General features: G+C 33.2%; 1 protein-coding gene across 2 annotated transcripts; it reads left to right on the top strand.

Moving 5' to 3' along the window:
• The first annotated feature begins 26126 nt into the window (after positions 1-26126).
• On the top strand, positions 26127-45049 carry LOC129880795 (uncharacterized). Of its 2 annotated transcripts, XM_055954990.1 has the most exons (14): positions 26127-26618; positions 27407-27483; positions 28049-28207; positions 31009-31222; positions 31542-31628; positions 31713-31852; positions 32655-32735; positions 36686-36750; positions 38405-38580; positions 40492-40622; positions 40707-40794; positions 42488-42701; positions 42953-43059; positions 44063-45049. In XM_055954990.1, exons 1-14 carry the CDS (start codon positions 26451-26453, stop codon positions 44564-44566), a joined length of 2211 nt encoding a protein of 736 aa, XP_055810965.1. In that variant the 5' UTR covers positions 26127-26450; the 3' UTR covers positions 44567-45049. The 2 variants fall into 2 exon arrangements, with proteins under 2 accessions (XP_055810965.1, XP_055810966.1); XM_055954991.1 differs by lacking the exons at positions 26127-26618; positions 27407-27483; positions 28049-28207 and adding an exon at positions 28310-28406.
• The last annotated feature ends 27040 nt before the right edge of the window (positions 45050-72089 follow it).

Below are 72089 nucleotides of genomic sequence, written 5' to 3'. Positions count from 1 at the left end.
ACCGAAATTTTATTAAATAAATTTAAATTATATTACTTATATATTTTAACTCAATCATTTTGACTTTGGCCCAAATATTGGAGCCCTAAAGTCTAAACTAAACAAAACTCGAAGAGACGGAGTCACTCAGACCACAGTCACAACTCATTCTGTTCAATTCTCAAGCAATAGCATGGTTGGGCATTTAAATGTAATGTTTGTACATTTATGTTAGTTTGGGCAGTAGCATGGCTGAGCATAGCACTGAACATTGTTGGGCAGTAACATTTTAAAATTAAATGTAATATTTGTATTTGTACATTGGCACTTGGCACATGGCTACATGTTTAAAGTGCACTAGTGCCGTGGATATTTTCATTTTATTTTTTATTTGCATCGAAAAATTATTTTAAAAAACATCAAAATAAATAGAATCGAATATGAAAAAATCGAATCAAACCGATCTAGTTTGATTTGAAATACGGTGCACATTTTTTTAAAATTAAACACCAAAAAATCGAATTGAACTTTAATAAAATTGAACCGAAAAACCGAATGCCACCTTTAGGTCTGATGTGTCACTATCCAATTGGACAAGTAAAACAAGTAGTAGAAAATAGGTTATAAGTTTGGTCGTTTCAAAATTAACTTTATATATGTATATTTGATGTTTAAAAACTTCTGAATAGGGACTGAAGTTGGACTAAAACCTAATTGTATACATATATAGTTAAAGTTGGTATGTTATTGTACGGATCCAATTTTAGACATGAAGTTAAACCTGATAATTCTTAACTTTAAACTTTATGTCAAACATTTTATCTGCCTAACCTAACTTTAGAACCCAAATGTTTAAAAGTTTCGTACAACGTACCTCAAGTTAAAGTTAATTAAAAACAAAATAAAATATTTTTGTAGTATAAGAATGTAAATAATTGTCAAAATGGTATCGTACCCATATTCAATCTGTTGAATATACAGACATTATGCAATCTACAGTGGTTAAAGACAAGTGTTGTTATTTGATTTAGTATTTTTTTGTCATGTCATCATATTTGATTTCACACTCTTAGTTTTGCTTATCGATGGTTATTTGATGCCTGATAGACATAATTTTAGTTGAGATTTGTGTTTAATAATAACCAATTATAATTAAGGTGTCAAAATAAAAATTGAAGACAGTTTTGAGAGGCCGTTTGTGTATTTCATCTATATTTTAGGGTTCGCTTGATAGGATAGATAAGGAATAATTAATTTTAGAATGAGTTTATCCTTGGTTGGGATAAAATTGTTGGACAACTTATTTCGAGATTAGTTATCTCGGGATTATAATGTCATTTTAATCCTACATTGAGGTTGGATAACAATCCTGAAATAACTGATTTCAAAATAACTTGTTCTCAACGAAACAAGCCCTTAAAATTATAAAAAAACATTATAACAAATAAAAATGAAAACTAAGATACTTTATGTGTGTCGTGGGTTTATTTTCTTTCTTTCCCATATTTAGTAATGTGTACCTAGTTAAACATAGGAAAAAAGGTATAGATTTCACTATGAACTTGTCCCGAAAACTCAATTTCACACTCAAACTAATATAGCGGTGTATGTGACTAAATTTCATTCTTGAAAAAATAATAATAAAGAAAGAAAAAATAACAAGCAAACAATAACATTTATATTCGAATATGTGCAAAGGTTACAATCTTTATGAAATCTTAAGAAAGAAAAATGTAATCCCCCGATTCTCCTCTTCGCGAATATCAATTCAAGAATCTTACTTTGTTCTTGATTTGATATAATACTTGCGGCTAAACACTTGGAGATGAAGACTTCTTTGTATGTAGAAGACTTGCAGATTACCACTGAAGAATAAATATTCTCTATGTATTTCTTCCTGTTCTTCTCCTCTTTTCTCTGTCTCTCTTTCTGGTCTTATGAAGATGCCTTTATATAGGAGTGAACTATGGTTTGGGGGGGTATTTTGTTATTCAAGTAATTTTAGAGGACCTTGGGCTTGAAAAGCATGAATTGGGCCCGTCTTGTCAACTTAATAGACTGACCCAAAATATAATTTGGACTTTATTTAAGTCATATAATGTTAACTTAAATATTGATCCAACTTTATTAACCAATAATTTAACTTGGTCAATATATCATGAATTTAAGTATTAATCCAAAATTTAATATGAATTTATCAATAAAATTTCACTGTCTACAAATGTCCCCTGCTTCGAGGCTTGTTGGAGGTACTCGACTTGTTGAACCTTCAAAGACAAGGCTTGATTTATTGTGAAGTAAACATTTTTTTTTCGCATGAAGCTTTTCAAAACTTCCACATTTGAGTCCAATGAAAATTTTTCATAATTTGGTTCCAATAGAAACTTGCCATAATTTGGAGCCAATTGTAGTTTTTTTCATAATTTGTAGGAATAATTTTTTTTCAAACTTTCTATATTTGTACCCAATGAATTTTTTCATAATTTTATATTCCCACGAAATTTTCCATAACTTAATTCCTATGGAAACTTACAATAATTTGGTTCCTAGGAAAACTTACCATAACATAGTTTCGACTATGATTTTTCCATAATTTGTAACAATAAAAATTATGAACTTTTGATATCTATGAATACCCATGCTCTTATGATGGTTGATTGTCAATTTGCGGCATCATCAAGCTCAATCGAATCCATTTCCATCAAGTAATATATTTTTTTAAAAAAATTCGTCACTTTTTTGGGGCTCAGCACCCCTGCGGTAAAAAAATTATTTCTTGTTGTAAAAATATTGAAATCATGATCCATTTAATTTTTTTGAAACTAGACTCACAGATCTACAACATATCCTAAAATCAAAGGCAAATTCCTTATCAATTGATGGAAATTAATTTTTGAATTTTTCTATCAGATTTGTCTTCTTTTTGTTCACAGCTCTATGCAGTCTCACCAAAACTTCGTATCTTGGTGTAGGAGCATCTGAATGACTAGCGATTGATTCTATAGAAACTAGGCTTCAACATCTAAAACATATCTAAAAATCAAGATAAAAATCATCATGAATTGACCGAAATCGAATTTTGAAGTTGGTCTTCAGATTTGACAATTTTATTTCTAGATATGTGGAGTCTCACCGAAACGTTCGTATCTTGGTGTAGGAGCGTCCGAATGATGCGATACTTGATTATAGAGAAACTAGACTTAAAATTATACAAAATATCAAATGATCAAAGCCAAATTTCTTATCAAAATACCAAAATTAATTTTTTTAAGTTAGCGATACAATCGACTTTGGTGTGACTTTGGACAACATTCATGAGTTCACTTCTCTGTATCTTCACCGAAGAGCCACATATTGATTTATGTATTGATTGAGACTTATGCATCACCTATAGAGAGAGAAAACACATAAGTTTTTAAGAAAATAGGACTATATTTATCATGACAAGCGCGGGAGTACATGACACAATTTTCACCATGCCGATTTGAAGATTCGTGCTATTGGCACCATGAGACACATCACCTCTATCTTTTCCTTTTTTTTGGCAAGTTAGAGTGGATCGTAAATAGTCTCAATATCAGACTGGAAAAAAATATGAGGGGTAATCCCTAATTTGCGAGGAACCACTTGGTGCATTTTCGTTCATAGTTACGGCTTTGATGACAAACACACTTAGTGCATCTTTTTTTTGTAATTGTGGCTTAGGTGGTGACGAATCATACTTGGTGCATCTTATTTTGTAGTTGTGTCTTTGATCACAAACCACACATAATGTATCTTCTTTTGCAGTTTCTGCTTTGAGGACGAACCACACTTGGTGCATTTTTCTTTGTAATTGTGGCTTTGATGGCGACGAACCATACTTAATGCATCTTATTTTGGAGTTGCGACTTTAGTAATGAACCAAACCTAGTATATCTTCTTCTGTAATTGCGGCTTTTACGAGAATCGCACTTACTTTATCATTCTCTGCAATTGTGGCTTTGGTGGCGACGAACCACACTTGGTGCACTTTCTTTTAGAGTTACAGCTTTAGTGATGAACCACACTTAGTGCATCTTCTTTTGTAGTTACGGCTTTGGCGAGAACTACACTTAGTGCATCTTTCTTTAAGTTGTGACTTTGATAACGAACCACACTTTGTGTCTCTTACTCTAGAGTTTTGGATGATGAGAAAGAAATTTTGGTGTAGTGTGTCCTAATTTTGGAGAGCAACTACTTGGCAGATCAACTTGACAAATCAGACTTCAAAATATGCCCCTACACTGAAGATAGAGGCTCGTTTATGGGTGTATCGATCCGTAAAAATATTTGAAGTGATAATGTTTGATGGGGAGGTGATAAAAACATCATAAAGGTATATAAGACGAGTTGGCAAGCTACTTCTTGGCATCTATTTTTTTTACTTAGGTTTTTTGTATAGGATGATATGTCAATTTTTTCCCCTTCTTTATCATTGTTGATGTACAAAAACTCTTGCAATTTTGAAGCAATAAAATATGTTCACTTTACACTTTGATGCAAAACATGTGAACTTTTTTTTTCCAATTTGCCTAGGCCATCTATTTCAAGGTTTTCAAACTAGTGAATTTTTTTGGACCATATGAATTTAAACTTAGGCAGCCCAAGAGTAACAACTTGAAGATTTAACTCATTTTCATGGAGCTTTTGTGACTTGAGACTTGGCTCTATTTGAGGAGTATCATAACTTGAAGACTTACCTCGAATTTGATGAGCTTCATGACATTTATTTTAGGCTCGTGCATCGAGGAACATTTTGACTCGAAGACTTTGCTCAAATTTTTTGAGCTTTGAAATTTTAAGATTTTGCTTGAATTTGAGAAGCATCACAATATGAAGACTTATCTTGAATTTTAGAAGCTTCATGACTTGAAAACTTAGCTCAAAATTGATGAGGTTTGAAATTCAAAGACTTTGCTCGGATTTGAGGAGCATTACGACTTGAGGACTTATCTTGAATTTGAGAGGCTTCATGACTTGAATACTTAACTCTAATTTGATAAGCTTTATGATATGTATTTTAAGCACGTGCGTTGAGGAGCATGTCAACTTACATAGACTCTTCAATTTCAATTTCGGATGAAAGCCTATCCTCATCCTCAATATTATGTACATTTTCTTCATAAGGCTTGAAGTTAAACGACTCTTGATCTCCATTTGTAGCCATACTCAACTCCATATCATGATAACGAGTCGCTAGTTCTTCAAATGTTTTAGGTTTTATGCCTTGCAATATGTAACAAAGATCCAATACATACCTTAGATGCATATTTCGATCGAGAAGTTTCATTAAGACGATCTTTGCAGTTAAGGCTCAAGCTTCTTCAGTGATTGATGAAGTCAATGACTTGCTCATCATTCCCTTTGGCGGACGTTAGTAAACTCTATCATGCTCACAACACATTTTTTTTATAAAAATGCTTAAGGAATTGTTGTTTCATCTGCTCTCAACTATCGATGGAAATAGATTCAAGATCTATGTACCAGTCGAAAGTAATTTTTATACGAGATCGAACAAACTGCTTAACAAGATAATCACCATATGTTCCTGTATTATTGTAAGTTTCGACACAGTGTTATTTCAGATTTCCCTTGTTGTCGAATTGCTGCAATTTAAGAGGTTGACAGCCAGCGTGTATCTTTAGGTTATCAATTCTTTGGGAATACAACTTTACATATGTAAGTGGCGAGTTGGATTTGGACTCATATTTACCTTCAGCAGATACTTGAAACTCCCTGATCGTTGTTTCTTATTTTGTGAAGGACTCTCTTTTCTCTTGCATTTCATGAATCTTCGTACATAATTGAGTGGATTCTCCTTCCTCCATATTCTCCATCATATTTATCAACTTGTTAATTTGGACATGTTAACCTTTAATGTACTTTGATAGGCCTTCAGCTGCTTTTGTCAAATTTGCAAGTTGTTCTACTATGGTGGAAGTTTCGATCACTATCACTCGCACAACCATTATAGAGGATGGAGAATAATGCAAAACATCACAAGAATAGTGTTACATTCTGTATTTTTGCATCTGGATTATTCGTAAGCTAACGGTTATAAATTCAAGGACTTTTAATTTTGAATTTTAAAAGGACATGATTTGTTATAGATGCCAAGTTATTTGAATAATTTATGTGAAGTAAAATACATCTCAAGAAGGACCCTTGAGCCAAATCAAAGTAGAAGCCATCAAATGTTTTTTTTCTTAAAGTCACGTTTCGGGTAAGCCAACTTTGGGAGGCCATAACCTCTTTAGAATTTGGGAATTTGGGAAAGCTCTCAAAATAAAAGTTGTAGGTAATTAAAATATCTTTCCAATCATAGGTCGTGGGACGAAATGTGATATCGGAGTAATAAGATATAGACGTTTTAAGTTTGACAGGCCAAACTAAATAGTGAATTCGGCCCAACCCAATTGTAATTCGGGTCAGGCCCAATACCCACAAAATTAATCTAATTTTTATCTCTTCCTTCATACTTTAGACCAAGAAATATCTGAAAATTTCCAGAGAGAGTAAGAGAAGGGAAAGCTAGAGAGAAACACCAACATCTACCACAATTAAAGCCCCGAATCTCAAAGCTCTTGAAGAGAAAATTGTTGTACGTCGCATTGGCTTCAATTTGAGCTAGATATCATCCAATAAGGAGAAGATTTTATGTGGTGCTGCAAATTTAAGGTAATATTAAAGTCTCTTTTTCATTGTTAACAAATTTAGTTAGAGTTTTAACGGATTAGAACGGAGAAAATAGTGTTATAAACTAGTTTGGTGATTTGTTGAGATTTATGGGTTAAAGGGTTGTTTTAGGTAGTTTAAATGGATGGAATTAGCTTAGTGATGATGTATAATAATGGTTGATATTGTTTTAATTTTGTTGATGAGTTGTTGTTCTTGAATTTGGAGGAAAAAAGTGTATGAAGATTGTGAATGTTCAAACCCGTTTTTGGAATTGAGTAGCTGATAGTAATTCTGGAATATCTCATTGTGTAGACCTTCGATTTTAGATATTAAACATGTTTTAGAAAGATAATACACGTACCTACAACTCTTATGTTTATGTTGTAGTCTATATCTGCTGTTATTATATCGAAAAATGAGGATGAATCATAAGACAAATTCTGTCCAGATTCTGGATTGCAAAAATCCCTCATGTATACATGTTAGTGTTTTGATGATATCTCTTTGTAGAAAATGAGTTTTGAGTGGATTTCTTTTGCATTAGAAACTTAAGACAGAGATCTAAATGTTTCATGAAGGTCATAAAGTCCAGTTTTGCCGTTTTCATTTTCAAAATTTAGATACAACTTGAGGTACTCGGCTTTCCAAATTTACTGCTTTAGTAACATGAGTCGGGTGGAAACATTCTAGGCTTATTGTCAATAATAAATCTTATTTTGTGTCAATATTTTGGATTGTTGATGTTTCTTGATGATTATATGGCTGGTTTGAAAGTGGGAAAAGTGAGCGATATAAGGGAGGTGTTGTCCAATTTTTTTTTAGAAATAACCTACTAACGATAGACTACGTTTTATTCTTGTCCATAGCTTAACCATAGTGCTTAACGTTTTAATATAGGTTGAGACAATAATGGATAGCATATACGTATAAACGCTAAAGGTATGTAAAGTTAACATTTTCTTCTTTTGGCATGATCCATATGAAACGAACGAATGACGTATGCTTAATTTCAAAGAAACTCTTATTCGTAGATATACTCGGATGGCTACCGTTCTTGATTTTCAAAATTTATATTGTTATGTCTTGACTCATGTGTATGATTCCAGCCATCCTAGTTGGTATAACTCATGTTGTGGTATAATTCATATTTTAGTATAATCCATAATTGGTGTGATTCATAATGACTATTGTCTTGGTTTTCAAATGATGGACTGTTTTGCTTATTCTATTAGTCTCCGATAATGATCAAATTTCACAAGGTTGCTAATGATACCTTATTCGTGCATATTGTTATGGTATTATTCACCGAGTCATACGATAGGCCGGGTATGTTATCATGTATGGATTCCACTACATTATTCACCGAGTCCCTTACTAGAGGGCCGGGTACGTGATATGATAATATGATATTATGATGATATGACGATATGATTATGGCACCGAGTCCCATAATGGGTTGGGTACGGTATCAGTGTACACTACTCTATTCACCGAGTCCCTTGCTAGAGGGTCGGGTATGGTATATATATACATATGACGATATATTGATATAATTGTGACATCGAGTCCCATAACGGGCTAGGTACGATATATGATGATGATATGCATGTCTTCATTTTATAAGACACAGGTACAGTGATTTATTGATTATGATACTTGACTCCTGAATCTTTATTTCAGATGTGATCTCCTTTACGATATTTTATGCTTTATATACTCGGTACATATTTCGTACTGACCCCCTTCTTCGGGGGGCTGCGTTTCGTGCCCGTAGGTACAGATACTCATTTTGGAGAGCCGCCAGCTTAGGATTCTACTCAACGGGTTTAAAGTGCTCCATTGTCTCGGAGCCTAAACTTTTGGTACTAATCCTTATAATGTATATATTTGTGTATTTAGGGGTACGGCGGGGCCCTGTCCCGTCATATGCTATTGTTAATCCTCTTAGAGGTCTGTAGACACATGAGTGGGTTGTATGTAGATGTTGTCTGGTGTACTAGTATGGCTTATGTTTTTGGACGTTTACATTCGGAGTGAAAGCCTTGTCGGCTTACGTATTATGTTATCTTATTTTTGACAATTAAGACTCTTCAAGAAACAGGTGATTTTGGTATATATATATAAGTGACAGTTTGAGACGACGTGCTGCCCATATAAATCCTATATCATATTTAACTGCCGATTGACTATAGGTAATAGGTGTGTATACGAGTGTCCAATTCGGACACTAGTCACGGCCCACGGGGCTAGGTCGTGACAAATAGAGCTTGTATTGAGAAGTGACATAAGGGAAGATCGGATCAGATCTAGTGCTTATAACAATATCATCTTCATACATGAAGGGATCAATAGACTGATGATGTCATTTTTGTGACAACCTTAGTCGATCTAACGTTCTTTTAACCACCTCAGCGATGTTGCTCCCTTGTTCTAGCACATACAGAGAGGATATTTTTTTCTTTTGGAGAAGCTAAATTGAGAAAATAAGATGACTTGGATGGTGCTTGATGTAATTGTTGTTCCCGTATTATAGATTTACTCCTTCTAATTCGGCCCATAATTTTCATGGTAATTTTCAAGTTATTTGTGGAATCAACATCCTCCAAAGCATCGAAATAGTTTTTACAAATGAAGATGTAGATGCGGATTTCGAGCTGACCTTTTTGGAAGTCATCTCAGTGTTGTTGAACTTTATTTTTTGAAGAGAAGAGATGAGAAGTAAAGATTGTCCCACCGAGCATGCCAATTTGTATGCAACTAAGTTTTGTTCCTGAAAAATAACAATCAAGAAAGGAAAAATAGCAAGCAAACAATAATATTTATATTCGAATACGTGTGAATGTTACAATCTTTATGAAATCTTAAGAAAGAAAGATGTAATCCCTGATTCTCCTCTTCGTGATTATCAATTCAAGTGTCTTACTTTGTTCTTAATTTGATGGAATACTTACGGATCAACACTTGGAGACGAAGACTTCTTTGTATGCAGAAGACTTGCAGATTACCACTGAAGAGCAATGATTCTCTATGTATTTCTTCTTGTTCTTCTCCTCTTTTCTCTGTCTATCTTTCTGGTCTTATGAAGACCACTTTATATAGGTGTGAGTTAGGGTTTTGGGGGTATTTTGGTCTTTAAATAATTTTAAAGGACCTTGGGTTTGAATAACATGAATTGGGCTCGTCTTGTCAACTTAACAGACTGGCCCAAATATAATTTGGACTTTATTTAAGTTATATAATTTTAACTTAAATATTGATCCAATTTTATTAATCAATAGTTTGACTTGGTCAATATATATCATAAATTTAAGGATTAATTCAAAATTTAATATGAATTTATCAATAAAATTTTACTGTCTACAAATGGCTTATTATACAATTATTCTTATAGAAAGTGAAATTAATATCACTCTCAAAGCTGAACTGAAAGTAAAATTAAATACAAAAGAAAAGAGACATGTTGAATCAACAATAAAGCTAATTTTTCCTCCCACTCCCACCCATTCCGCTGCTTCATTCTCCTCTTCTCCTTTGTGCCACATTATCTTTCTTCTTCTTCTTCATTTTTTCTTATCACATACACTCTTTTTGATATGGCTTATGTAAAAAACAATCATGGTAATTTTTTGAGAGAAAAAAATAAATCAAAGTTCAGATAGAATCCACTGCAAATATAGGCAAAGATTTATTCAATAAATGAGGTTTGCTACTTAAAATATTTTCTGAGGATACATCCAAAATTGATCGAACCTTACTACTTCCACCATCAAATTCGGCAAATCAAGCATCGATTATTCAATTTATTTTTGTCTTTTTTGTTGATTGTGAGCACATGAAATAAAAAAATTCTCAAATTTTTCTCTTTCTCTGTAAAAGTTTATGAATTTTGCACAATTTATTTTTCATAGATCTTCCTTCTCTCTCCGAAAATATTTCGTACTAGATTTTCTTCAAAATGAGTGATAGTAAATTGAGCACTAATTTTCCAATTGTCTGGCTAAGATCTTTGTAAATAAATATTGATAATTGTTCTTCGGGCGTTGGGTGGTGAAATTGATGGTTACATATTGTTGGAGAAGAACGTTGCAACAGAGAAGAAGCAGAGAAGAAGAAAATGAGGAAAGAAGAAGACAGTGCAAAGAAATAAGGAAGCAGAAGGAAGCTTCACTTTTGGATGCACATGTGGAAGCCTCCCATCTATATAAAATATATATTAATCTCCACAGTTGGGATTTAAATTTGTACACTTAAATATAGTTATGCCCATATAATTATGGGCAAGTAGAATAAAATTTTGTACAAATTTAAATAGGACAAATGTAATCCATGTCTTCTTGTCTCTATTACAACTATTGTATACTTCTATATAAGTAAATGTACATACTATGAAAGAAATACACAAAAATTCCTTTCTCTCAGCTTCTTTCCTTCTTTAATTTTAACATGGTATCAGAGCACTTCTAAGCTCCATCCAGATCTGTGTAAGAGATATCAATATCATCTTCAAAATTCTTAGTAAAACAAAATGCCTGAAACAACTTAAATCAAGTCAGGAAGTGGTGAGAAAGGAACCACATATGAAAGCAGCCATCCTTATTACTTAAACAATTCAGATTTACCTGGTATGATTCTAGTCAACGATATTTTTGATGGAAGAGGATATCCAGTTTGGAGGAGACTCATCATTTTATCTCTATCAGCCAAGAGGAAACTTGTCTTTATCAATGGAACCTACAAGACTCCAAAACTGGAATCTGCAGATTTTGAACAGTGGAGTTGTGTCAATGATATGATCATATGTTGGATATCAAATGCACTATCTAAGGATATTGCAGATTGTGTGATGAGTTCCAAAATTGCAAAAGAACTTTGGGACAGCCTAGAACAGAGATTTGGCAAATCAAATGGCGTCAAACTCTACCACCTACAAAAGGAATTAACAGGTCTAATACAAGGGAATAGTGACATTGCAGCTTACTTCACCAAACTTAAGAGATTATGGGATGAATTAGATGGGATAAATGTGATTGTGTATTGCTCATGTGAATGTACTTGTAATGGAAAAACAAAATTAACAGAATCACTAGAAGATCAAAGGTTGATTCAATTCCTAATGGGACTAAATGATGTATATGCACAGGCAAGGGGAAATATACTTATGATGAATCCCTTACCTGGAATAGATGTTGCATATTCCTTACTTTTGCAGGATGAGAATTAAAGGGAAGTGTATGCAAACACAAATTATATCTCTGATTCTGGATCATTTATGGCAGTAGGTCAAGCAAAACAGCAAAACAACAAACTAATTGCTGAGTTTGCAGCATTAATGGCTAATGGACAGGGAAGAAATACATAGAGATTCAAATACCAAACAATAAGAGGAACAAACACATATCAGAAGTATATTAATACAAGCCAGAACCAGAGATATGACAAGCCACAGAACAAGTATAAGGGTAAGAAAAGATATAATCCAAATCTATCATGCACTTATTGTGGGAAAATAGGGCATGTGTATGATGATTGCTACAGACTGCATGGATTCCCTGCAGATTTTGAGTTCACTAACTCCAGGAACTATCAGCCTCATATTAAGGCAAATACAAGTTTGACTCAGCAAGTAGATGAAGACATTGGGAAGACAGATTTTGGAATCAATGATGGAAGTTTTGAGGAACAATTTAGTAAGCAACAAATTGCAGAAATGATGCAAATGTACAAGCAAAGCAAATTAACACAAACAGGAAAGGCAGGAATCAATGTAAATGCAGTGGCTGGTACCATTCTTAAATACTCAAATTATGTACCCACTAATCTTAAACAAAATACTTGGATAATTGATTTAGGAGCCTTAGAACACATGTGTTTTGATCCCAATTCCTTCTTATTTCTAAATCCTCTCCCTATGCCTTTGAACATTAATTTACCTAATTCCTTCAAGGTAAGAGTGACCCATATAGGCAGCATCTCCATTTTGCCAGGATAGGTCATAACTGATATACTACTTGTGCCATATTTTAAATATAATTTACTTTCAATTCACAAGTTTTGTGTTCAGTTTCAGTATGATGTCCTATTCACTGCTACTGGATATTTCTTGCAGGACCTTTCAATGAAGAGTCCTCAAGTTTTTGGTGAAGTTAGAGAGGGACTCTATTTATTGGATTCCAATAGTGACAAGTCTAGAAATATTTTCAATTCAAATGATGTATCTTCAGATTCCATCTCACAATCATTTTCAGTTTTTAATTCAGTACATGCTAATGCTGCTCCTAATGTAAAACTTTGGCATGTCAGGTTGGGACACCTTCCATTTTCAGCAATGAAACATTTAAGTTTTCTTTTATATGAATCCAATTCTGATTTTGTTTGGGGTCCCTACAAGTGTAGTACTTACAATGGTTTCAGGTTCTTTCTCACCATAGTAGATGATTATAGTAGAGGGACATGGACATTCTTACTAAGTACTAAAAGTAATGTTTTTCCTATACTAAAGAATTTTCTATCTATGGTAGAAAGATAATTCAATGTAAGGGTTAAAATGATCAGGTCTGACAATGTATTGGAATTGGGGAAAGGGACACAAGAATCAGCATTTCTTGCTTCTCAAGGGATTTTACATCAATTGTCTTGTGTTGCTACACCTCAACAAAATAGAACTGTTGAGAGAAAACATAGACACCTCTTAGAAATTGCCAAAGGATTGATGTTTCAATCTAAATTGCCTATGTCCTACTGGGGAGAATCTGTTTTAACTGCTACTTATATCATTAATAGACTGCTATCTAGTGTTCTAAAGAGACAGACACCTTATGAAGTACTACTTAGACAAAAACCTACCTTTGATCATTTGAGGAATTTTGGGTGTTTGTGCTATACTTCCACCCTGGGACAAGGAAGAAACATGTTTGATGAAAAGGATACTGCTTGTGTTTTACTAGGATACCCTCTACAACAAAAAAGGTATAAACTGTTGTCTCTTGATACAAAAAAAATGTTTGTATTGAGGGATGTCATATTTCATGAATCACATTTTCCTTTCAACTCATCTGATGCCTCACATAGACCTATCTTTTTGAACTCCCCTTCTTCCTCAGATTATGATCCTGATTTCTCTCTCTATAGTCACTCAGCACCACCTGTTAATAATCCCCTTTACCTAACTACACACTCAGTACTTCCACCTAATACTTCTGATTATAGTCCACAATCTGAATCCACACTTCCTCAACAAACAACCACTACAGCTCAACCTACATCACCAGATACTTCTACCCTGTGCCTATAACAGATCTACCAAGAAGGTCTAGCAGGATGTCTCATAAACCTGGATATCTAAAAGATTACATTTGCAATAGTGTGATATTCACTTATCTATGGAAAACTTGTTTTGGTCACTCTTATAAGCCTAAAAGATATGCTTTCTCCTCTCTATCCCTCCATAATCAACAACTACTTCATTCCCTTTCTAATATTACTGAGCCTAGCTGCTATAGCCAGGCTTCTCAACATCCAGCATGGAGAGAGGCCATGAACTCAGAAATTTAGGCTTTGGAAACCAAACGAACCTGGGATGTTGTCTTATTGCCTAAAGGGAAAAGAGCTTTACCTTGCAAATAGGTATACAAAATAAAGCATCTCTCTAATGGTAGCATTGAAAGATTAAAGGCCAGACTAGTCATGGAGGGGGGGGAATATACAAAGAGAAGGTATAGATTATGGAGAGACCTTTTCACCTGTTGTGAAAATGACCACTATCTGGTGCCTCCTTACTATTGCAACTAAGAAGAAGTGGTCTACTTCACAATTAGATGTCAACAATGCATTCTTGCATGGTGACCTCCAAGAAGAGGTTTTTATGAAATTTCCCGCAGGACTGACACTTCCTAGCCCTAATCATGTTTCTCTCCTAAAGAAGTCCTTATATGGTTTAAAGCAAGCTTTCCGACAGTGGTATGCCCGGCTTGCAGGAGACTTAGCTTTCAAAGGCTATTCCTCCTCTTTAAATGATTACTCTCTCTTTTTTAAACACAATGGGACACTTATTTCCATCTTAGCAGTCTATGTCGATGATATTCTCCTCACAGGAAATGATTTGTATGAAATCGAGAATATCAAATGCTTTCTCAATACATAGTTCAAAGTTAAGAACCTGGAGAAATTCACCACTTTCTTGGCATGAAAATTTTATGAGAAGACCATGGATTTATTGTAAATCAACGCAAATTTACCATGGACCTGCTTCATGAATTCAATATCTCTCATCTGCCTGCAGTTAATTCTCTACTGGATCCCTCCTTCAAGCTTCGAGCTGATGACAGTCCTCGCTTAGATAATCCCACCCTTTATCGTCACTTGATAGGCAAATTGAATTATTTGACCAATACTCGCCTAGATCTATCTTTTGTTGTTCTTGCTCTGAGTCAATACATACAACGACCCTGTTTGTCATATTTCTCAGTTGCCTTACGCGTTTTACGATACTTGAGTTCAGATCTGGTTCAAGGCATACTACTATCTTCCAATCCATCCTTTTTTATTGGCCTTTTGCGATGCGGATTAGGCATCTTGTAAAGATTCTCGCAAATCGGTCAGTGGCTTTTTCATTACCCTCGGAGGAGCTCCGATCTTTTGGAAATCGAAGAAACAAATCTCGATCACCTTGTCCTCCGCAGAAGCAGAATATAGGTCCATGCGTCATGTTACTGCTAAACTTACTTGGTTAGTTCGCCTTTTTGAGGATCTTTCTGCTCCAATTTCACTTCCAATTCTGCTCCACTCAGATAGTCAAGTTGCCATCCATATAGCTCGCAATCCGGTCTTCTATGAGCGCACCAAACATGTTGAGTTAGATTGTCACTTTGTGCACCAATAGTTTTAATCTGATTTGATTACCCTCTCATTTGTTCCCTCCAAAGACCAACTTGCCGATCTCTTCACTAAGCCCCTTTCTGGGGTTTCTCACCGAGCGATTCTACACAAGTTGGGGGTCATGACTCTCCCCTCCAACTTGAGGGGGGATGTTGGAGAAGAACGCTGCAACAGAGAAGAAGCAGAGAAGAAGAAAATGAGGAAAGAAGAAGACAGTGCAAAGAAATAAGGAAGAAGAAGGAAGCTTCACTTTTGGATGCACACGTGGAAGCCTCCCATCTATATAAAATATATATTAATCTCCACAGTTGGGATTTAAATTTGTACACTTAAATATAGTTATGCCCATATAATTATGGGCAAGTAGAATAAAATTTTGTACAAATTTAAATAGGACAAATGTAATCCATGTCTTCTTGTCTCTATTACAATTATTGTATACTTCTATATAAGTAAATGTACATACTATGAAAGAAATACACAGAAATTTCTTCTCTCAGCTTCTTCCCTTCTTTAATTTTAACACATATGGTGATTTTTTGTGGTAATGATGGCGTGTGATGTTTGATGATGGATATGGCACAATCAGATGGTGATAGAGTTGAAATTTTTGACGGTGGTGGACTTGATGGTGGTTAGAAAAGAAGATTAAATTGGATGAAGTTATTGTTTGTCTTTGCTAGGTTTTTTATCAATAACAAAGGAAGAAGAAGATGACATTGCTGGTGGTTTTCTTGAAAACAAAAATGAATCATCCAAGTAAGAACAGAGAGAGAACATAAAGACAAAAATGATTGAGAAAAAAAGTGAATAAATTACACACGTAACTTGTGAAGATCTAGTAGGCGTTTGTAAATCATGTTGGATTGTGCAACCGACTTTATACATTTGAGAGTGGTATTAATTTTACTTTCAGTAAAATAGGTGTGTAATAGATCGCTACATTAGTTTGACTGTGAAATCCGACTTTTCTGAACAAATTCAAGGCGGAATATATATCTTTCCTTATAAACATACACTATAAAATTAAACAAAAGGGATCACATTTTAAAAAGAAAAAGAGAAAGCAAGCTTAAGAATATTTGATTTTCCGCAATAGGTCACATCTCTAGGGAAGTTGGGCATCTTGATGTAGGCTATTTGCCATCTAGGAAAGTTTGGCATCTTGATGTCCTATTTTCCATCTTGCTGTTAGTATGTTTCAAGGATTGAATTTTTGGCCCATTAAATAGCTCATCCAAAATATCGTGTGACAATTTGGTTCATATTTGATGTGGACATTAGAGCATTGAGAAAAAATTCTTTTTCTAATACAAGAGGATTATAAATGATACACCTTTAATGTATCAGTCTAGTGTGGATAACTGCTCAAAGTATCTACAATAAGTCCACTCTACAATAATTGTTTTTCTAGTCGGACTTCCTTGAACCTTCCATAGCACATTCAAAATGACAACAATTTATCTATCTCTCTAAGGTAATGGTTGCAAAAAACAAAAACTTTTTTTTGAGAATTCAAAAAAATCACAATTCACGATGAGTCAAGCCATATATCAATATAACAGATGTCAAAGATAGTGACAGATTTAGAATTGAAAAATTGTGGGTGCTCACTTTGTTAAAGTTGTTAGCCAAAAATGATTTCTCTAGAAACTTACTAATATTTTTATAGTACAAAAAATTGTAAAGTGAAAAAACAATAAAGAAAAGATAAGGCACTAAGATTTCCACTTCCAAATCGAAGCACGCATCACACCTTTTGATTTATGCGTGCTTACAAATAATTTTCATCAAATTTTGAATATTTTTTATATATACACAAAAAATTTAAGGGCAAATTACACTCAGTGACAATTCGACCCTTTTGTTTTTCAAAAAAATAGTCATGTCTTTTTGTCTTACCAAAAAAATGGCCAATGGCCACTCAACTGTGGGGTTATTTTGAATCTACAAGTATGCTAATTTGTTTTTCAAAATTTGAGCTGAGATTCTTTTTTTTTTAACTCAAATACATCAAGAATCTTGAAATAATTGTGCTATAAATAAGTTGGATATATTTTTTTAATTACCACTATTTCAGCCTATTTGGCTTTTATTTCCTATCATTTAGGTTCTGGACTAGTAATTAAGAGACCAAAGTACCAAACCCTCAATTTGCACATTAATTGTTGATAAATAAATGACTTCTATATCAGACTTGTGTGCTTACCCGATTTAATTTTTTAATGGTAACTTAGAGTAATTTAATATATTTTTTTTAAAAAAATTAATTGCTTGGTATGCTATCTAATTATTTATTAGCTCACAATTTTTTTTTGCTGTGCTATTTAAAAAAAATTGTTGATTTAATTATTTTTTTTGCTCCTTTTTTTTCTTTTATACTTGTTTCACTTCTTTTGTGGAAAAAATGAATATTTATGTCATCGTATTTTTTGTTTATTCTTTTATTTATTAAGGTGAGAATGCATGATAGTCAAATAAACATCGATACATTACATAATTATTTATATAATATCGATTCATGATTATACACATTTATACAATATCAATATATTACATATACACTACGTAATTATTTATACATCATATATAGATGTTTATAAATAATTTATACAATATTGATACATGTTTATACAACATTTATACAATATCGATACATTATATATACACTACATAACTATTTATACAATATCGATACATTACATATACACTACATAACTATTCATACAATATCTACACATTACATATACACTACATAATTATTTATATTATATCGATACATTACATATACACAACAAAACTATTTATACAATATCGATACATTATATAATTATTTAGAATGAAGGGGAGCCTTGGAGTAACGGGTAAAGTTGCTGCCATGTGACCAGGAGGTCACGGGTTCAAGCCTTGGAAACAGCCTCTGGCAGAAATGCAAGGTAAGGCTGCGTACAATAGACCCTTGTGGTCGGGCCCTTCCCTGGACCCTGCGCATAGCGGGAGCTTAAATGCACCGGACTGCCCTTTATATAATTATTTAGAAAAAATCGATACTGTTAGCAGCCAAGTAGGTGGTTATCCACTTGCAACAATATTAAATTACGTGGGGCCCACATTCTATTATTATATTTCATACTTATGGCTATAAATAAGCCAATTGCAATGTTAAAACGTATCATTTTCCAAAAAATATTATTTCTCTCCTCAGTTCTTCTTCACTTTCAGTATCTTTCTATCTAATTAATTAGTAGCATTAGTATATTATTCATAACACGTTATCTGTACGAGGCTCCGACTAATTTTCAAGGTAACAAAAGTGGTAAGAATTTTATTTAATTTTCTTTTCATAAAATGGCAAATATTTCAAAAATTGAATTTGTTGCTTTGAATATCTCTGGAAAAGATTACACCTCATGGGCACTAGATGCCGAAATTCATCTTGAATCGATGGGTCTGGCAGACACCATCAAAGATGATAACACGGCATCTAGTCAAGACCGTGCAAAAGCTATAATTTTCCTCCGCCACCATCTTGACGAGGGTTTTAAATTACAATATCTTACATTAAAAGATCCCTTGAAATTGTGGAAAATTTTAAAAGAAAGGTATGACCACCTGAAGTTGGTCATTCTTCCACAAGCACGTTATGACTGGTTAAATCTGAGACTGATGGATTTTAAAAATATAACTGAATATAATTCTGTTTTATTTAGAATTATAGCTCAGTTAACTTTATGCGGAGATGAAATCACGGAACAAGATAAACTTGAAAAAATATACTCCATATTTCCACCCACGAATATGCTCCTGCAGCAGCAATATCGCGAAAAAGGCTTTAAAAAATATTCTGAATTACTTTTTCACCTTTTTATTGCTGAAAGACATAATGAACTATTAATGAAAAATCATGATAGTCGGCCAGTTGGTTCTTTGCCACTCCCTGAAGTGAATCAGGCAAATTCTAACCAACGAGAAAGAGGCCATGGCCCCAGTCGTGGTCGTGGTCGTGATCGTAGTCAAAGAAGAAATTTTAATCATGATGCTCGGCTGGCACCGAGAAATAACCAGCAATATAAAAGGCAGGGTAAAAAGCCAGAAGCTTTACCGAAGAATAATTCAGAAACAATATGTCATAGATGTGGAGGTGTGGGGCACTGGTCGCGTATTTGCCGGTCATCAAAACGCTTGATTCAGCTATATCAGGCATCGTTAAAGAGGGCAGAAAATAATCCAGAGACAAATTTTATCTCTGAGGATAATATTGAGCCCATGCATCTGGATGTAGCTGATTTCTTTAATTTTCCAGAAGTAAATATGAATGTTGATAAGCCCGATAATATTTAAACAATTCTCTTTGTTGTTGTATGTACTAAATATTATGTTTGTATTTTTCTAGATCCATGTAATAAAATAAAATTTTGTATAATAAATTATGTATTAATTATAATATTTACTTTCTTTCTTTGTGAAGAAAATATGGAAATGCCTCAAATCTTGTTTGGATCAATGATAAATCACGAGGATATTTGTGTAATTGATAGTGGAACAACCCATGCTATATTTAAAGACGAGAAATATTTTTCCAATTTACTTAGAAGAAAAGCTAATGTTACTACAATTTCTGGTAATTCAAAAATGATAGAAGGCTCCGGAAGAGCTACTATAATTCTACCTAAGGGGACAAAAATTATTATAGAAGATGCACTATTTTCTTCTAAATCCCCAAGAAACTTGTTAAGTTTTAAAGATATCCGCAAAAATGGATATCATGTTGAGACATTAAATGAAATGAATATTGAATATCTTGGTATAACCAAGAGTGTCTCAGGCCAGAAATATAATTTGGAAAAATTACCAACTCTGTCATCTAGCCTATATTATGCAAAAATTAGTGCAATTGAAGCAAATATGATCGTAAACCAGAAGTTTACTGATCCAAATATATTTGTGCTATGGCATGATCGAATAGGTCATCCTGGATCAATAATGATGAGACGAATTCTTGAAAATTCAACTGGACATCCTTTAAAGAACTAGAAGATTCTTACAAATGATGAATTTTCATGTGCTGCTTGTTATCAAGGCAAATTAATTGCCAGACCATCGACCCTGAAGGTTGGCATCGAATCTCCTGGCTTTTTAGAGCGTATACATGGAGATATATGTGGACCTATTCATCCATCTAGTGGATTGTTTAGATATTTTATGGTCCTAATAGATGCATCATCTAGATGGTCTCATGTGTGCCTATTATCATCTCGCAACCTGGCGTTTGCGAAGTTGTTAGCACAAATAATCAAATTGAGAGCGCAATTCCCAGATTATCCAATTAAGGCCATTCGCCTTGATAATGCTGGAGAATTTACATCTCAAGCATTTAATGATTATTGCTTATCAATTGGGATAAAAATTGAACATCCTATTGCTCATGTTCATACTCAAAATGGCCTTGCAGAGTCATTTATTAAGCGCCTACAATTGATAGCAAGACCTGTACTAATGAAAACAAAATTGTCAATTACTGTTTGGGGTCATGCTATCTTACATGCAGCAGCACTTGTCCGTCTCAGACCGACACATTATAATAAATACTCTCCATCGCAATTAGTATTTGGTCATGAACCAAATATAGCCCATTTAAGAATTTTTTGTTGTGCGGTATATGTGCCTGTAGCACCATCACAACGTACAAAAATGGGCCCTCAACGAAGGTTGGGCATATATGTTGGGTTTGACTCACCCTCCATAATTCGATACCTTGAACCGTTGACTGGAGATTTATTCACTGCTCGATTTGCAGATTGTCGGTTTGATGAAACAATTTTCCCGCCATTAGGGGGAGAGAAAAAGGAACCCGAAAAAGAAAAAGAAATTGCGTGGAAAGTTTCATCACTATCACATTTTGATCTACGTACCCGCACATGTGAACAGGAGGTCCAGAAGATCATCCACTTGCAGAAAATAGCAAATCAAATGCCAAATGCATTTACTGATTTGAAATGGATAACTAAGTCACATATCCCTGCAGTGAATGTACCTATCCGGATTGATGTCCCAAAAGGACCATCTACAAGTATCATAGCTTCTGAATCCCAAACACGCCAGAAACGTGGTAGACCGTTGGGTTCAAAGGATAAAAATCCTAGAAAGAGAAGCGTGAGAAATAATAAAGATGATACTACAATAGAACCTCCTGAAGAAGGCCAAGATTTGAGTAATCTTGATATTCCTGAAGAAATTAGTGAACCCGAGACTCAAGTGAATGAAGAACTTTCAATAAGTTCTTTCGGTGATGAGATAAAGTTAGATCGATCTAAAATCACGGTTTATAATGTTTTTGCATATAATGTTGCAATTAACCTCATGCAAGATAGTGAAAGTCTTGAACCTAAATCCGTCGAAGATTGTCGACGTAGATGTGATTGGCCAGAATGGCAAAAGGCAATTCAATCAGAATTAGACTCACTTGCTAAACGTGAGGTTTTTGGACCTGTAGTCCAAACCCCTGAAGGTGTAAAACCAGTTGGCTATAAATGGGTTTTTGTTAGAAAACGAAATGAGAGAAATGAAATTGTAAGATATAAGGCACGCCTTGTTGCACAAGGATTCTCTCAAAGACCCGGAGTCAACTATGAAGAAACATATTCACCGGTTATGGATGGAATAATATTTCGATATCTCATCAGTTTAGCTGTACATAAAAATCTTGAAATACACCTAATGGATGTGGTTGCAGCTTACCTTTATGGTTCACTTGATAATGAAATTTACATGAAAATCCCTGAAGGATTAAAATTACCTGAAACATGCAAAAAGTCTCAGGAAGTATACTCAATAAAACTCCAAAGATCATTATATGGTCTAAAACAATCAGGGCGTATGTGGTATAATCGCCTCAGTGAGTACTTGATAAATGAAGGCTATATAAATGATGTCATTTGTCCATGTGTTTTTATTAAGAAAATGGAATCAGAGTTTGTTATACTCGCCGTTTATGTTGATGACATAAATCTCATTGGAACCCCTGAAGAGGTCCAAAAGGCAATTGAATATCTAAAGAAAGAATTTGAAATGAAAGACCTTGGAAAGACAAAACTTTGTCTAGGTCTGCAAATTGAACATTTAGCAGACGGAGTTTTTGTCCATCAATCTGCCTACACTGAGAAAATCTTAAAAAAATTTTACATGGACAAAGCACATCCATTAAGTACTCCAATGGTTGTTCGATCACTTGAAGTGGAAAAAGATCAATTTCAACCTCCAGAAGAGGATGAAGAAATTCTTGGTCCTGAAGTACCATATCTCAGTGCTATTGGTGCACTTATGTATCTTGCTAACGCAACTAGACCTGATATAACATTTTCTGTTAATTTGCTAGCAAGGTATAGTTCATCCCCAACGCGAAGGCATTGGAACGGTATCAAACATATTTTACGATACCTGAAGGGTACTATTGATATGGGTTTGTTTTATACTAACAAAGGTTGCGCAGACCTTATTGGTTATGCAGATGCAGGTTATTTATCAGACCCACATAAAGCTCGATCTCAGACAAGTTATCTGTTTACACACGGAGGAACTGCTATATCATGGCGATCTACAAAACAGTCCATTGTTGCTACTTCTTCAAATCATGCTGAAATAATAGCAATTCATGAAGCAAGTAGAGAATGTGTGTGGTTGAGATCGATGATACAGTTCATCAAAGAAAGATGTGGCCTAGAAAATAATATTAAAATACCCACAATTATATTCGAAGACAATGCCGCGTGCATAGCTCAATTGAAAGGTGGCTTCATAAAAGGAGACAGAACGAAACACATTTCACCAAAATTATTCTTCACACATGATCTTCAGAAGAATGGTGAAATTGATGTACAACAAGTTCGTTCAAGTGATAATCTTGCAGATTTATTCACAAAGGCATTACCAACATCAACTTTTGAGAAACTAAGGCATAAGGTTGGAATGCACCGTCTCCAAAATATCAAATGAAGCTTTCATCAGGGGGAGTAAATACGCGCTGCACTCTTTTTTCCTTAACCAAGGTTTTGTCCCACTGGGTTTTCCTGATAAGGTTTTTAATGAGGCAGCAATCAAGGCGTATTACCAGATATGTGTATTTTTTTTTCAGTGGATTTTTCCTAGTAATTTTTTTTTACAAGACACAACACGTGGACATCCAAGGGGGAGTGTTAGCAGCCAAGTAGGTGGCTATCCACTTGCAACAATATTAAATTACGTGGGGCCCACATTCTATTATTATATTTCATACTTATGGCTATAAATAAGCCAATTGCAATGTTAAAACGTATCATTTTCCAAAAAATATTATTTCTCTCCTCAGTTCTTCTTCACTTTCAGTATCTTTCTATCTAATTAATTAGTAGCATTAGTATATTATTCATAACAGATACATTACATATATACTACATAATTATTTGTATATTATATATATACGTATTTTTACACCATTTATACAATATTAATAGATGAAAAAAATTCATGAAAAAAGTTTTGAAAAAAAAGAGATGATATTTTTTATTTAAAAAACCACAGTAAAATAATTTTTCTTTTTTTAAAAAAATTAACACTGCAAAGGAAAAATGAAAAAGAAAAGGAAAGAAAGCAAAAAAGGTCTAATGGTCTTGGGTCGAATTAAGCTTTATAGTGTTCAGCAAAAAAGGTCTAATGGTCTTGGGCCGAATTGAGCCGTGTAGTTTTAGCCCATGAGCTCTTTTTGGCTATTTTTTGTGTAAATGAAAGAAAAAATTGGTGAACTAGTCAAAATTCTCAACTTATTTAGTGAAAAGGACTATAATTTAATAAAATTATCAATAATAGCTATATTATAGTTCTATAGCAAATTAATAGTATCCCAATTTAGTTTCTAATTTTTCTCAACTTGTTATGCACACGTTTTAGAGAAATTAAAAGAAATTAATTATAAAGTGACTCACTCTCTTAATAGTTACGTTTCTTTCTCCCATTTTCTATTGTCTCTAATTTTTGTTTTTCAATATCTACATACTCTCTTCCTTCTTCTCTATTTTTTTTTCAAAATTCCCAAAATCTCTCCCCAATAGAATTCCACCGATTTAGGTAACAAAAATATTCATCATATATCATGGTAGATTTTTATTGGCTTGTATTATCTATCATTTCTCATTATTTGCATCCTACTAAATCTCTTTTTATATTTAGTATTTTCTTAATAATATTTGTATTTATTACTATTATCATTATATCTGTAGATTTTAGAATTATTGTATCCTTTAACAAACAGTATTCATTCCAATATATAAGCTTATTATAGTTGTATTCATATTAATATGTATTCAATCCAGATGTATGCCACTTATATTTGGAATTTTATCTACATTATTAGAATGTATTCAACCCCATTGTATGTCATTTAATTAGTTATAGTAATTTGATGTCTTTTAAATCTGTATTTTTGTTAAGAGTAATTATATCCTTTAATTATATTCATAGTTTAAATGAAAATGATATCTTTTATCTATGATTTATTTTGTATTTATCATTTAGTATTGTATATTTTTCATGCAAATAGTATTTCATTGGATTTTTGTATTCTTTTTGAATATTTATAGACAAGTAGATATGTATTTTCATTACATTTTTTTATCCTTTCTGAATATTTAAAGACAAGTAGATATGTATTTCATTCTACCTGATTTGTATTTCATTGCATTTTTTGTATCATTTCTGAATATTTATAGGCTAGTAGATCTATATTCCATTCAACCTGCTTTGTATTTCATTTTATTTTTGTGTCTTTTTTGAACTATGATCCAATTTTTTATCATCAGACCATCTTTTATTTTATGTATCATTTCTCAACTTATATTCATTTTTTATAAACATGCTTGTTGTGTTTTTCGAATCGATCTCATTTTTGTAGCCACAAACTTTAACAAACGAATTGAATTTACACAAGAATTGAATATCGTTAATGGAGGATGAAGAAGAAGATTGAAACTCCTTAATTGAGGAAGAGAGAAAATTGATAATTGAATTCGCCTATTTGGATCTCCTAATAAGTAATGTAATTAACATTTACCATATTTGAAAGATCCATAATTTTCTTCAATATGTTTTTAATTACTTGTATTCTATTAAGTAAAAAACAAAAAAAATGCAAAAAGTGTCTAAATAACAAGTCAAATTATTGTCATTTTCAATAAATATTAAAATGTAGCTAGAGAGTCCTATTAAATATTAAAATATTGCTATTTTGAAAATTTCCTTTAAATAAAAACATGACTATATTTTTTATAAACTAATAATTTTTTGGTACATATATAAAATTAGCCAAATTTTTAATCACAGGTTCGAGCATCCACACATTATATGTGGATCAATTATAGGTGCTCAAAGGGAAATAATAATATATATATATATATATATATATATATATATATATATATATATAGTTGCGATAATTCATTATATTTAGTTTATGATTTTGTTTGAAATCATATCACATTTTTAAATTTGATATAGCTATTTGTGGGAGTACTTTATTATTTAAAGTATACTCCCAAATTGTGCTTTGTGAATCTACAAAACACTCAAAACCAAATCCAACAGCTGCCAAAAGGTTGTTCAAGAAGACGCGCACGTCACACCGCGCTCACATTAGAAAAACTTAAAATCAAACGTAAAGAAAAGTCAATTGGCGCACGTTAGATAGTACCGCTTTACTTCTTCACCAAATTAGAAATCGCCGACGATCGGAAGGAGGAATATAGAAATTCGTGCTCGCCGTCACCGATCACTTCCTTCTGATCTTCTCCGATCAGTTTTTCGACCAATTCATATCAATTCCGATTTCATATATAGAATTTGTATAAGAAAAACGAAAGAAAGAAAAGAAAATGTGGGTATTTTATCTGATCTCGTTGCCTTTAACCCTAGGCATGGTGATTTGGACTCTAAAGTACTTTTCTGGTCCAGAAGTTCCTCGTTACGTGTTCTTCACAGTTGGTTATACCTGGTTTTGCTCTATCTCCATTATTATCCTTGTGCCTGCCGATATTTGGACGGTACATTTCTATCAGTCTTATTCAATGCGCCATTTTAGTTCAAATTTATTACGTTTTGCTGACCTGAGTTATTACATTTCTTCATTTTAATATATTAAGTTTTGCTGACCTCAAATCAGTTGTCTTGAAAGAATAGAATATCTTGGAATTCACGTGGAATTAGCTAAGGAATTAGAATACAGTAACAGCTAAGAATTATATGGGCGATACGGATTAGTTGGGATTTAATGCCTAATCGATGTTGGTAAACTTTAGAGCACCTCTCATTTTGTCTTAAAAGCTGAATTTTTGGTATGGAATGAAGTAGGTCCGGGGGGAGGGGTGTGAGTGTGTGTGTGGAACGGGTAGCCCTTTCAAAGTCATTGAGGTAGTTCGACTGAGAGTTATGATTAATGGTCTTTCTCATCAAATGTTTGCATACAGTTTTAATTCTAATCTTTAGTCAGTAATTTAATGAATAACCTTGAGTCATTGTGGTTCATTTTAGAAGACATCATGTTTATATTTCCGTATGCTGTATATGTTGACGGAGACGAACAAGTTTGCTCATGAAACTAGTTCATTTCTAATGGGATCCTGGTTGTCTGGTGTCCTGCGTTAGCTGAGGTTTGAAAGAACATATTTGGCCACCTTCTAGTGTATGGATTTTCTCTCTGTATCTAACAATGTCAGGAATATTACGAAGTTTAGTGAAATTAATGATTGGTAATTATGTTGTCTTGAATGTAAATGCTCATACAGAAGTATATGATGTTTACTTATGCTGATCTTTTAGTCTTTTTATTCAGACAATAGTTGGGCATGGTAATGGAGGCATATCATTCTTTTGGAGCTGGTCATACTGGAGTACCTTCCTACTCACATGGTAATCTGTTTGCTTCTGGATGTGGATCGGCTGAGCTAGCAAATGCTTAAACTTTTTGTGCCATTTCATATATGTCTACGGATGCTCTTTATTTCAGTTTGTGTGGACAGTTAATTATCAGTTATTGCAATATAGGAATCCCTAACTAATGTGTTGATTGATTGACTAGTTGGTACCACATGCTGTAATCTTCCCAAAAATGTAAAATGGATAGCTTGTCTAAAATAAAATTAAATCTCTCTACCTTGGTAGGGTTAAGATTTGCATATTCTTTACTCTTCCCAGACCCCACTTTGTGGGATTACACTGGGTATGTTGTTGTTGTCTAAAATAAAATTGAATTACTTAAACCTAGATCACCTCACTTAACCTTTTGCATTGTTGTTTGTTACAGAGTGCTGTATGTTAATATTTGTGTCTTTGGTAGGCAACATTCTCTTTCACTATTAGCTGGCTGTTTCCTACTCAAATATTATAATTGCCAGTTTTCTCTTGGGAGTGATCTCCGGTTTCACATTTTATGACGTGTGTTTCCTAACACACATCTGTTTATTTTGTCGAATAGGCTTGTGGTTCCCCTCATTCAAGGTTTTGAAGATGCTGGAGACTTTACGCTTCTAGAGCGATTGAAGACTAGCATACATGCCAACTTGGTCTTCTATGCCATCTTGGGGGTTGTAGGTCTTCTTGGACTTATTCTCCTCATTACTATGCGGAAAAGTTGGTGCGTTCTTTTTCTCTTAACATTAATAAATAATCATAAAAGTGGGTTCCTTTACGGTGGTTTCTTTTGAACTGCTCTCGGTTTAGATATTTGGATTGGATGAAAGAGCTTGGTCTCTCAGTCTTTGACCAAACTTATATTGGATTGATCTCAATTGGCTGCTGTTCCAACTGCGTGCATACACACTATTTTTGGGGTGGTGAGTATCATCATTGCCATCAAAAAGTTCTATGCCGATGGAAAGGGATCCATATTTAGATTATCTAGTTAGTGCTTAACATATGACATAGTCTTAATTAGTTGTTGAGAATGTGTAATTCAATTGGAAAATTATAGAACACAACTGTAAGACTTGTTTCAGGTTGCTGTATTACAATATATTTTCCTTAACATCTTTTTTTTGAAACCTATAAATTTGTCTATATTGATAGAAACAGATCAGTACATGGGCTGTACTGGAGCCATATTTACAAGAGAAATCCAGAACCTATGATCCTATGTCTATAATGAGTCTAAGAGCCCGTTTGGATGGGCTTAAAAAAAGTAATTTTTATGTATGAAGTGCTTTTAGAACTTTAAAGTGCTGAAAGTTATTTTTATAAATAAGCAGTTGAGTGTTTGGATAAAAGTGCTTAAATGAGGAAAATTATGTGAATTTTAGGGTTAAAAGAATAAAAAGGGTAGTTTGAGAATTTAGTTAAAATATAAGGGATATAAAAATAATTTTCATGGTCAAAGAAAATGACTTTAAGCACTTAAAAAAAAGAGTTAGGAATCCTAACTTTTCATTTTTGACTGACTTTAAGAACTTTCTGGCTTAAATTTAGCATTAGGCAAACACGTCCAAAAGCTGAAAAGGGGCTTTAAGTTGGTTTTGACCAACTTAAAGCCAATCCAAACGGGCTCTAACACATCAATAATAGATACAGGATCATTAGACCAAATCTGGTTACACCAAAAACACAGATGTTGTAACCAATGTAACCAAAGGCACCTGGATTTCTGTCTCCAAGAAATTTCCTCATACTTTGCTATTTCTTTGATATCCTTAATCAAGTATGTTTCTTGCACAACTCTGGATTCTGTCTCCGAGAAATTTTTCTTTCCATTCCAAGAAGTTTCTCTAGTGCCTCCTCTCCATGTTGCTAAAGACGTGTGTGTTCCATTCAATCAGCTTTCTTTTTAACAGTTTGATTTTTCTGGTCAGTTTGAAATACATTCTCCTTGTTACTTCAAAATCATTCCATCTACTTCTTACCATGTTTAGTACCTTCATGTTCTAATCACATATTTTCGAACTTAAAGTATGTCTTCCTACTCTCCCACCGCTCACAATACAACATTACATGGCTATGGTCCAACACTACTTTTGGAAGTGAAGATTGTTTATTTATTTGAAATTTTCGTCACTTTCATCGTGAATAAGAACTTATCTATTCTTGATGCTATGTGTGACTTGCCTCTTGACCACGTAAATTCTCCCCCATTTTGAGGAGGATCAACCAGTTCCAAATCTTGAACGAAAAGAATCTACCATACTCCTTGACAATCTCTAATTGTTGCTTCTTTCACGTGTGTATGTCACATTGAAGTTACCACAGTCCACACATAACCCAAGGTCTTTTCCTACTTCTCTTCTTCCTGCTAGTTCATCATACCTCCTTCCTCCCTTTCTTGTTATCTGGTGCATGAATTCCTGTTAGTTGCCAATTGTATCTTGTATGTGTTTTTTCAAATTAGCGAGGAACAGAATATTGTCCCTCAAGACAATCACCCTTTCCCAGTTCCTTTTATCCCATTGGACTATTATTCCATGCCTAATACGGCACATGTCTAAAGCCTCGTATTCCGGTCTAAAGCCTCGTATTCTGCTCATCTACTTGCATGGATTTGTCTCACCTCTCTATCCTGCCATCTAGCCTTCTTAGTTTCTTGTACAACAAACAAATCAGCCTTCCATTTTTCCATCAAGAATTTAGCAGTCCTAGGTTTGGAAAAGTCTTTTAAACGTCTTATGTTCTAACTTAAATTTTTTTCATCCTTGTCGCAAAATTTTACAACCCTGTTCTTATCTTCTTTTCTTCCTGTCCTACTTTAGTAGTTGATGTGGAACTCCATATCTTCAATTCTTTCCTCCCTTTTGAGTTTTCAGTCTGTTTAGTAGTGGAATTAGATTCCTCCAGGTTTCAGCCGTTTTCTTTTCCATTCTCAGCAAGAGGTCTAGGATTTGTTACTCGAAGCCAGCACATTTTACTCCGAGCACTTTCTCACTCTAATCCATTTTCTAACCAGGTTGAAGTTTTTTGTTCTTTTGCCGCTTTACCTATTCTTGAATGAAGTTGTTATCCTGATCCTGACTTAAGTAGTACATTAGTTTATGTGCACTGTTTTCTTTATTGGGGCTTTATTTGAATGAAGTAATAAAGGGAATGAATGTTAAGAGAATAGAGGAGTAGCAACTATGGTTGATGTGTCTAGGGGGACACGAGAAAGGAGGGTGACAGTAAGTGGAAGAAGACACGGGCTGTTTATTCAGTTCATAATTTACTCTCTCCAAACTAGACGTAATGGCTCTGTCCTTCATGGGCTATATCATAGCTTTGTCTTTCATTGCCTTTATCATCCCCTCACATCGACTTTTAATCAAATAGATTCCAAATTGTATAGACTGTTGCTTATTTTTTTTGAAGGATTATAGACCTAAACTTGTCAGCGTGTTGAAGAAGCAACTCAACCATTGAATCTTCTGTTTTATGATTATTTAGTAGATAACTTCCTGTGTCCATATTTTTCAATGACAGGGATGGTAATGCACTGGGTTTTGCCATGGCATGCTCAAATACTTTTGGACTTGTGACTGGTGCTTTTCTTCTAGGTTTTGGTATGAGTGAAATTCCAAAGAGCATGTGGAAAAATGCAGATTGGACTACTCGTCAGAAGGTGCTTTCTCATAAAATTGCGAAAATGGCTGTGAAGCTTGATGATGCCCATCAAGAATTATCAAATGCTATTGTGGTAAGTCTTGCTTGGATTTTGCAATTTCGTTCAGAATTTACTTTCTACCTTGTTCTGTGGCTTTGGGCTCATTTTTGTACTTGGGTACAGCTTGCATTTGTCATGTAATTGAGATTGCCCTTTTTTGAATAATGTTCACAGAATGCCAAAGAATGTGCAAATTGTATCGTAAAAGATTTTGTTTTTTACTCTTATGTGTGACCAGTAACTTCTGTTTTGCTCGTTGAATATTTGATAGGAGTAGGACATAAATTACATAAGTTTAACTGGTTCTCTTTTCCTGTACTTATGAGTTACTGGGCATGGTGAACTTAATCAGGTTGCTCAGGCTACATCGAAGCAGATGTCCAAGCGTGATCCTTTGAGGCGTTATATGGATGTTATTGATAATATGTTAGTTCAAATGGTACTGCTCTTTTTCCATTCCCTCTGACCTATATCACCCTCTTTCTTTTCTAAATACATGCGTGATATTTCATTTCATTTACAGTTCAGGGAGGATCCATCTTTCAAACCGCAAGGGGGTCAATTGGGAGAAGATGACATGGATTATGATACAGATGATAAATCAATGGCAAAGCTTAGGCGTAATCTTCGTATAGCTCGAGAGGAGTACTATAGATACAAAAGGTAAAGTCAATGCTGCATGACAAGTTGCTACTTCTGATTCACCAATTTTATTGTGCCTTCTTGCACTAGTTGTCTATGTGAACCTATTCTTCTATACTATTTATTCATCAGGAAAAAATCCTCATATAGTGAAATTTTTTATCACTAGTTCAAGAGTAGCGTCAGATCCAGGTCTCCTTATTCCTTAAAGATTTGTAGTATGCCAATCTACCAGGTCATGTATCCTTCTCAAGAAAAAAAAATTCTACCTGGTCACATAAAATGTCAAGGAGCACAGGACCCTTTTCAATGATATCTACTAGTTTCTACTGATAACAAGCGTCTGCTACCTCCGTAATGAAATTTATTAGACTGGACTTTAAATGGTCTTTTGTTTTTATAGATTTTTGGAGTTCACCATGCCTTCCCCATCAGTACGTATGTTTCTGGAAAGCTGTCCTTTTGTCCTGGCTTTCACCTTTGGTACTGTTTGTTCACAGGTTTTTCCCTTTAACATCTTATACATCATGGCCTAAAGATGGATACTGTTCTTAAGCTCTTGAATGAAGCTAGAATTATACTTTTGATGCTCGTGACTAACCACTTTGTCCTGGTTATTTATGCCCTTCACTAGCTCCTAGTTTGCTTTGTTATATCCGTGTTTGAAAAACGTCGATTATAAAACTCTCTTTATCCTAACAACTCTTGCAGGAACTTTCTTTTATATCCACATTTTTTTCTCAGTATGTTTCAGCAACATATTGGTGAAGGTCTCATTATCTTCTCTAGTGGCCAACTGATAACTTTATCTTCTAACATGCAGTGAGTATTTGACATGTGTAACAGAGGCTCTTGAACTGGAAGATACTATAAAGAATTATGAGCAGCGCAATGCAACTGGTTGGTATGTGTTATTATTGTACTGAATTCTGGTAGTTGTTCTATATTGATCTGCCACTTTTGTTTTAACCACCTGCTTTTCTTCTGATCCTCAATAGAAACCAGGAAAATATTCAGGCCAGTCCCAACCTAAATATCTCTTTTGTATGTCTGAAGTACAAAGGAGATGCATTTAGAAACTATAGTGTACAAAATTTTCAATAATGTTATGAAAAGCGACATGGAGCAATGGGTTTTCTCATGGGTAAAACAATGTGACTTGAAAGAAGCACACACTTCGGATAATGAGGTGTAAAGCAGCAGGGAACAATCACTTTTTTAAAACGAGACCGAGAAAAAGAAAAAACATGAGAAACAGTAGGGTTGATAGCTATCTGAGAATTAGGCATGTCTCTGGTTTACAACTTCTCTTCTTATACTATTTCTGGTTATCTGCTTCTCTCGATTTTCTTTCTTTCCTTTCACAATGAGTTCTTTTCTTCTGGTGAGCAAGTCATCCTCTTCTGCTAGCTTTCAATTGAGGCAGCTTTGTTGTTGTTGTTAGCAAGCAAGTCCTATGCTTTTGCTACTTCTGCTTTGCTGTGCTTCTCTTCTCTCTTACTCCGTTTTGATTCTCCAAAATTTGATTTATCGCAAGATTGTCTTGAATAAAAAAATGATGCACCTAAATCTAGTTACTGGTGCAATTGCTAAAGCAATTAGGGATAATACATAAATATCCCCCAAAATACACTTTTTTTCAGTTACGACCTTAAACTATGAAGATACCCCCAGAAATCGTTTGAAGTGGGTATTAAGAGCCCCTTTTTAGCCCAACTGGCATGGAAAGTGTTTTACACCCTTATAGCGCGTGAGATCGAATGAAAGTTAAAAAATTATAGTTTTTACAACATTTCTTCCATTTAAAATATTTTTCAAATGTATTTATGTGAGAAATATTGGAGAAGAACATTATTGAATTGTGTATCTATATTATTACACAGAGATCCTATTTATAGACACTACAATACAATCCTTTACCAACTAGGAAACTATTTTCTATTTCTATTCCTATTACTATTCATATTCCTATGCCTATTCTAAGTAGGATTGTATGTACCTATTCCTATTCTAACACCCCCCCTCAAGCTAGTGCATACAAGTCATATGTACCTAGCTTGTTACAGATGTAATTAATACGAGGACTGATGATTAGTTTTGTGAGATATCTGCAAGCCGATCACTCGACTTCAAAGACAGTCAATCTCAATGTGCTCAGTCTTCTCATGAAATACTGGATTTAATGCATAATGCTAGTCAATCTCAATGTGCATGAAATACTGAATTTGATTCATAATGTCGATAAAAAATCGTCTGATAAATTCCTGAATTGCAGTGTTGAACTTCCCAAACCAAGCTTGAGAAGACTGTTTCGGACCATATAGTGACTTACACAATCGACATACAAGGCTATCAGACTCCCCCTTAGCAACAAAACTAGGTGGTTTCTCCATCTAGACTTCTTCACAATGCAGCGGTCGCCGGAAAGTGCTCAAAATATGGTATAAAATATATGGATCAGAGTATTAGATTTGATGGCTGAAAGTGGTCACAATCTGAGAAATAAAATTATATGGGTAGGGTCGGAATGATGGCACAACTTTACTGCGAAAGAGAATTATATGAGTAGGGTCAGAATGATAGCATGACTCTACTGGAAAATAGAAACTATATGGGTAGGGTCGGCTTGATGGCACGACGAAAAAGAGAAATTATATGGGTAGGGTCGGAATGATGGCACGACCCTACACAAACAAGGAAGTAGTCACTGGAAAGATGGCACGGCACTACGCAAATTGGATGTGAGAAAGTAGTCACCGTAAAGATGCACGGTGCTACGCAAATTAGATATTAGAAAGTAGTCATCAAAAAGATGGCACAGTGCTACACAAACACTGACGGATATGGGGTTGACACCAAACAACCCTAGAATGTCATCGGAAATTGACGCACAGTGACCTGTCTGACTGAGTTTTCTTCCCTTGCATATGAGATTAATACATGTATCATTGACCCTACTTTTGTTAACACAACCATGGGCCAGACGAGCGGCATATATAGGTAATAGCCACCCGCCAGCAGCGGAAGCTCTTTGATTCACTATTAAGATCGTAGAGGCTCTGATACCACTTGTTAGGACGAAAAATAACCAGGTATCATGCGGAAGCTAGCAAAGTAAACCTCGAAAGACCATGAGTAAGAAGGCAAACGAGAAATATATCGAAAAAGACAAACATTTAACGTGGTTCGGTCAACCGACCTACATCCATAAGAGGAGATGAGCAATTCACTATATTAACATGAGAGTACAAAATATCGAGAGAAATAACCTCACACAATTCACTCGTAATACAAAGAGGTTCACACAAGTGTTAATGTAACACTTGTATCTCACAAATTCTCCTCTTACACAAAACTCTCAAAGTCCCTAGGACTACATTATATATGCTACTAAATTAGAAGGAATGAGTCTCTATTTATAGAGTCATAAACCTTTTCCTACCAGAAAAAGGACTAGCCAAATATGGAGATTTTGTGTTTTCCTTTTAGGAAAAGGAAAACCCAATTATACTAGGAAAGTCAGGGCAAACACCCAACAATTCTCCCCCTTGGCCTGAATTTTCGACAAAATAAATTTGCTCCACCATCTTCACATAATCTTTAACAGGTTGCATCTCCATCTTCAAAATCTCCTCTGCAAAATCTATGTCTTGACACAGAGAACCTCTCTGTACAAATTTCTCCAAAAAATTCTTCATTACTGTCGAATAAGTTGCGGCTAGAACTGAACCCGCCAAGATGAACACCTATTTTTTTTAACTCCGCTCTGATACCATGTGAGAAATATTGGAAAAGAATATTATTGAATTGTGTATATATATTATTACACAGAGACCCTATTTATAGACACTACAATACAATCCTTTACCAACTAGGATACTATTTTCTATTTCTATTCCTATTACTATTCATATTCCCATTCCTATTGTAAGTAGGATTGTATGTACCTATTCCTATTCTAACAATTTATTTTCATTTTTTTCTTTTCTTCCTTTCTTTCCTATTTGATCTGGTTTTCACTTTCTGCACCACCGCCGTAGCCATCACCAATGACCTTCGTTCTTCTCTCCAATTCACACCACCAATCTGCCGCTGCTGCAACTCAACCATTAAAATCAAACACAAAGAAGGAGAAGAAAGGTTTTTTTTTTGGTAGGGGTTGGGGGTGGACAAAATCGACTGAAGAAATAATTGATAGATGTATATGGGTGTAGACTAGAGGACGTTAATATAACAGATAGGATGTTAGACTTTCTCAGCTTACTGCAGTGATGTAAATGAACCGACTTGCATTTATTTGGCACAAACTTTGTGCATCTTGTTATAAAGTCTTACATTCTCAAAAAAGATATATGGGAGTTGGGGTTGTATGATGAAAGGATGAAGAAGGAACTGGGGGGTGAGGGCTTAAAAACACATTTTAAATCTAAAAATTATATTTAAAAAAAGAAAAAATTACGTCGCAAGTGATTCTTAATACCACTAGTTTAGGGTCGCAACTGAAAAAACAGAACCACTTTGGTGTGTGTGTGTATATATATATGTAAATCTTTGTTGATAATTGACAAACTATATTGGCATTTTCAAGATAGGTTTTCAAAAAGAGGGACTTGTTTGGTAAGGGGAAAGTCTATTGAAGTGAAATGAAATTCTTTTGACATGTTCTAGCCTTTCTTGTTTTTTGCCTATATTACTCTCTTTTCTTTTCCCTATTCTTCTGCTTTAGTTGCCTTTCGCTTTTGAGGACTTGACTTTTTGCGCAAGAGTTTGAAACTCCCAAGTATATGTAGTAATTTGATCTTAATGTAGTCCCTTTGTTGCTAGATTTTTACTTTAGTATTAAAAATTCTGCAGGAAATTTGTTTCAACCTTGAGATCTGAAAGGGCTGGAACGTTGGGTTCCTTCTTTGATACAACAGGTATTTTTCAAGGGTTATATTCTCTAGTTTATATGCCTGATGCAGATGGATTCAAAGGAGGAGCACAATCACTTATAGTAGTCCACATCACCGCTGCATAACTATAATTGGTTTTTTTGATGATGTCATCATATACTATAATTGGATTTTCTTTTCTGGTTGAGTTTCTACGGATGAAGTAGGTAACGTTATACCAAGAGAACCAGTTGAGGAGGAGAAGAGAAGACATCTGAGTCCCTTTGCTGGCCAGATGATGATAGACTTTGAAAAGAAATGCTGGTTATAGAGGTTATAGACTCCAGCATTGTGCCAGCCACAAAGGAATAGGTTTGAATGTTGATATATACCGTCTTTCAGGATCTCAGAACTTCCAATCTGTTCCAGTAACCTAGACTCCTAGAGGTTCAATTCAAGATTCCTTAGTTTGGTTTGAGCTAAATGAATCTGACAACACAGAGGAGGCAGATTTCCAGTGTTGCATTGTTTTCTTTAATGACTTAGAAATCCCCTAGGGCACTAGTGGACAGTTTGCAACTCAATGGATAATGAACCCGTCTCTCTTCCCTTCACTTAAATACCAGTTTTTTTTGTGAATAGAGATTACCAAAAAAAGAAAAAAAAAGACCAGGTTTTCGCCAGCGGCCGGGTTCAACTGTGACACATAACATGGTGCGCTCTTACCACTAGAACAAAGTCTTGGGGCCAACAGGATTGCATTGTTAATCAAGATAAAGAGCTCGAACTATTACCAAGAACTGGTCTTATTAAGTTGGTGGGAATGCATTATCCCATATAGAGTAAATTGGTCACAAGTATGCTATAAAAGCACTAGGAAGTGATTTCAGTGTGTTTCGCCATGTTAACTAAATATGCAATTGTACTCACAGTTTATAGAGTATTAAATACGCAATATGATTGGTGGTTCGTGCTTTAGTTTTTTATTTGATCGTTGGTCAGTCTTTTGTCAAAGTTATCAGGATATAGGACAATATGATTTATGACGTCCTTAGGTTAGGATACATCTAACTCACATAATGAAGGATCCAGACAAGTGTAATCAAAAGCAAAAAACGCAAAAAAGCTCTAAGGTCCGTTGGGGATTTAAGTGCAAAACACAAATAAAGCATGGGCTTTACTGGAAAAAGCCGCAAAGGGAGAATAAAATACAAATATATATGTTTAGTCCAAGAATAATAATTATACACATGAATGACAAATATATGAACAAAGAAATTGATTTTTTTTTTTACGATAAAGTGAATTATCATTTGTTTAGTGTCGCCTCTTTAGAAGAGGCTCATTGGCAAGGAAAAATCCCCCTAGAACTTTGGTGATGGCACTGAAGCACGCATTGAGCAAGGTGAAGTGCTCAACACGTTTTGAGACTTGGCTCAGGGCTTAAGCTTGCCTTTGACAACACTGATCTAGACACATGCCTTGCAAAGTGTCTATTATAAACAACAACGACTTGCCTGAATCCCAAGGCATTGTTTATCCAACGAAATTTGCTTGATGGCATCTTGGTGGGTCGTTGGGTCATAGCTGGCTAATATATACTCATTTATTTATTTTTTGTTGTATTAGATTTGTCATATAAGATCTGCTTGTATTTGATTTCTCCAATTTTGGAATAAAAGTTGATATTCTTTTCCAGAATTAATCTGGCGATGTGTCCTGCGGAAGCAATTGGAGAAGGCCTCAGCTGTAATTCTTGGTTGTATGTCTGCTGCTATTCTATTAGCAGAAGCAACTCTATTGCCAAGGGGAGTTGATTTGTCTCTATTTTCCATTCTTATAAAGTCTGTTGGAGATCAAGAGGTTCTTGTTCAGGTATTTCCAGATCATTTTGTTCTTACATGGAAGTTCTCACTTGGTCAGGGATGTTTCTAGCATCTTTTATTGGATAATCAGGGGGCATGTCATGCTAATCGTGGTACCTTGAAAATTTTGGTTGGGTTTACTGCTTTATAAGCCATGTTTCTTACAGTTTATTGATACAGGATGATTGCTTTTGCAATAGCTATACTTGTTTCATTATTTTAATGAGATTCTACTAAATTTTGAGAGGAGCAATTTGATTGGTAAGGAGGTTGTAAGAACTTGATAATATAGTCATTTTTAATTGCTGACGTTCTGGGTGCTCTTTTTTATATATAACAAAAAGAGCACCTAGGGGACTTTTTAGTGATTATTTTGTACGCGTTTTTAATTAGTTGAATAGTTCATGGACATAAGGATGCACAGTGGGTGCATAAGAGTTTTGCTTGCTTGTGCGACCGTCTTGCAATCTTTTTACTTCAAGACTTTAAAACTACACGCACGAGAGTTCAGACAGTTCTTGATTTTCATAGGTAGTGGTGGCAATTTTCAGTCCTTCTCTTTTTCAACCTGCCAAGTATTTTTATCACCCCACGGTCCACCCATTAAAGTAAAATCATGTCCTGTTCGTAGGAGTTGTAAGGCTGGAAATGGATTACGTAATTTTTGAAAAGAAAAATGTTGGAAGACTCATAGCCCAAAAGATGTAGAAGCAGACCCAGAATGTAGGATTATTCCTTTTTAAAAAAGAAAATGAAATTGTTAGTTTTTGTTGCTAATGTGGAAACTAAGTTAAGATGTATCCTGTTAATGCCTTTGTATCATTAACAGTTTTGCTTCGTAGTTATATACTTAAACCCACTGTCACTCTTCGGGGTGGCTCAGATGGTTTGGCTTGTGACTTCCATAATGGAGGTCTCAAGTTCGAAACCCTTTGCCTGTGACAACCGGGGTTGGCCTTTTGGGTCGAGCTCGTCGCATGGGCTTGTCTAGTGCGGTTTACCTCTCCTGTGTGGTTTGTGAGCTATTGCACATGAGAGGGGTTTATGGTATGCACACCCAAAGGGTAGCGGCTGTGGGTTCCCTTGTCATAAAGAAAACACTTCTACCCACTGTAGAAGTGGTTTGGAACTGAATATAGATGCATATTTCTTTCGTCATTCCTTTGTTTAATACTAAATTTGTTTCATGGGACTTGGATATCACTTTTTCTTACGTCATGATTGTGCTTTGGTCAAAAAAGTGAAATTGGGTTCAACCGCATTTCCAGGTTTACCTCTTTTAGTTTTGACCTCCTCAGATGATCCAAAATGCCATCTCTTAACTCTTAAAGTTTGTATTTGACCCTTCAAATTTGGAGTACCTGGTGTTGATTAGTAATATGGAACTCCAGAGGATTGCTTGAGACCATTTCAGTTACAATGATATTTTCTGTAAGCTCTGTCCTACACTGTTTGTGATCCGTAGAATATGTGTTCCGGGGCGACAGGATTGTCAAAATAACACTATTGCAATAAAATATTATCACCTAGGATGAAGATAAAACAGTAGATGACATGAAGTAATGGTTCAACCTCACAGATAAAGCTGAAATGTCTGGATCAAAAAGCTCTAGATATGGCTTGCATTACTTTCAGAAAAGTCCCACTCCCTTTTTCTGTTAAAATGTATTTTATTTAGTTTCTTCTGTTTGCTCTCACATATTGATGATCCTCTCTTTTAGTTGTATCCAGAACTATTCGTTTTGAGATAAGCTCTATGTTCTGTGTTAAGACAGCTAACATGGATGGTGTCTTGGTTCTTCAGATTTTTGAGTGAATTTTGTCATTGTTCTATGCTTTTCTACCTGTGTATGTCTTTTTATGCATGCTGAACGATAAATACAATCTTCAGATTTCAAACCAATCTGTCCTCATTGTGCAGGTGTTTGCTTTTCTGCCACTTATGTATATGTGTGTCTGCACTTACTATTCGCTGTTCAAAGCTGGAATGTATATGTTTTACTCATTGACACCGAGACAAACAAGTTCCGTGAGTTTGTTGATGATCTGCTCGTAAGTTATAACTAGTAATCTTTTTACATTAAAAGCAATTTGCTTTCCTGTATTAATTAAGTGTTTCCTCAATGTTTCTGCCAGGATGATTGCTCGTTATGCACCTCCAATTTCGTATAATTTCCTTAACCTTATCAGTCTAGGCCAAAACAAGAAAACCATTTTTGAGAAGGTGAGTTTACGGTCAACCTCAGTTTTATTATCCATGAAAACTGATGGTGAACAATTCTTGAAGAAGACGACTTCGGTGTGTCTTTTATTGAGTCGGCATTTATTTTTCACTTTTCCGATCCTTTATTTGGTGGTCTAGAATAATCTAAATGATGCTTATTGATGCTAAAATTTGCGTGGTTTTCCGTTTAGCTGATGCCTGATTTATGGTGGTTGTAACAATGTGTATGGTATCGAAAAAACCCATCTCTAGTTTACCACAATTGCATAGGCTTCTCCTTTGAGTTTCATCTAGATGTTATCGCGCAAACCTCCTGAATTTCACCTATTAACAATAATGCCAAAGAAAAGGTGTAAAAGAGAAAGTCTAGTTGAGTTGTAAATCATCCTTTGCTATATTTCTTTGGGTAATTTAATTGGACCTATTCCCCCTACCACTTCTTTACTGCAAAGGGAATGATACTTTTGTATTTCTAACTTAGAGTCTTAATCTTAGTAAAGGGACTTCATTCTGGCAAGGTAAACTACCACTTCTTTACTGCAAAGGGAATGATACTTTTGAATTTATAACTTAGAGTCTTAAACTTAGTAAAGGGACTTCATTCTGGCAAGGTAAATGATTTTGAGGGTGTTTGGATTGGCTTAAAAGCTGGTTAAACCAGCTTAAAAGCATTTTTAGCTTGTTTTGGTATTTGGCTAATAGCAGAAGTGCTAAAAAGTCAAGTGCTTTATAGCCAAAATAACAAAAAACAAGCCAAAAACCACAAGTTGTCTACCCAACTTATTGCTTTTTGGCTTAAAAACACTTGAGGTTTGACCAAATAACTTATTTGCATCTCTAAAATGTCCTTCCATCCCCTCTCCCTTTCTTCTTCGGTTGATGTTGTCGAATCTTTGTCTCAGATCTTTCTGGGTGCCGACTGTTTCATATAGGAACATGATGTTGCTTGTGGTTGAAAATCGAAACATTAACCTAACTTCAATCTCCTATAGGCTATATGAATCACTTCACAAGTGTATTCCTACTGTATATCCATATTGTGTCCTCAAAATAAATTAATTAAGCATAGATTACCCCTTATTTTAAATCAGAACTGAAGTCAAAACTATGGAGGAATTATTTCAACTCTCTCATATTTGACTTACAAACTTTAATCAAAATATTATTCATTATATGTTATTTCAATAAATAATCTATGTTTATTAAACCTAATCTAACGCAATTGTTTTTAAATTGAAACACAAATTAATTTGTGTTTGAGCTGATTTTAATTTTTTAAAACATTGCAATAGTAAGCTCAGTTTTAGTTTTAACAGTTTTAAGGGTATTTCAGTCAATAACAGTTTTGGCACTCTTTTACCGAACACATCACCTGCGTATTTTCATCTCAAGCATTCTATCCAAACACATAACTGCTTATTCATAAATTCAGCTTTAGCACTTAAAAAGTGTTTTTCTCCGCTTAGTGCTTTTCAGCAGTTAGTGCTTAAAAGGTACTATTCAGCCAATCCAAATAGGCTCCTTGTCCTTGCCACAAGACAGAATGGTTGGGAGTATTCTCTCCCATGTGGTATTCTTTCGCCAAATATCTGTATGGGATTTGATTTGTCAATAAACATCTGAGTTTATTCTTTAGGCATTCTGTGGCACATGATCTCCCTAATAAACCATAATGCTTTATTTATGATTGCAGCGAATGGGAACTGTTGACAAGGCTGTTCCTTTTTTTGGTCAAGGATTCAACAAAATTTATCCACTTATTATGGTTGTATATACGTTGCTAGTTGCAAGCAGTTTCTTTGATCGGATAATCAGATTTTTTGGGAACTGGAAGGTATTTAGATTCCAGTCAGAGATAGATGATATGGATGGTTTTGATCCATCAGGGTTACTGATCTTGCAGAAAGGTAGGCAGGTCACTGAAATATTATTTTTGTCTGTTGCTTTTCTTTAGTCTTTTAATTGATATGCAAGCTTGTGGTCCATTGAGCGGCTGGAACTGAGCCGTTGATTGCTTTAATTTAATCATCTGGATATTGTAGTATTAGTGTTGTTATGGAAGTAACACCTTCTGTTTTGCTATTGAGTTGCAGTAGTTGTTTCACCAGTTAACTGAGTATGTTGCCAATTTTGATGCACCTATCTTTAATCTTTGTAGAACGAAGCTGGCTTGAACAAGGACGCAAACTTGGTGAACATGTTTTGCCATTGGCAAGGAATTTCAACAATATGACAGTGGATCTGGAGTCTGATGGCAATACCATAGTATGTGATCTGCCTTTAAGCTATATTTGGATATTGAGTAGCTCAAAAATATGCATCTAGAAATTTTTACAAGGGAAAGGAAGAGAGGTGATATTTCCTTGCATGCATAAGTTGAATGGAAAATGAATGTTTTTGACAAGATGACAGTGTCGCACCCAAGGGTGTGGCCTAGTGGTTAATGAAGTGGGTTGAGAACAATGGAGTCTTAGGTTCAAATATCAGCAGAGACAAAAACACTAGGTGCTTTTTCCCATTTGTCCTAGCCTTGGTGGACAAAGTTACTTGATACCTGTTGTTGGTGGGAGGTGACATGTATCCCATGGAATTAGTCAAGGTGCGCGCAAGCTGACCTAGACGCCACGATTGTCCAAAAAAGAAAAGAGACTCTCTGTTTTCAACTTTCCTTCAGAAGTTTATTAACTTCAGCAGCAACTTAATTGGAAGAAATTCTCTCTGAAGGGAAACCCTTAAATTGCTTTTCCCCCATATGTTTCCTGCTTCCCAAATGCAGAGAAGGCAACAATATTATTGTTGTATCACTTCCTTTTCCTTTTTGTGTCTGTCGAATGCTACCTCTCATTGGTTTCTTTCCTTGAGTGTTCATCATATGGGCGGATTTAGTGTACAAGTTATAGTTCATCGCTTTGGCTCAAACCTTGTATATGTTAAAAAAGTCCACCAAATAAGTATAAAGAATGTATTTCCAACCCAGTAAATCAAATAGGTTACGAAAGAATTTCGAAAACTCGAACTCATTAAGTTCAATTGTGGATCCGCCTCTGGTTCATCACTACATCCTTTAGGTTATTAGTTTGTTCTGTTTTTTCAGTGTTGAGATAAACTGGTTTGTGTAATTCTCATGAGGAGAATTGCATGTAAATTTTATTTTCTTTGCATGTAAAATTATTCTACTCAGCAATGTCGGTGACCATGTCTTGTCAAGTTATCTAGATCTCATTAACTTTCATGCTTCAGCCTAGTTACATTCACTTAAATTTTTCAGCATACAAGTGGTTTTGAATCAAAGGCATTCATGGAATCAAGCAAGGACCGAGGGAGTTCTTCAAAACCTTTGAAAGATGAGGCCCGTAGGTATTCAGGGAGCAAGGAAGCCATTAGCAGCAAATATGCCTTGAGGGAACAGGGCAAGCTACCGTCTCATGTGAAGCCAATGGACGAGGATATAGGCTCTACTAAGGTCTCTTTACTTGATTCTGCCAGCTCTCAATCTGGCGGCACAGTAGCAGCTCCATCAGGTTTGGCTGGAAGATGGGCATCAATGAAAGCAGGTTTCCAGAATTTCAAAACAAACATTGAAGCAAAAAGGTTAATTCCACTACGCCAAGTTGGTGAATTTATTCCTTTACGTCAAACTCAGGATACAAACGTTTCTTGTGCCTCCTCATCCGAATCTCTAGATGAGATATTCCAGAAATTAAAACGGCCTGCTTTGGAGAGTGAAAATTACGGTGATGATGAAGATGATGAGAGAAGGCCCAGGAGGTGATACTGTAAATTGCTTTCTATTAGATGGAGTATACTTGTCGATAACTGTAGAAATCAGGAAGAAAAGAGCCAAGAAGGTGTACAGGTCTCCAAAAAACTATCAGCTGCTTACTCATTCTTTACAGCTGACCTTCGATTGTAGTTGAAGGGCTGTGTATGAAAAGATAAGAGCCAAGCAACTGGTCAGGAATTGATTCCAAGATCTTCCAGCGGCTAATGGCAGAAGTGTAGGTCGTAGGAAAGCTTGAAATACAAATTCAATCCACATTGATGAAAAGAAATCCTGTAGGTCAGTGAATTCAGTTTGTATAATTTGATTCTTGTATAATTCATGTACTGCTAAATTTTGAGGGTTTGTGTCTTTAGAGGGGGGGGGGGGGGGTCGATTACATAATCCATCAGAATGATTATATAAAATTTTGGTATGTCACATTGATTATTGACAGAAAAGGTAAGATATAAAAATCCATGGATACTTGCTTAAAACATAAAAATACCTGTTGTTAATTTGGATAGACTAGTAAAAGGTTTAAATTGCAGTCACAGCTTTATGTGGTTTTGTAATTTTTGTTACTTTTATAGAACATATCCCATGAGATAATTATGATGAGAAAAAAAGTTCTATAACATGTGGATTATTGAATTTAGTGGATGAAGTCCATACAAAATTTGGGTTACATCCAAAATTATGCATTGCATTGAGAGTAAGTGTTGGATGGATCCTTATAGACCAATTGCATTGATTTGACAAAAATCAGACTTTTCTTAGAGAATTTTGGCCAACTTTCTAGGAAAAAGGTGTATGAGTATTAGTACTGTATAATTTTTTGTTGTTGATATTTTCAAGGGAACATATATATATATATATATATATATATATATATATATATATATATATATATATAGTTGTATACTTTGGGTTTGCGCCCGTTTATTAAAACGATTCTGATAGGTGTTTATTAATTCGAATGGGTCTTCCACAAAATAAAATTCGTATTAATCAGATTACGATATGTATACGGAACATCAAGTGAGAAATAACAAAAAAACAGCCTTAATTCCATGGGTTTTAGGTGCTTTATTTTTAGTCAAGATTAGAGGATATGAGTGAGCCATCTGAGACACTCAATAGAGTTGCTTCCTTTGACCAACATCTAATAATTCTTATACAACAAGTTAGACTCCTACACTGACAAGAAAGGAGTTAGCTTGGATGGTAAGCAGTAAGCATTTCTCACCTCCAATTTCAAAATTGTGGATTCGAGTAAAACAGATGGATGTTTCTAGGGAGAGGTTAAAAAGAAACCTACAATGTAATATGGCTACATATATAATATTGACAAAATAATTTCCAAACATCAATCTTTATTTTACCCCTCTATTTCTCCATTGTTTTTTTAATCAATATAATCCTTCTAATATCAGTATTAACAGATTCAACAATCTTTACAACTTCACATATATTTGCCACCCCAATTCCTCTACTATCCCTTCCAAAATCTTTTTTTTTTTGAAAGAGTGCTAAAAGTCATACTAAGAGGAAATCACCTTTAATTTAATATATGAATGTGACATATGCATATCATTTAATTTTGACTCTTTATACAAGAACAAGAATATTACTTCTCCACGTAATTGAAGAACACTACATATCTAAGCTAATCTTATCTTTGTATTACCAAAAATATACTTATGGTGTGTTTCATATCTGAGGAAAATATTTTTCAGAAAATGTTTTTTAATTTTTCATATTTGATTAGTCAAAATATTTTTTAAAAATTGAATATTTTAAAAATAAGAAAAATGATTTCTCTAGTTCAATTAGGAAAAACAAGTTCTACGATTGACATTTCACATTAATTATCTCCTCTCCATCCTCCGACACACCTTACCCTCACTTCACTCCCACACCCTACCACCACACGTTACCCCCACCTTGTTAGTGTTTGACTAGAATATATATAAATATTTCTAAGATAATACAAATACAAATAAATTTTTCTGTTAAATTTGGATGATCATTCCTCCCAACTATTACTCGATTTTTCTTGGTAATTTCGTGCATTGACCATCATTGATATTTATAAAAACTAAACAAGTAGAATAGACACCAAAACTAAAAACAAGAAAGTTAGGCAAGTGATCAATTTTCCACATTTCAACAATTCATATATACTTTGAATTTACTTTTACTCCTAATGGTCTAAGGAATACTCTTTACCAAAAAAATAAATAATAGATTTAATTAGCTACGATGTAATTCGTTGCAAATCTATCGCTAAATAACTTGTAACTAATAAACTTTTCTGATAATTCATCGCTGATTGAGGGATTTTGCTTTTTAGGTATAAAGCTAATTCCTATTTTTTTTAGTAATGCTTTTCCCTTCTTTACCCTTCATTTTGTTCCTATTTTCGACTTTAAGCTTGTGTAATTATCAAGCTATATTACAGTAAAAACACACAAACCCTGCAACAAATCTTTGCAAATTTTTGTTTAACCTCCCTTGCATAGTGCACGTGCAAATAATTAACCCTAAATTCCAAAATCACCAATAAGAACAAATTAAGTACTTACCTAACTCATCGCCTAACCTTTTTTTTTAAAGAGTTTTCATTCACACGAGAAAATTTTACATAATCAGTTCACTTATACTATACATAACCTTTTGTAGCAATTACATCGTTGATGATATATAACTTGTCCCATACAGTAGACAATTTATCAGTAATTTTATACTGTAAACATATATAAGTTAAAACTTTCTTTTATAGGAGATTAATTGCTGCGCAACGAGAAGTTTTTCTCTGCTGGAAAGCAATTTATATGGGAGCAGGTTTCCTAAGATGAAAAGATTGTCTTCTAATTGGCCTGAATTGGTTGGCTACATCATAGAAAAGTATGTTGGAAATTCCCTAGTGGAAGGTCCATCCACTTTTGTTTTCGAATAAGACTAAGGCATGAGCGAGGGTCTCTTTATGGTGCTTCAACCTATTTATCTACCACACCTCCGAGACATTTCCTTGGAATTAGGAATGTCTTGGAAATCAACTTGGGGAGACTTCTTCCTTATTGCTGTCAAGCTGCACTTCACGAATGTGTCCTATGCTGTTGAAAGCCTAGCTCATCCTCATCCATTCTAGTTAGCAATTCCAGCTCCGTATCAAGGTCACTATCATCAATATTAATTATGATCAAACTACAAGAATTCTTTTGGATCTTTTACCCGTTGACTTTATTAGCTTTGACCATAACCCTTCTTTCTTCTTTTGCCCATTCAATAATCCCCCTCCTCTTGCAACAAAAGCTATTGATCTACTCTTCTTCAAACTTCCTCCGGCGCCGGAGGAAGAGAAGGGGCCCACAACGTCGGAATTGATCCGACGATGGCCACGTGGAGAACCACAAGTGGGAGAAGATGTTGAGGAAGACAAAGAAGAATATGCACATGATGAAGAAATTGTTGATATTGTTGTTGATGAATTAGTAGAAAGCTTAATGAGTCTTTCTCTAAGACAACAAGAACAAACACCAGGATGTTGCTTGTGATCTTGATGCTTTTTGCATATAACTTGTGGTTCATGAACAAAAACCATTTTTGATTGGTTTAATTATAAGATCTATATTGTCTCTGACTATAGCATATAATGAAATGACTAATGACCAAATTGCATGTGAGGGGTATATATATATGTGTGAGTGGATGTTAGGGGAAAGTACTAGTCAACTAGAACATCCTATTAAACCGAAGCAAATTCAAAATTTTAAATTTCTGAATTATTAAGTTAAGAATAAATTATTTATGCTAAATAATAAGTGAATTTATTTATATAAAATATATAAAAAATTAAAATTAAAATTAGTGAATTTTATTAAACTCATAATATGTACTTCCTCCATTTAAATAAGAATGATCTCTTTTCCTTTTTAATCTGTTACAAAAAGAATAACCCTTTTTTTTAACACCTTTCTACATGACATGTTTCAGGCCACAAGATTAAAGGACATTTTTGTACATTTGACATAACTTTAATTTAAGATCACAAGATTGAAAAGTCTTCTTTATTTTTTTAAACTTCGTGCCTAGTCAAACCAGACCATTCTATTTGAAACGTAGGAAGTATTATATATCCACCCTGATGTCAAGGATGAGTTGTTGGCCAGTGTAACTATAAAAATTCGAATAAATTCCTTAGATGAAATTTCAAATGTCTTTCAATGCTGAATAAATAATCAATATCAGTGCAACGTAACTATGAATGTTTTTCACTTTTAGATTTGATTCTTTGATATTTTCAACAGGACCAAGATTGATAGAAGAAAATTAAGTTATTTGAACTTTGGAGGACTGACAGATCACACTGCTAATTTTTGAATACGAGATATCCATCCTATTCTTTCTGAAACAAAAGAATCAAAACCTTTTACGCCCCACACCAAATTTACAGATTGTATAATTCCTGTTAGTCCATAAAGATCCAACACCTTAATTCTTTGGGCAGTGTGAAAATAGGAATTTGTGACTTGTTTTTAGGAAGAATAATTAAGAGGGACGTAGTTGTGTATGGTGACAGTGTGGGGCACGACGTTACCGACTTTTCTTCTTATTTTATCATCATTCTAATAGTTACGTCTCCATGAAATATTCGTTTTCTATTTTGCTTACTATAAAAGTGTAGTATAATTAACTTAAAAGAGTTAATAACTTAATATAATATATTAAAAAATATAAAAAATAAAATAAAGAGATAAGAGGTAATATATATTTTTTTCCAAATGTTTCTCAAGTGTTTAATGGTATATAATATGAACTCTCATGTATTTACTAGATATGAAATCCATGCAAATACGCGTTCAATACATGCCATTAAAATTCCTCTTTTAAGTCCTAATTTATATGACACAGTTAAAATTTAAAGAATTATTCAATTTTTTTAATGATTTATAATTATTTTAAGTTGTTAATTATTATAATTTATAATATCTTTTACATAATTTTTAAAGCCATAGATAGAATTTTAAAGCGAACTAGAGTTGTATATGTTTTTCAAATATTTTAAGTTGTTATTTATTGTGATTTATAGTGTTTTTACATCATTTTCAATATCTATATGTTATTTCTTTGTCCAACTTACGTGGCAATGGCAAAATTTTAAAAGTTAATCGATTTTTTTTATGTCTTTTAAAATTTAAATATTTTAAGCTGTTAATTATCGTTATTTATAAAATTCTCTTTTACTTAATTTTCAAATATCCAAAAGACTAAAAAAATAAGATAAATAAATTAAAGAAAAAAATATAAAAATTACATAGATGCACTCGACTAGAAGCAGGCACGTCGACTAAGAGGTGCCTACTCGTAGACTTCTCAATATAGTAGTAGTAATTACAGGGGTGTCAAAATGGATAAAATTTATGATTTTGCACTTGACTCAATCCATTTTAAATAAATAAATTATTCAAAGATTATTTAAAAGTGAGTCAATTATGAATCAACTCATATTATCCATCATAAAATATAGATAACTCATCAGTATCAATATCAATTATATTCCACTAGAAGCATGTAACAATATAAGAACCTCTAAAAAAATACACAAGCTAAAAGGAGAAAAAGAATAAGAAAAAATCTTATAATCGTGAAGCACTTATTTCTTATATAATAAGAAGTAATGGATAATAGAAATATCATCCATTAGATTTGTTCATTTTTATTCATATCAGATATGAATTGAATTGGATATTTTATTTTTTTTCACCACTCATTTTTTATCAATCGGATATATCCGACTCAATCCATCTATTTGAAAATGAACGTTTCCAGTAATTCAATGATATATACGGACTATTGTTTTTACTGTAAATGGAAACATAAAGATAGAATAAAAATAAGGGGCTGCATGTTAGTTTGGTGGATCCTTTTTCAATTTTTTTTCTTTATGTTTTGTGCCTATAACCATTTATTCAGTAATTCACTTTATATAACACATGATATTTATTTGCCAAAAAAAGGAAATTTCACGTTCAACATTTTAATTTTAATTAAAATATTTTGGTAGCCAAATATGTCTAATTAGTATAATTAATTAAGAAGATATATGAAATGACAAATTAAAGTATACCTGCCTATATACAACCATAATATGAAGTGTTAAAATTACAAGCTATACCTCCTATTAGTAACAATCTTTAAGAGCATGGTCAATTATTTTGAATTTAGGTCGCATAGGACTTATTAAAAGTGAAAATGCTCCAATCCTAACAATCTATTTTTTATATTGAAGATTGAATTCAAATTTTTTGATTAATGATAGAAAGATTTTGTTCATCTAATCACAGATACAACCTTTAATGGTAGGAGATAACATGATTGGTAATTTGGTATTTTATTGATTGTTATAACTTTATCGTACTACTCCTTCCTCCAATATTATCTTCACATATGTAGTAAACTTTTGGAGACGTTCATTTTGGGAATTAGGAGCGGAGTTAGAATACAATTTAGGAGTTTGGGGTTAAATTCAGAAGTTTTGATTTAAATTTTTTATTTATATATATACAAATTATTAATTTTAATTTAATAATTTAAAATGGCTAGAATCTTGAATTAGTAAACTTCAAATTATAACTATGTCTCGAAGATATTCCTCCTATTAATATCCACGTGTGTAGACCAATTGATCTTGTGCTCATCAAAGTGAAAGGACATTTAATTAAACACAATATTGTGAGTCAATGTAAATAATCTAATTTAAATTCATAATATAAATACTCATTTTTCTACCATTTCTAGCTAGTAAATGTAGGTATTGACGATCAGAACCTACCACATACGTACGGTACTGTAAATTAATGTTTGCTCAAAGCAAAAAGAAAGAAAGTTATATATATATCTTTCAAATTAATTCTAGGGCTAGTTCAAAGGAATAGAATTGTTTAAGTCTTATAAAAAATTTAATAATCTCATTCATAAAATTAGATATTGGATTAATTAAACTCACATCGTAAAAACTAATTCAAAAGGAAAAGAATTGTCTAGAGATTTCATTCCTCACCTCAAATTAATTCTGTAGTTTGACAAATTTGTCTGTTTCTTTTGGAAGAATTATATAACATTCCGTGCACGTGAGATTGTCTTGTGAACAAACGACCAAAATATTTTTAGTTTTTCATTCACATGATTCCTTATATTTTTTTTTATTTAATCATTGTATGCATAAATAATGAGATTGTTTCCTTTAGGAAGCTTCCATTAGAGTTTTTTTTTTCTGAATTAAAATGATTTTACTCTTCCCATGCACATTTGCTCCCTATGTTGGTGGACAAAATGGACATCCTTGGATTTTGAAATATATTCACGCACTTAAAAATAATTTGGGTAAAAAATATAATAATTGTTTACCTTATTTATAAGGATCGTTGTAATAATTGAGAAATAAAAGAGTGTTTAATTAATTATAGCATCTTTTCTTATATGATTTCTTATATGACTATCTATTTTATTGTCTCATTTATATTCTAACGATTATCATGAACCAGCATTATTATTTTTATATTACTTTTTTTTATTTTCCTTTCATTATTTTTGTTCTCTCATTATTGAATATTCTAAAGAACGGTCAAACCTTTTACATTATGCAAAATCTATTGTTGATGTGTTTATAAAAAGATCAAAATCTAGTCTATGTCCACTTTTATTTGTCTACTTTAGAAATCAAGAGATTAATTTATTACTTAATTTCTAATTTACCCTTCTTATTAACCATAGTCACTTCTCGATATATTTTTTAAAGCATTGAATTTATTATATTCAAATGGTATCGATATAGTAAAATTATCATTTTATGTATTGTTCCTTAAGATGTGTGCTAAGTCAATATTAGACCAGAAAAAATGAATGGAGGAAATAGAATGTACCAAAATGTCCTTCAATCTTGTGATATTAAACATGTCACGTGGAAAGTTAAAATTAAAAGAGTTGTAAAAAAAGAGATTTTTTAAAACGGATTATTGATTAAATGGATAACCAAAAGTGTCATTGATAACCAAAAGAGATTTGAGTGTGTTCTAAATACTCCAAAACTCGTTTCATTGCCATCCAATGATATTGGTTAGGATTACTTGTGTATCGACTCAATTTACTTATAGCACAAGCTATGTCTGATCGTGTACAGTTCATGATGTACATCAAACTTTCCAACACTCTTGCATATTCCAATTGAGCCTGACTTTTACCTTTATTCTTGGCAAGATCAAGCTTCACACCAATTGGTGTTTTTGCACTTTTGAAGTTTAAGTATTTGTATTTTTCAAGTACCTTTTGGATATAATGAGTTTGAGACAATGTTAGACCTTGAGGAGTTTTGTGAATCTTAATTCCCAATAACAAATCGGCAACTCCTAGATCTTTCATATCAAACTTACTAGAAAGCATATGCTTAGTAGCATTTATATTTGCAATGTCGTTGCTCATTATTAATATATCATCTACATATAAACAAATAATGACAACTTTGTTTGGAGTGTTTTTAATGTAAACACACTTATTACACTCATTAATCTTAAATTCATTTGCCAACATGGTTTGGTCAAACTTCGCATGCCATTGTTTGGGTGCTTGTTTTAGTCCATAAAATGACTTAACATGTTTGCACACTTTCGTTTCTTTACCAGGAACCACAAAGCCCTCTGGTCATTCCATGTAAATTTCTTCCTCCAATTCTCCATTTAAGAAAGTTATTTTTACATTCATTTGATGGATTTCAAGGTCATATATCGCAGCTAGTGCAATTAACATCCAAATGAATGTAATTCTAGTTACAGGTGAGTATGTATCAAAATAATCAAGACCTTCTTTCTGTCTAAATCCTTTGATGACAATTCTTACCTTGTATTTGTCAATAGTTCCATCACCTTTCATTTTTCTTTTGAAAATCCATTTTGAACCCAAAGGTTTGTTTCCTAGAGGAAGATCAACAAATTCCCAAGTATGGTTGCTCAAGATTGAATCAATCTCACTATTGACAGCCTCTTTCCAAAAAGATGAATCCGCAGTGGACATAGCTTCTTTGAATATTGAGGCTTATATTCAAGAAGAAATATTACAAAATCAGATCCAAATGAAGTAGATGTCCTTTGACGTTTACTACGCCTTGAATTCTCTTTATTAGGTACATTATCTTTTGGTTCTTCTAGAGGTCATTTAAAGTCTTCACTAGATACTTCAAGTCTAGTTTTATACGGATAGATATGTTCAAAAAATTCAGTATTAGCTGATTCTATTACCGTATTGTCATGAATATTCATATGTTCGGACTTATGAATCAAAAATTGACATGCTTTACTATTTGTAGCATATCCAATAAAAATACAGTCCACAGTGTTAGGTCCTATTATGACCATCTTAGGTTTAGGAACTTGGACTTAGGCTAGACACCCCCACACTTTAAAATATTTCAAGTTTGGTTTTCTTCCTTTTCATTTCTCATATGGAATAGACTGTGTTTTGCTGTGGGGAATTATATTGAGTATTTGATTTGCTATAAGAATGGCTTCCCCCAGAAGTTTTGTGGTAAACCTGAACTTATAAGTAAGACATTTCTCATTTCCTTTAAAGTTTGATTTTTCCTTTCTACAATTTCGTTAGATTGAGGTGAGTAAGGAGCAGTAGTTTGATGGATGATTTTATTTTCCAAACATATTTCTCCAAAAGGAGATTCATACTCTCCACCTCTATCACTTCTTATCATTTTTAATTTTTTATCCAACTGATTTTCAACTTCAGTTTTGTATTGTATAAATACTTCTATTGTTTCATCCTTACTATTCAATAAATATACATAACAATATCTAATGTAATCGTCAATAAAAGTTATAAAATATTTTTTTCCATCACGAGTTGGTGTTGACTTCATATTACAAATGTGTGTGTGAATCAATTCTAAGGGACTGGAATTTCTTTCAACAGATTTATAAGAATGCTTAGCATACTTAGATTCAACACACACTTGATATTTTGATTTATTACACTCAAAGTTAGGCAATACATTTAAGTTGATCAATTTTCACAATGTTTTATAATTGACATGTTCTAAGTGTGAATGTCATAAATTATTTGACTCAAGCAAGTAAGAAGAAGCTTGAACTTTATTATTATAAACACCCATTACATTCAGTTTGAAAAGGCCCTCAGTGAGGTAACCTTTTCCTAAATACATTTCATTCTTACTAACTACTATTTTGTCTGAAATCAGAACACACTTGAATTCATTTTTGATTAGAAGACCGGCAGAAATCAAGTTCTTTCTCATGACAAACTTTGTTCAACGTCACCACCTTGTTGGATGCCATTTTCAGGAATGCTCTACCATATCCTTCAACCTTAGCCATTGCAGAATTTTCCATATAGATAGTCTCATCAGATGTAGTAGGGGAATAAGTACGAAGGCTTCTCGAACCACACAAACATGTGACGTAGATCTTGAATCAAGCCACCATTCTTTGGGATTTCTTACTAGGTTGCATTCGGTCAGCATTGCATACAGGTTTTTCAACATTCCCATTTGTATCAATTATGTTGGCTTGACCTTTCTTCTTTTCCTTCTTGGGAGCACGACATTCCATAACCTTATGTCCAATTTTTTCACAATTGTGGCAGTCTTTTTTGAACTTCTTTTTACTAAGATAGTTCTTCGGTCCAGAAGGTTTCTTCCTTTAATTTGATTTATTTGGACCATTCTCAACAATATTCGCTCCCATAATTGTTGAGTTTCCTTAGCCTTCTTCTCGGCAACCTTGTTGTCTTCCTCGATCCTGAGATAAACAATCAAGTCTTCAAGAGTCATCTCCTTTCACTTGTGCTTTAAATAATTTTGAAGTCTTTTCATGAAGGAGAAAGTTTCTCGATTAATGCCACAACTTGAAATGTTTCATTTATGATCATACCTATAGTGGATAATTTAAAATGAATAACACATTCAATAATTTTAACAATAAAACTATTGAATTTGATCATTCCTTGTGTTAGGAGATCATGAATAATGACTTGCAGTTCTTGGACTTGAGACATGACAATTTTGCTATCAACCATCTTATAGTCCAAAAATTTTGCAGCCACAAACTTATTTAAGCCTGCATCTTCAGTTTTGTATTTCTTCCCAAGAGCATACTAGAGTTCTTTAGAGGTTTTACAAAAACTATAGACGTTATACAAGTCATCTTCCAATTCATTGAGTATGTAGTTCTTGCATAGGAAATCAGAATGTGTCCATGCCTCAGTCAGAATAAACTTTTCATTTACAGGAGCTCCTTCCTCTACCACAGAAATATCTTCATTGATAAATCATTGTAGACTGAGTGTAGTCAAATAGAAGAACATCTTCTGCTGCCAACATTTGAAGTTAATACTGATGAACTTTTTAGGCTTTTCTGCAGTAGCCATTGCTGTAGAAACTGGTGTTCGACTTGTTGAAGGCATTGTGTTTGCTTCAAAACAGGATACATTTGTATCTCCCATTTTGTTTGACAAAACAAAGGTATTAATATTACACAACAGAATGACCAAATAAGATTTTTTGTTTAACTCGATGAAGGTTTTTATTTTTTTCAAACCGAGAAAAATAAAAACTTAATTAACTTGATGAAGTTTTTATATTCTTCGAATCAATATTAGATTCAGACAGAGTAGAAAACCATAGAGATTTTAATCTCCAGAACCGGCAGATACATGAAAAAATATTTAAATTCCTTAAGCTTGTTATCTCCTATATTAAAGTTAATAAATCAGAAACAATAAAGATGTAAAAAAAACAGTATCCGACTCTACAAAATTCACTGTGTGTCCTTGAGGAATTTAATCTTCTCACTATACCCGAGGTTATGAATTATTTCCTTCTAGGATAAAACGGATAGAACTTTAAAGAAGTAGAGGTACCTTAAACTTCTTCAATTTTAGCAAACTCAGAAAGTAGCAACATAATCACACAAAGACACAATTTTGTTTGTAAGAAAATATATGCAAGGGAGAATTTTCGATGATTAAAACTGAGAGGAGGCCTCTCTATTTATAGACGTGAAGGTTTCTTTTGGGAAGGGAAGTGTCTGTTAGGAAGGAACGGTCCCTTCCGAATCTGTTTATTAGTTAGTTCGGTTAATTATTTAATTCTGCGAATTTAATTAATTCAATTAATCCATTAATTAATTGATTAATTATTTAATCAATAATTCCAAATTAATATTAAGAAAAAAGAAATCAATTAATGAGATTAATAAATAATTTTGTCTAGAAAATTATCAATCAATCATTTGCCGAAGTAAAAGTCAAAGCCGAACGAGGGACGACGACGGCGGCGGCGCGAGGGGGCATCCGCTACTTAACCCTTTATGAGTTAAAGGAAGTTTTTCCTAATATAAGGACACGAATTTTCCTTTTCTTCTTCCAATGAGGGAGAAATGACTTTTCATTTTTCCTTCACTTGGTTCCCCCACATTTCCCAATTATTTTTTCTCATTCCCATTCCCATTCACACTTCACTTAAACCCAACAAGAACTCATATGTATAATCTCAATTTCCCTAAATATGTGGTTAAAACCAACGTGTGTGTATGGATATATATATATATATATATATATATATATATATATATATCCCATACTTGAATACAATAAGATTAGAGAATTTTTATTATTATCGTTTCGACAAATACATAAGTTAATATGGTATAAGAGAACAACATCTTCGGAAAACCAATAGCTAATATATTGCCTAATCTTTTCTCGAAGAGTTTAACTAATACATCCTGATATTATAAAGGCATAATATATAAATATATCTTTTAACTTGATCTCATCTGATATTTATGACTTTTAATTTTGGGTGTGCACAAACAAACACTTAAACTTGTATAGAGTTTGAATTTTTTTACTAAATTAAAAGATGATATTAATGTACAAGAACCCTTTTGATCTTGTTACCCGTTGACCTTATCAACTTTGACCAAACCCCCTCATTCTTCTTCTTTTCTCTTGCGGCAACAAAAGCTATTGATCTACTCTTCTTCAAACTGATGATGCTGACTAAAGAGAAGGGCCCCACAACGTCGGAATTGATCCGTCGGTGCCCGACACCGCCACGGGGAGAATGATCACATGTACTATAAGAAGAAAAAGAAGAAATTGTACATGAAGAACAAGAAGATATTGTTGAATTAGTAGAAAGATTAATGAGTCTTTCTCTAAGACAACAAGAACAAACTCCAGGATGCTGTTTATGATTTGGATGCTTCTTGCATATAACTTGTGGCTTAGTAAAAACCATATTTTATTTTATTGGTTGAGATGTTTAATTTTCTTGGACTAGCTAGCTAGCTTATAGTACTTCCCACGTAATTTGTAATCAATGACTAATGACCAAAAATTTCATGGAGAATATATAAAAGATTAAGACATATAGTAATGTATATATAGTAAGTTAGTGACATATAGATGTTGCAGATATGAACTACTTCTCTAACAAAAGGGTAGATCAGTTCTAAATCAAAAAGTTGAAGAATATATCATATTTTTTTCTTTAAAAAATATATAATAAATAAATTGAAATAAAAAATATTATTCTATATCAATTTGAAATTGCTATAATAATTCATAGGTTTTTGAATCTGAATAAATTGGATCAAAATTGAAGAAGGTGGTTCAATTGGCCAGTGTGAAATTGGAAAATGAATCATAAAGTCACGGCCGACTTTGCTACCCTTTTTATGATCGCTCCAACTATAGCCTTTGCAAAAATTAATTATTTAAATTCTGTTTTGATTAGCTGATAAAACATAATTAAGGAATATCAAGCACTAAAGAAATTATTTTTAGGTACTTAATTTAGTTTTATATATAGATAATTACTATATATTTAGATAGAAGTACTGTTGAATCTACAAGGTAGAGATGAATTTACAAGAAACACAAATTTAAAGTGTTTTTATACAAAAAATATAAATGATAAAAATAAATAGCGAGATAATTAAAATTATGTTTTAGGAAGAATATTTTTAAAATTATCAAAAAGTATTTATTAAAAAATAAAACTGTAAAAGATATTGTCAAACTAAAAATATTTTTTTCAATTAAAATAGTTGAGTAATCCACTTTTTTCTTTCCCAAAATTTGGTCAAAACGTATTTAATGATTTGGTGCGATACAGATAAAGAATAATTAAGGAGAAAATAATTTACTAACGTAGGTTGTGATGCAGTGGTTATATAACGTGCTTTATTCTTAATTAGAATTTTCGGATTTGAATCCTCGATATGGAGAAAATTGTGTTGGGAGCGGAGCGCCACCTCCAAATGGGTCCTTCAGTACATGATTCAGATTTAGTCGGAGCTTCACGAACTCCAAGTCTCCAAACACCATGGGAAGCTGGATTAAAAAAGAAAATAATTTGTGTGATCAGTCTCTTTCTTATAAGTTCACATGTACGTGGACCTACTTTTTAATTATTTTTAAAGTTCTATTGCGTTACTTAATTGGGATCTTAATTATATTTAGGTTTGAGAGTAAGACACTTCAGAAAGAAGTTAGTCAGATGCAATCTAATTAGTAAACTAGACTAGATGCATGAAGTGACAGAAAGCACTACAACGTAATTAAAAGTTGATGATATAATTCACCTGCTCAAATTAATTTTATGAATAAGCAATTAAATATTTATGTATATGAGTATTGAAGTGATAATATAATTAGTTGATGTGTTATTGTACCAGTCAAGTGGACTTGATTTAGGAATGACCAGGGGTTCTTGGTCGGTTTGTATCGACTATTAATCAAAATTAAAATTAAAATAATTTAATCAGTTATTGAATTAATGTCACGATTCGATTCGCCGTGACTGACACCCACATTAACCCTCCAATAGGAGAACCGTTTTTACAGCCCAAACTATCACACTTGTGAGATATAACGGTCAAAGATTTGCGAAAACAGGAATTAATCAAGAAATAATACTGAGTCCCCATAAAATCAGAAAACAATCTAACAACAGACTGAAAATGCAGAAACATCCAAGGGACTAAAACAATGATTGAAACCTTAGTCCTGGAAAAAGGACTAGAACAAAAGAGAGTCCACGGCAGCTTGAAAGAAACAACTCACCCTTAAACTCGAAAACAACTACTCCTCTAGGCGAGGTCTCTCCGCAGCCGGCTGAATATGCCCTGTACTCAACAAAAACAAGGCAAGTATAGTATCAATACACAAAATCAATGATGTACTGGTAGGATCATGCGGCTAGCCAGTAAGCGGATCATGAACAAGTAAATTCATCACAATAAACATACATATACAGAATAGCTAACTCATATCACCTCAACAGTACTCAGCAAGACCATAGTTCATAACCTTAATATCATACAACTTCACATTTAATATCATACAACTTCACATAGAGGTCCACTCAGGGGACCTGCAAACACTTAACTTGTGTCGGAATGTGATACCCGATTTAAAATTTATGTCAAAACGTGACACCCGATCTAAATATGTGTCGGAACGTGATATCTAATCCAGTATATGTGTCGAAACGTGACACCAATCCCATCTTATAAAAACAGGCACAATTATACTCAGTATTCAACATGATATCGCCGAGAACAGGTTCATCACAAAACACGCCAGCAAGTGATCATTCACATATAATCTAACATGTTCCACTATTCATATACACATATGCCTATCATGAAGCAATTTAACAAGTACATGAATCACATACGGGAACAAAACCATCACCTACCTCGAATTAGAACTTCAACAACCTTAAAATGCAGGAGCTTTTCCTTTCTGAGTTCGTTCCGCTTGTTCTCGGTCTAAAAATAGTAAATACATATAAATGATCAATAAAATGACCTAACTATCATGAAAAATAATATAATTCTCACCCTAGGCCAAATTCATGATCCCAATCTCACCCTAGGGCTATTTTCCACCATTACCAACAGGCCAAAACCCTCCCACAATGACCACTCAGCCTAGTTTATAAGCATTAGGAATCGAAGAATGAGTTTAGGGAGTGACGTCCTTACCTTAAGCGTGAAAATTCATGAAAGATTGATGAAAATCGCCTTAGGTTGCCTCCTGTCGTTCTTGGAACTCTTTTTCCAGAAATAGACCATTTTTGGAATTTTTTCCAACTTAAGTTGCGACTGTCCCGCTCTAGAGGGATACATCACGCTCTGACGACCCCGCTCTGGCGGGATATGCAAAAATAGTAAGCTCGGAGTTTGAGCTCCAAGCCCCCATTTCACAACACACACCCTTTCAAAGACATTAAATGATACCCTTCACGCTAAGTTTAATTTCGAGAGTTTTACTCGCCCGAATGTGATTCTGCAAAGCCGTAAATGCTCCATATCGTCTTGCCTATCATCTTACCCAATTAAATTAGAGATTCGATCCCCCACCATTTACAAGGTCATCTTAGACCCCACCTGACTCAAAATTCGTCCAAGTCTGGCCTACGCTAAATTTTTTCGAAGTTACTACCCGAAATTTTTTGTCCCAAAATCCTTCCCTATTGGCCTATCCATAACGGCGGGGACAGGTCGTTACAATTAATTATATCAAAATAAAAATAATTTAATCAGTTATTGAATTAATTATATCAAAATCAAATCAATTTAATTGATTTTGGTGTCATCGATTTTGGTTTGGTTGTTCGGTTATTAACTATAGTTCATATATCAAAGTAAAAAAACGATTCATTCAAAAAGAAAAAGAAGACAACAATTCATTCAAAAAGAAATAATTATCTTTGTGCCATTTTGGATCTTATAATTCTTATACCAAAATTTCAATTATATTTAACTTCACTGTGTCATTTAATCTCACAAAACACTGTTCATCTTGAGCAACTAACATCATTGTCTTCCTATTGCCATCTTATTTTATCAACAATTAGTTAATCCTATAGGTATATATAATTGTAAAAAAGTTGGCCTTTTGCTACTTTTTGTTTCGGCCTTTTTGATTTATTACATAAATTTTAATGAAAACATATATGTGATATCTAAAATTATTCATTAAAATAATATATTATGTATATTTAATTATTAAAAATATGTACATAATTTGACAATTTTTCTTTGAATTTTTTAAACAAAATTAAAATCAAATCAAATATTTTTTTTTAAAAAAAATATAAAATTAAACCAAATAAAAACTGATTTATTTAATTAATTTGGTTCGATTGAATCAATTTTTACCCAAATCATCAACACCCTCAAGTATGATTCAAAATGAGCACTTTTTATTAACGTGATCAAAGCTATCTATATATGTATTTAAAAAAAAAAGTATCTTTGCAAGCATTATAAAAAAAATACTTATGAAATTCATTGTTGATATATCGCTACAGAGTCCACATAGCCAGCGATTTTTTTAACAATTGATCTCTAAAAAGTTCATATTAATTAAGATTAGCAACCAACTATTTGTTGTTTAGTGATATAAATTGTATGTCACTAATTTTTCCTGAACTTAATAGAGGAGATGGAATAGAGAGAGAAGGACTTTGCTTTCGCAAGGGTACTAAGAACTATAAAAGATATTAGAGGCACAATAGTAAAAATCATAATCAAATTGAAAATGCTTATAACTTAAAAAGTCCTAATATAAATTAATTAGAGGTGATCAACTTTGTTTATAGAAAATAGATATCCTTGGATTTCGAAATATTTTCATGCACATCTCTTCTCCCTACAAATTCTTACATAGATATGTGAGTAATTCATTATTCTAATTATTGTGGTAAAATGACTTTAACTTAAAAGATAGATGTTCACAATAAGGTGAGGAGGTAATTTATCTGATTTTGTGGTGCATTCATTTCAATTACAAGAATAAAACGATCCAATTCAACTTGACTCTACATTAAAATTTCACATAGCTTATACTAATAGTAGTACTAAGCTGTAAATTGATTAAAAAGGCAAGCTCAATCGACCCACTCTCATCCTAATTGTCTGTCTACTCATGTTCATTGATCGATCCTATGTCAAAACTATAATTCGATAGAAAAATAGATATCGTTCGTATCAAATATTACTTTGTGTGAACTTTTCTAAGTATTTCTACATATCCAAGCCAAGATATGGTAGATTCATGCCACTTTGCCTTTTGGTTAATTGAGGTTACAAGTTCCATGAATGCGTTGTGTTATTTCCTAGAAAGATTATGGGGATATTAGTTTCCTACTTCCGAGTTCCAAGTTATATATATGTTCGCATTGTGATATTTTAGTACATCTATTTTTATTTCTTCTAGTAAACGGAAAATGAACTACATCGATTCAGGATATCGCTTAGCGATCAATATCATCATATATGTTTTGTTACTTTTGTACCGTACTCTAAGGTGTTGACTTTCGTCCATGTACTATCATTACTACGTCTTTCCTTTTATATTACTTGACTCATGTTGACTTGACACACCCTTAAACAAATTTTAATTAGATATGTATTTTATTAAACTAACTTTATTAATGATGCTTTGAAACTCTAAATTTGACTATTATTGTTTAATGTAGTTATTTAATATTAAGGGTAGTACGAAAAAAAGTAATAAATTTTTCTTGATTTATTAAAATGGATAAATAAAATAAAATATCTATTTTTAGTATATGGATCAAATAAAATGAAACGGATAACATAACTCTTTTGCATCTGATAGGATGTGAATTTTCTTCTGTCCAATTATATATAACACTTCAATGACGGCCATAATTTCATCAATAATTAAATTTCCAAAGGCATAAAGCACCAAACCATGATCATCAATTGCCACTGCATCTAATTTTTAAATGTTAATCTCTATTTAATATTTCATTTGTTTTATTTTAGTTATCATGTTGCGTTATTTCAAATTTAATTTGACTAATTTTAAAGCTAAATTAGATTACATTAATTCAATATTTTTAAATAAAAATTTAGATATTAAAAAATTATACGAAAAGTACTATAAATTACAACTTTTTTCATATTAATATGATAAAAAAATATATCTAAAAATATTAGTCAAATTTCATATCATTTGAGTCTCAACAAGGTGACCATGACAACTAAAAAGAAACAGAGAAAGTAAATATAAGAAAAGTTAATCTAAAAAATCAAATTATTGGAGAATGTGTATGTGCTTTTCACTTAGATTTTCTATACTAATTTGTCAATGTTTATTACTTTCAAAAATAATTATTACCAAGGGCAAAATGAGAAGAATGCACTCAATTATATTTTTGTTTTCTAAATTGATAATTATTTTACACTGTTTATTTTTATTAAGGACGACTAGTAAAATAGTTTGTATGGAGTAAGTTTTATAGATACATATTTAATAAAATGATTGATTTTCCTTAATTGTGGTTAAGTTATGACAAGTTTTCACTTGTCCAAATTTACCCAACCTGCTCAATTGGACAGCCCAATTTTGATATCCTTTTGACCAGCAAGCCCATGGGCTTTTTCAACCTAACTCACCCCAATTTCATCCTAGCTGGCCAGTTCTTCATTTGAAAAAAAATAAGCGGGAATGACCTAAGAAATCCTCGTACTTGGCTTTTTTTTTTCATCTGAATCTTTTTACTTACGATTTTGCTAAGTAAATACTTAAAATTATTAAAACGCGTTATTTTAAACCACTCTACCCAACATCAACTTCAAAATGGTTGCCTTTTTTTTTTTTTTTTTATGGGAACAGACCCTACACGAGGCTCCCACCTCTCGTGCACAGTCAGGGGTTGAGCAGCACCCCCAAGCCTTAACATAAATAATCAAAATAAAATACAAGGAGGGGGACATAAACCTTACCTCCGATCCTATGGTGGTTCATAAGTCGGCTAACCTATTAAGGTCGGCTAACTCATCCCCGATACAAAAAGAGACTAACTATAACTAGAAAGCATTAAACCTGTGAGAGGACTCCTCTCGGTACAAATCAACTAAGAAAGCATAAATGAGGGAGACTCTCCCCTTCCATGAGAATACAAGAAAGTAGCCTACACTAGTCCTATTCAAGAACAAGTATACGAACCTTTTATCTCGCATGGGTTGGGGAAATTCTTTTCATCTTTGCTCTTTTTAGACGTGTCGTACCAAGTAGGTCCAAGGAAAGTTGCAGCAACACTAATCGTAGCCAAGTTGGGAAAATTAGAGATAAACATGTTCAAGAAGGTTGTTTTATCCTTTTTAATCTTCTTCTCCTGAAGCTTGCCATTCCTATCTTGTCTAGCTTTATGTAGCCCTTGGTTTCTTGTGGAAGTTGTTGAAGGTTGTAGAAGTGTTGTGTATTATCAAGTGTATGGCTGTACTTAGATAATGTATCAGTTGGAAAATTTGCTTCCCGAAAAACATGTTTGCATTGGAAGTATTCTAGCATTTGGACCAGTTGTTGGAGTTCATTAACGTAGTTTTGAATGTTCCAGGGTGGTTTGATGTCCAGATTCAGCCACTTGATCACAAGTTCCGAATCTACTTCCAATATTACTCTATTATAACCATGTTGAATGCACCAATTAATGCCAAAACTGGTTGCCTGCACTTCCGCTTGATTATTTGTTCCAACTCCCAAAGGAGAGGCAAAAGCATATATCAAATTACCCTTATGATCCCTTACTATGCCTCCTGCTCCTATTTTTCCTGGGTTGCCTATGGCACTCCCATCAGTGTTAAGTTTAACTATGTTAGGGGGGGGGTTTGAGCCATTTAACCTGGGTTACTTTTATGTCATGCTTACAGTTTTCTATCCAAATAATTAGATCTTTCCAAGCTGGTGGCCATTGGATATATGGAAAAACTGTGGTAATAAGCATGTATATTTCTTTGATTATATTGAACTTCACCCTAGTAGTACTAGATTTCTTTCCTCCATATTTACTTGCACACCTGTTCTTCCAGACATTCCAGCAAATAAATATAGGGAGGGCTTGCAACATGAGTTTATGTACAACATTGTTTGGTTTGTAGGTCCACCATCTCATCAAGATGTCTCTAATGGAGTTGTGGTCCTGCCTAATTCCCCCCCAGTTGGAGAAATATGTCCAGATGTGTTTAGCAAAGCTTCCAGAGACAAATATGTGATCTATGTTGTCCAAACCAGGCCTGTAGCAGCATGAGCACTCTGCAGTTTCTCTCCCAAAAGAAATCAGTTTATCATTGGTTGGCAGTTTGTGTCTCAATGCTCTCCAAAGCAAGAATGAAGCCTTGAAAGGGATGTTAGTATGCCATGTCATCCTATCTATCAATGTCTTGTTTTTTTTCTTTCTCACATTTTCCCAAGCTGATTTACAAGTGAAATTTCCATGTGATTGCAGCTTCCATTGAGCTTGATCTAATGTGTTTTGTTGGTACATGATTTTAGTATTGAGAATTGTGTGTATCATGTGTTGAGGGGCCTGTTGCCTGATTTTCTCTTCATTCCATTTTCCATTTGTCAAGAACATGGAGACAGTGGAGTTGTTGAATCTTGGAATATATTCATAGTGATTGGCTAGAGGGCCAATACCCAGCCAATCATCCCACCAGAAACTGCAGTTCCCTGAACATAAGGTCCACTTAATGTGAGGTTCTATGTCACCTTTGTTCTTCATCATGTTCTTCCACATGAGAGATTGACCTGTGTGCCACTTTTTTGTGACAGGGTGAGCTCTTTGGCAGTATTTAGCTCTCAAAAAATCCCCCCATAAAGATCTCTTAGTTCTGAACAACCACCAATGTTTGTATTGCATTGCCAGACATATATCTTCCAAGTTTTTTACACCAATACCTCCCTCCTCATATGGTAAGCTAAGGGTTTCCCAAGAGGCCCAATGGTACTTCCTTTTCTCCTTATCCCAACCCCAGAAGAAGTCAGCAATAAGGCATTTTATTTGTTTCAAAGTGGTTCTGGTAGGGGTTATGGCAGATAACAGATGTATAGGAAGTGATTGAAGCACTGATTTGATCAAAGTGGCTCTCCCCCCATAGCTTAGCATCTTTGTCTGCCACCCTTGAATTTTAGCAATCACTTTTGAAACTATACCAGTGAAATATATGACCCTTTGTCTTCCTATATACAATGGACATCCCAAGTATGTCATAGGCCCATGAGTGCATTTATAACCAGTGATGGTCACTACTCTATCCATTATATCATCAGGGGTATTGGTAGGGATTAAGATTTGGCTTTTGTCCTTATTAATAAGCTGCCCAGAAATGCCTTCATACATCTGAAGAGTCTTCATGATGAGTTGAAGGAAATACTTGAAAGTTGAGGTGAAAATAATAATGTCATCTGCAATTGTGTTAATAATTGTTGATTGAGACATTACAATGTTGATTGAGACATTAATTGTTGATTGAGACATTACAATGTGGTCCGGACTATGGTAGCATTACCAATTGTGTTAATAATTTGCTTTATCTATTTTGTCTGTGGCTGTTGATTTAATCTAAAATTGGATTGATCTGTTAGATATCTTATCAAGCATGTACTATATTCTTCAGAGATTGTACTTGTGGACACTTGTAATTTAACATTAGCAAGACTATTACTTTACAATTTTTTTTTCGAAAAAATTGACCGTCTAAGATAATAATTATTAGTTATGTGATCATTTATAAATAAAATTGAAATAGAGAGAGTGCATTAGTTCTTTAAATCCGACCTATAGTGAACCATCGTCATCCAATTTATCGGTTGTGGGTTAGTTTTGGTCAAAAAACTGAAGTTGTCCCTTGATTTTATCCTTGGTTTTCAACTTGGTTTTAATAGCCTTTGTTTTATCAAAGAATAAGGTAAGCCTAATCGTAAATTAATTGTCACATAATCACAATTATTTTTGTAGAGAGAATATATATATATATATATATTTAGTCCTGATCGGGCTTTAAATCCGAATTTCAAGTTGAACTATCAAGCGTATCAATTTGTTTTTGGTACAATTATTCACCTTATCCTTTCTAATCATCAAATGTCTTTTCATCTTTTTTATCTTTGTCAATTTGTTTTTTCACTTGCTTCATGTTTTTGTTTCGTATCTACGTGTCTATATTGTGCAGACCATAATAATACCATATTCCCTACCATGAGTTCCTGGCCCATTATGTTTATTGAAATGGAGCTTTCATCTTCACTATATAATCCAACTATCCAACAACTTTATTAGCAACAATTTGCAATCTGTTTTATATTCATGGACAAAAACTTGGCCATTATAGCTTGAAGAAGCACGTACGCTTCCCCATATTTAATTTGTGATGTTAACCTCAGAATTCCAAAAAGGTAACGGAAGCGTGCAAAAATTTCCTCGATCTGGTTAGACAAATATTAGCCCTCAATATAAAGAAAGAAGGGAGCTTGAATATATATATATATAGGTCAAAATCATTTTTCTCCAAAGTTTGATTTAAAAATCAAACTCCTCTCTCAACTTTCAACAATAATCATTTTTCCTTCATTTATATACATATACATATTAAATGCATGTAATATTAAAATAATAATCATAAATAATAACATAAATTTTAATTACAAACTGAAAAAAAAAATTGTTCTATTTATAATTTTAATGTGCTTAAATAAAAATCTATAAATACTTAGATTAAGAAAGATAAATAGTATACAAGATTAAGAAAGATAAATAGTATACATTAGAGTTTTGATTATTATTAAAATATTCACTTTTTACTCAACTCATTTATTTCATTATAGAACGTCAATAATTTAAATATTCAATTAGGATTTTTTTACTTTAGTTTTTTCGAATAGAAAAAAATAATTTTTTTAAATAAAAAATTTATTACCTAGAATTAAAAAAAATCATGATTTTAAAAAAGTAAAAAAGAAAAAGACGAAGGTTTATAATACAAAGGGTAAAATAGGCATTTTAAAAAATTAATTAGGATAAGGAGGAGGGGGGCAATAATTATTGTTGAAAGTTGGGGGGAGGGGGGGAGGGGGGAGTTTGAATTTTTTAAAAAAATTGTGTCACTTAATTAATAAGTTGACATCAATTATACAAAATCTAGAGCATATGCAGGTGATTATAAATTTACACAAATATATATTTTTCAAATTTGATCTATATAAGTTGGTTGCCACCAAAATATTATGCACATTTAGCAGTAAATCTTAGCTATGAATCCAAAAATTGCGGCTAGTATATATCTAACAACATCCAAAAATATTCAAATTGTGTAACTATTTACAAATTCATAAAATTTGTTAGTCATAAAAATTAAATTGAACAATCGAATTCCGCATTTTTTTATAATTGTTACAATAATGGGAATAATTACTGAAATAATTATTTTCGTAAATTTTGTAGGAATTAAGTTATAGTCTTTTACAATATAATTTGTGGGTTCTGAAACTAAAATTTTGCCTCTATCGACATAAGTTTGGTAGGAACTAAGTTGTCTTTTATGACATAACTTATGGGTTTTGAACTGAATTTTAGCCTTTATCGGCGTAAGTTCTATATGTTGGGATTGCGCATACCACCACCCAAACTCCATATTAGTATGATATTGTCCGCTTTGGGCCAAGCCCTCATGGATTTATTTTTGTGTACTTCCCAAAAGGGCTCATACTAATGGAGTTGGGTGAGCACATATATATTGGTACATTTCTTCTCCTCCATCCAATGTGGGATGGATTTGTTACCCAACACTATAGGAGCTTGTGGATTCTAAAACTAAAATTTTGTCTTTATCAGCATAAGTTCTGTAGGAACTAAGTTATGCCTTTTATGACTTAACTTGTGAGTTATGAAACTGAAGTTTTGCCTCCATTGATAAGTTATGCTTTTTACGACATAACTTATGCATTCTAAACTGAACTTTTGTCTATATCAGCATAAGTTCCCTAAGAATTAAACGACATAAATTGTGTTATATTATGATACTAAAATATAAACTCCACGTCAAAATTATTCGTTTCAATTTCAAAATATTTTTGACCACTTTTTTATTGTTGAAAATACTGAAGGAAAAAAAATTAAACATCACCACAAAATAAAGACATTTGTGTGAATGACCCTCGTTTTTCTTAGGGAAAATTTCGCAATTACTACTATAAATATCTTAATTTTACTCCTTAGCTACAGTTTTCATATTTACCAGGTCGTAACTATAGTTTAAACTGCCTCGTTTCCATAATTCACGGGTATGTTCGCAGGTGAGTCTGTATAATTGAGCTATTTTTGTATAAATTTAAAATAGCAAATTTATACAAATACAAACATCTGAACTTTAAACAGTTATACAAACTATATTATACAAATACATTATACAAAAGTTATACAAATTATATTATACAAACTTCAAAATATACAAACGTGTGAATTATACAAACTTAAACCGTAATTAATTCTAAATGTTAGTAGCGAATTCTAAATTAGCTAAATTATAGATATGTTAATCAATTAACTAGTATATATTTGTTTATTCATGTAATTTTCCCCTTTCTTACACGTTCCTCTCACATGGCCCTCTTTTGTACTGGCCCATTAAACATTTAGACTTGTGTACTGGGCCCATAGAGGCCACAATGATGGGCAGGCCCACTTAAAGCTCCTTTTCCTCTGCATGAGCTGATGGGCTATAATATGGGCCCATCCCAGAGAATCTTGGCCTTTAGGCTCCTTTACTTTCTGTTTTCCCATGTTCCTAGATTTCAATGCATTCTCCCCCTTTTCTTCTTTTCTTCTAAAGCTTTCTTTTAAATTAACAAAAATAACAAAAATATTTAAATAATAATAAAATTTAACAAAATTGAGAAATGAAATAAATTCTCTATTTTTTTAGGGGTATAGGGGATACCTTAATTATTAGTAGAAAGAAGAGAGTAAACGAGTGGAGGACCTAAGTAATTTTTTATTTTTAATTAAAGGTCTAGAATTTGAGTCTGATTTATGGAATATCTTTATTATGGAACACACTAATGTTAAACTTTCAGAAGCCAATGTTTAATTTGATGCACTCACTAAAAAAAACCATTTATTAATATTAATTTTAAGAAGCATTTGATTAAACTATTTTACTCTCTTTCTTTAATAAATAGAAATGTATGACGAGTATTTTGAACTAATTATTTTTTAATTAAAGTGAAAGATAAAAAGGATAAAAAAAGTAAAAATGTAAAGTAGATCAAGTGCAATGACTATCTCGAGATAAAGGTATGTTTGAATAGAAGTATAAAAATATAATGACCTCCAACGTTTTCACCAAAAAGAAAAAAAGTTAGAATTTTATGTTTTCTATACTTTCTAAATATCTTTTAAGAGGCCCATCCTTAGTATAACTAAAGAAAAATCAATCGTGGGGAGTTATGATGGTGAAATAGTTGAGATTCTTTTAATTATAATCAAAATTTTTGTTCAAAGTTATGATAATAGAAAAATTCTTATTAGGAATGCCGTTTTAAAAAATGAGCTCCACAATGCATGACTTCATAATTAATCGGACTCAATATGAGTATCAGATAATAAGTGAAACCTTACAATTTTTCTTTTTGTCAAATCGATTATTTGTTAGGTGGTAAATGATGTAAACTTTCATATATAGTTTAGCGAAAAATCTAAGGAAAATTGCAACCTTTGATTTTTTTTGGGGGGGTGGGGGGTGGGGGGATTTTTCATCAAGTACATATTTGTATGGAATTCCAACTAAATTTTAATTTGCGTTAGAAAGTCCATGTTTAGGGTTAAACCTTGGAATTCTCGTAAACACATGATTGTAATTAACATTATTCCCCAACTAGTTTTTTTTTTTATAATTTTTTTTATGTTAACTCAAAGAAATAGTTTTATTATTTGTACCAATAATTTATAATTACCACTTGAATCTATGAAAAGGAAGGGAAAAAAAAGACACAATGCTCATGATCATATAATTAATCTAGTTGTCTCCTTCTTCTCAACATGATTATAATTTAATAAATAGTACTCCACTTATTAAAAGACCAGACAATGAACCAGATATACATATCGTAACGAATATTTGTTTTTTACTTTATTCCATAAAATCTTGAAATGATACTAATTAAATTTGTGTTTCATATTTGGATTTCACATGGGTTCATGTGTTAAGAAACTTCCAGCGAATAATCCTAGGATCAGGCTGCTATTAATGAAACACAAAATATATGTATTGTTTCGTTTTCGAATTCTAACTTCGATAAAAAAAAATTACATTAGATATATATATATTGAATCTCATAAAAATAAAATTAGAAGTTGATTCCGTGGTTTAGACAATTTAAGGTTTACCTTGATATTCCAGTTTCATAATTTCAGTCAATTATGAAACATGATTTGCTTTTAGGAAAAATTATCTAATTACTCTTTTATTTACCATATTTTTCATTACTCCATCCATTTTAAAAAATTTCAAAAATCTCTTCTTTCCATCCGAATACATTAATTCAGTAATCTGGATACACTAATTCTGAATCATAAATTATCTCTATGTTCAATGTATCATGCTTTAAATATTATCTGCTGATA

Source organism: Solanum dulcamara, chromosome 2 (assembly GCF_947179165.1).
Source record: "Solanum dulcamara chromosome 2, daSolDulc1.2, whole genome shotgun sequence".
Lineage (NCBI taxonomy): Eukaryota > Viridiplantae > Streptophyta > Magnoliopsida > Solanales > Solanaceae > Solanum > Solanum dulcamara.
This window is presented reverse-complemented; position numbering and strand designations above follow the sequence as displayed.

What these genes read in the sequence shown, in the direction of transcription:
- LOC129880795 (XM_055954990.1), top strand. Translation starts at nt 26,451, where the DNA reads ATGTGGGTATTTTATCTGATCTCGTTGCCTTTAACCCTAGGCATGGTG. An exon ending in ATCAAGAGGTTCTTGTTCAG is followed by an intron (nt 38,581 to 40,491) that starts GTATTTCCAGAT and finishes CTCATTGTGCAG; the next exon opens with GTGTTTGCTTTTCTGCCACT. An exon ending in GTTACTGATCTTGCAGAAAG is followed by an intron (nt 42,702 to 42,952) that starts GTAGGCAGGTCA and finishes TAATCTTTGTAG; the next exon opens with AACGAAGCTGGCTTGAACAA.